Source organism: Neolamprologus multifasciatus, chromosome 17 (assembly GCF_963576455.1).
Source record: "Neolamprologus multifasciatus chromosome 17, fNeoMul1.2, whole genome shotgun sequence".
NCBI classification, from domain to species: domain Eukaryota; kingdom Metazoa; phylum Chordata; class Actinopteri; order Cichliformes; family Cichlidae; genus Neolamprologus; species Neolamprologus multifasciatus.
Window position 1 is genome coordinate 33,219,595 of NC_140455.1, and position 60,948 is coordinate 33,280,542.

General features: G+C 41.6%; 4 protein-coding genes and 1 non-coding gene across 14 annotated transcripts; 3 read left to right on the plus strand and 2 right to left on the minus strand.

Moving 5' to 3' along the window:
* Nucleotides 1–13,323: 13,323 nt before the first annotated feature.
* creld2 (CRELD disulfide isomerase 2) lies at nucleotides 13,324–22,779 on the minus strand. The gene is made up of 10 exons (XM_085137524.1): nucleotides 22,392–22,779; nucleotides 22,151–22,233; nucleotides 21,798–21,908; nucleotides 21,526–21,617; nucleotides 20,507–20,683; nucleotides 19,655–19,753; nucleotides 15,661–15,744; nucleotides 15,399–15,494; nucleotides 13,829–13,969; nucleotides 13,324–13,676 (listed from the first exon to the last, which is right to left on the minus strand). Exons 1-10 carry the CDS (start codon nucleotides 22,533–22,535, stop codon nucleotides 13,618–13,620), a joined length of 1,086 nt encoding a protein of 361 aa, XP_084993650.1. The 5' UTR covers nucleotides 22,536–22,779; the 3' UTR covers nucleotides 13,324–13,617.
* A 278-nt stretch (nucleotides 22,780–23,057) lies between these two features.
* alg12 (ALG12 alpha-1,6-mannosyltransferase) lies at nucleotides 23,058–28,298 on the plus strand. The gene is made up of 9 exons (XM_085137525.1): nucleotides 23,058–23,250; nucleotides 25,358–25,490; nucleotides 25,596–25,769; nucleotides 25,870–26,064; nucleotides 26,160–26,265; nucleotides 26,755–26,976; nucleotides 27,133–27,302; nucleotides 27,426–27,501; nucleotides 27,956–28,298. Exons 1-9 carry the CDS (start codon nucleotides 23,092–23,094, stop codon nucleotides 28,191–28,193), a joined length of 1,473 nt encoding a protein of 490 aa, XP_084993651.1. The 5' UTR covers nucleotides 23,058–23,091; the 3' UTR covers nucleotides 28,194–28,298.
* On the minus strand, nucleotides 24,901–37,009 carry zbed4 (zinc finger, BED-type containing 4). 4 transcript variants are annotated; one of them, XM_085137516.1, is made up of 3 exons: nucleotides 35,919–36,058; nucleotides 33,149–33,383; nucleotides 24,901–32,950 (listed from the first exon to the last, which is right to left on the minus strand). In XM_085137516.1, the coding sequence occupies exons 2-3, from the start codon at nucleotides 33,188–33,190 to the stop codon at nucleotides 29,408–29,410; spliced, it is 3,585 nt and encodes a 1,194-aa protein (XP_084993642.1). In that variant the 5' UTR covers nucleotides 33,191–33,383; nucleotides 35,919–36,058; the 3' UTR covers nucleotides 24,901–29,407. The 4 variants fall into 4 exon arrangements, with proteins under 4 accessions (XP_084993642.1, XP_084993639.1, XP_084993638.1 ...); XM_085137513.1 differs by lacking the exon at nucleotides 35,919–36,058 and adding an exon at nucleotides 36,895–37,009 and having other exon boundaries at nucleotides 24,901–33,383; XM_085137512.1 differs by having other exon boundaries at nucleotides 24,901–33,383.
* brd1a (bromodomain containing 1a) lies at nucleotides 36,037–53,143 on the plus strand. 7 transcript variants are annotated; one of them, XM_085137518.1, is made up of 13 exons: nucleotides 36,037–36,132; nucleotides 38,116–39,517; nucleotides 39,596–39,764; nucleotides 40,093–40,224; nucleotides 40,347–40,475; nucleotides 42,274–42,586; nucleotides 42,692–43,012; nucleotides 45,957–46,538; nucleotides 46,945–47,086; nucleotides 47,292–47,425; nucleotides 49,944–50,053; nucleotides 50,466–50,620; nucleotides 51,302–53,143. In XM_085137518.1, the coding sequence occupies exons 2-13, from the start codon at nucleotides 38,133–38,135 to the stop codon at nucleotides 51,483–51,485; spliced, it is 3,756 nt and encodes a 1,251-aa protein (XP_084993644.1). In that variant the 5' UTR covers nucleotides 36,037–36,132; nucleotides 38,116–38,132; the 3' UTR covers nucleotides 51,486–53,143. The 7 variants fall into 7 exon arrangements, with proteins under 7 accessions (XP_084993644.1, XP_084993645.1, XP_084993643.1 ...); XM_085137519.1 differs by lacking the exon at nucleotides 36,037–36,132 and adding an exon at nucleotides 36,497–36,928; XM_085137517.1 differs by lacking the exon at nucleotides 36,037–36,132 and adding an exon at nucleotides 37,133–37,273.
* On the plus strand, nucleotides 42,003–42,075 carry trnak-cuu (transfer RNA lysine (anticodon CUU)). Its single transcript has one exon. It is a non-coding gene; the product is annotated as a tRNA-Lys (tRNA).
* Nucleotides 53,144–60,948: the final 7,805 nt, after the last annotated feature.

Below are 60,948 nucleotides of genomic sequence, written 5' to 3' on the forward strand. Positions count from 1 at the left end.
CAGAAATCATCAGGGGTTTGGTCCAAATGTACAATATCAACAATCAAGAGATAAAAATGAGGCAGTTAACATACCTACCATGGGAATTGGACACACTTTGTTAGATTTTATAAGTAATTGCATAATTTCAATATTTTTTCTGTAATATTTTTTAAAAGAAATAATGAAAAAGAAACAAATAATTCATTTAAGTGAAGTAGGTGTCTTGTCTTCTTCTCTAGTCAGTACCCAATTAGCATCGTTCTATGTCCAATAAGTAACATTGCCCTCCATAATAAAGAAAAACTGTAGAGATAGCAGAGTTATCATCAGAGCGATGCGGGAAGTAAGAGTCTTTAGCAGAGCAGGCCTAAGTGGGGAATGAGTGGCATGTCGCTGGACCTGCGGCTCTATGTGGCAGATATATGTCTAAAAGTGCTGAGCTGACAGAGAGGTGACAGCCAGCGCTTAGCTGACCCAGCAGTGCTGCCCCGTCTCCGCCTCACTCTGTCTGACTGCAGACTCATCAAGCATAGCCCTCAATACAGAATGCACAAAAGTTCGGTTTCCTGCAAACTGTCTGAGCAACACTTCATAATAAAAAAAAAAGACTGAGTGTGATTAGTATTAATAAACCATCAAACCTTCAGCCTAAAGCAGGCACCGTTTCCTTCACAAGAGCTGCAGTCACAAAGCGAGGATTTTTGCTTTTACCCTGAGGTTGTTGACCTGAACGTGAATCACCCATTGCGCTGACCGAAAGTAGCCCTGCTGGTTGCATAACTGCCATCAGTGGGGTGGTCAGCGTGGCTAAGCTGCCTAGCCCTCCTGTGATCGCTGCTCTCTCTTTTCTAGGGTTCCCATCCAGAAAAAACAAAGCCATATGAACCGATAACAGCCAGGAAATGAGTTTCATACAGAACGACACAGAAGCCGGGCCTGTTTCATATCCAGGCGATTATAATAAGGGGAAAATGGAATTGATGGCTGTTGCAAAAGGCTGCTGCTTGCTTTCATGTGGCCACGTGGCTTTGAAGATTCATAAGAGACTCTTGTCCTCTCTTATTATGTCGCAATGAGACAAATCCACTAAACTGACCAATAAAACATGGATCAACTTGAGTCACGTTTAGGAAGCTGGATGAAGATGTGACAATGATTTGGGGACCAACCAGCAGCAGAAGGCCATATTTTGACTCTGCAGCTTTCTGGGGAATTGAGTCCATTTCTAACATTTAAAAAAAACTCCACTAATTAGACTTATAAGTAAAGTTATATATACATATGATCATTCAGCAACCTATTTATCAGCCAAAAAGCCTGCCTCCAGATCAACATGCAAGTCCATCACAGTTTGCAACAAGGAGCAAAGGGTGTTTTCTCACCCTTATCTGATTTCTTTAAATGACGCAAATGTCAAAGCTGCATGTATCTAAATATTTTTGAGTAAATCGATCAAACAGCTGCATATGCTGTGAGAGGGGTTGCTCATTGGTGGAGGTTCTGGGTCAGTCACACTGGTCCCATCCTCCTTGTTCCCAGCTTCCTGCCAACTGTCTCTTCACTTCCCTTGTTCTTCCTCCTTGAGTCGTGCTGGCCTGGCAGTGCGTGCCTAAGGTCCTACTGCCTGGTCCCTGTAGGTTGAGTGTGTCCTTTCTGCTTTATCGGGAGCTGGGTGGATGCCCTGTGGTGCCACCAGGTTGTGCCAGCTGGTGTCCTTCCTGGGTTCTGGTGCTGTGGGATCCGTTTCCTGGTTGTCTGTGCTGCCAGTATGGGTCCAGGATGAGCTGTCTCGCCTCTGCTAGATCTTGGTAGGTATGTGTTTGGCTCTTGGGGAGGCTTTTCTGCATGATTTCTGGTTCTAGATGATGGTCTCCATTGCAACTAGATCTCGATCTTCACTGTAGGTTAAAGCTGCTTGGGGTCTTTGGGTTCATCTGATGTTTGTTTGTTTTCTTTTTTTTAGATGTCATTGTGGTATATTCTTCCTTTGTAGATAATAGATGGTTGCAGATGTATTTGGTGATGTTGGGATTGGAATAATGGTGAAGCACACTCTTCCACGTCCAAATGACAGACATGTTAATGTCACCTTTTCAGTCACGTGTTTCCAAAACCTCAACAGGGGTCTATCTCCTTAGTATTGTAGTATAATGGGGTGTGCCCACTGGATTTATGACCTTAGTTATGGTCTCAAACTCATTTAGCAAAACATGATGTTCAAGCAAAAAATCGTTGATAAAGCTGTTAGTTGTTATCATATGGTTTATTAGTCAGACTCACAACTTGATTGTGATACACAGTAGCCAATACACACAAGTGAATGGTTCAAAAAGTAAAGCATTTAGCTTAAAATGCAACATAACTCTCTATGGAAATGGTGGAGATAACATATGTTAGTTGTTTTATCGAGCCACGTTTTTACCCAAAAGTACCAAGACATTTTTGTAAAAAGGACTTTTTGCAAGGATCTAAAAGACCCACGAAACTGTCATCATGCAACTATACAACAGATTGCTCCAGTTTAATAAGTCCACATGGCGGAGATTCAAGCCATGCTGTTGCTGATCCTGATTTAATGATCCGCAAATGTGGACATTTAAGTCAATGCTGGAAAAGGAACCAGCAGAAATGGCCCAGTTGAGTAATTTTATGAGCTGAATATTGTGTTTAATGCTTGGTGTACTAAATAAAAGCTGGAACTGGTGACTAAGATGATTCGTCTATACCCTCATCAGCAAAATGTTTATAGAGGTCATAACTCAATTTTGAAACCAGAGGTGTTGCTCTCTGTTGGTCATTAGAAAGAAAATAAGGTATTTCAATGATGGCCATCTTTTGTATTCATGCTCACCGATTATTAAAGTACAGAAGTATTCACTGTGCACGCTGTTAGAGTTTAACCATAAATCAGTTACATAAGAAAAAAATGCTTGAAGATAAACACAGAATCAAACCTGTGACCTTCCAGCCTCGCCCTTCCACCTTAGCGCCCAGACTGTATCGTCTTTTTGACGCTCCCTTACAAACCACCACCTTGTTCCTTCTCCTCCCTGTTTACACCCTCCAGTGTCAACACCGGCTCAGCACCATGGCAACACACACCAGTGTGAGGAGAAAGGAACACCAGCCTCCGCCGGTTAAAAAAAAAAGAAAAAAAGAAACAACTTTGAAGTCGGGTCCAACAGCAAGAGAGAAAAATGCCTTTGATGTGGCTTGCTAGCTCGTGTTTTATGTTACTGCAGGTGTTAAAATAGGTTAACAGTGCAAAATTCTGCCCACTCATAGCAAAAAGTTTTACAACCTCAGTGTGAAGCAGGTCGCGCTATCGCTGGTGAGTGACATGCCTATTGTCAGGCTTAGGTTTTACCTTTAAACTGATCATTTTGATCAACCAACGGGGAAAGAGCATTCAAATGGTATGCAGCTCCCAGCAATAAGCACATGCCTCACTGTGGAGTCCTGCGTTTATCTAACCAACCAGGTGCTGAACATCTGCTTGGAACTGTCAGCTGTGTTTACTTATGTGAGCTTTTTGTTAGGCTCTGGAGATATCCAAGCACGAGTCATCTTTTCAGCATCGAAATCTGTTCGATTAGTTATGAAGTGATATGGTGGACTTCAACAGAGGGGCCACATGCCTCAGCAAATGCACGATGTCGTTACATTTTAATTTGCTATATTTGCATGCTATGTGTTTAATTTTTAAAATAACAGATCTAAACACAGCATTGTAACATTATATTCTTCACCGCGGTCTTCCACCTTATTGATGTGTGCATTGTAGGTCTGTAAACTGGGACTGTAACGTTTTGGTGCCCAATATTTCCACCTCTGATGGGTCAAGGTATCATGTGGCATGTAACAAAATAACAGTATTTAATCAGATAAGAAATGCTGGACAATCCTGATAGGCAATCTAAAATGGATGCAGCAAGACCCGTGGTTATCTGTGATAACCAATGAATGCTTCAAACAGGACATGTTTATCTTTTAGCCATTCATTTTAATTAAGTGAAAGTACATATTTGAACGAAAACTGTGAGTTCCCTCTTAAACCTAGCCATCACATAACCTAATCCCATGCACATCTTTGAAGTGAGGAAGACAACAATGGTCACACCTGGATTTGAACCCAGACTCTTCTGGGCATGAGGTTATCGTGCTAACTACTGCACCACTGTGTTTCTATTGCTATAGCCTACATGCATAATTGAACGTCCCTAGTGCCCATACCTAACCAAAGGGGGGGGAATGAGTGACAAGTGGAAGTGCAAAGAAAACATTGGTACATGATAGGAATTGAGTGTTTTAAGGCTTTGTTTTGCCTGCTCCTCAAAAACATAATATTAAGTGACACTTTAAAACGAAACAAAGCAGCAGTTTCAGACCAAGCATCAGAATGTGGCAAGGTGGGAGCGAGAATGTGTCGCACGTGCACATCTGGCCAGCCACTAATCTGAATGTTTGATTTGAGTCAGTGTGAGAAAACGAGACAACACACTGCAGGGAGGAGATTTATTCAAGTGCTCGTTCTCTCTTGACTTCTCCGTCTCAGCGATCTCTTTAAAACGAGATCAAAGTCGCCCTTCTGTCTCCTCTCATTCCTGACGGGCGCGAGAGATCAGAGGCCAGACGACCAAGTCGCACGGTGGTGCTGCGCACATACGCACACGAGCCAAATCTCATCATACTGCTATATGCAGGCGCAGAATACACACAGATACCTGCATGCGCACAAAGACACAAACAGACATGGGCGCTGGCTTTAAGATCAAACAAAGGTGGGTAGTGTCAGTCTGTTCAACCTGTCTGTGAAATCTCTGCACGGCACAGAGTGTTCCTGCTACTGCAGCTCCACTCCCTGTCTTCTCCCACCCTCCCCTCCTCCTCATCCTCCTCCTGCTCGGCTGATAAACGCAGCTCTGAGATGTAGTGAGAAAATGATGAGTCCTAAACTCGTGCTATCATTGTGCTTTTAATAAAAGAAAACAGCAAAACACCTAGTGTCACTTTCACTGCTCATACTCTATATCAGCAGGTAAAAAAGAAGCCGGGGTTACATTTAAAAAAAGAAAAATACAAAAGTGACCATTTTCTCACTGACTTCCTGTCAGCACAGCCAAATAACATGCTGAATAATTAAAAATGTTTGGATTTCTCTTATTGAACCAAGCAGTCCCAGGTAGAGTATCGTTTTTACACATGAAAGGAAAAGTGCAGTGTTATTGAATGCTTGGCTAATGCATCAGATACCGGCGCATATTGTGGGGGAAAGGAAAAAAACAGTCATCAACCTAAATAATTCAGATTTACATCTTGTTTCCCTGTTTGTTTTCATCCGAAGTGAACTGAATCTGCTAAAGAAAAACATGTTCATCAGTCCAAAAACACAGAAGTCAGCAGACTGTGCAGCTGTGCTTGATTCCAGATGTTTTACATATTAACTTTTAGCATCAGCAGCTGAATATTCTAAGCAAAACTAACCTTTGTTCGCTTATGTTTTCATTTGATTCATATAAAAAACTGAAATACTAACAGTATTTCTAACAGTCCTCATTTTAGTTTTAACAGCATTATAGTCAGGGGTGCACATAAGTGGTCTGCAGGTGCGCATTCGCTGTCAAACTAAAAGACATATAAAAGGCACTGTTTTTGTCAGCTAGAGTGGGCTTTTCACGGCATATTCTGCACCACATCTCTGTGCGTTCATCATTTGTTTGAAGCCAGATCACCTCCTGCAACCACTTTTCCGAGAATACGCGCTTCTTTTCCTTCTGACATTTCTTTGGAGGAGGAGAAACACCAAAGTAATTGCTTAAAGAGCTTGCTTCTTCGACATCTTTAAGAGTTCTAAACAAATGTCTGTCCTCCTCCAGAAAATCCTATGTACGCAAACGCGCATTGCAACTTCTTATCTTGTGCACGTCTTTTATTTTGACAGCAAATGCGCACCTGCGGACCACTTATGTGAACCCCTGATTATAGTAGATAAAGGTGAATGGCTTGGACATAAATTGAGCCGCAGTTTGGGGAAGGCCTTGAAGGGGACTGGCGGAAGTTCTTGGGCCTGGCAGATCCCACCTACTAAACAGACGTAAAGAAGTTAAAGAATTGAAAAGGGGAGGGACGGTGGGGCATGTAAATGAAAGCGAACAGCTTGTAGAACTGGGGGAACATATATAGATGAGAACCGAAAGGAGCTTGTTTGGAGGCGTGGTCCCACTCCTGAAATTCAGATACTTCATCTCCAATTACTTTGTCATTCTTTGTTTGCTTAGGTTTAAGAAGTAAAACTACATGGCTTGGGTTAGAAAACGACAGCGTTTTAGATTAAAAAATGAGAGTTGCTACTTATTGCATGTTTTCTTGGTTGCCAGGACAGCAAGGCCCCAGTAATGCAGAAGTCCCATTGGTTGACCGCTCACCGTCTGTTACTGTCTTCAGACCAACTTTTGTTTGTCTTTTAGGCATTTTATTGCAGAAAACAGAGAAAGAATGGAATCAGTCTAGAAGAGCATGGGGTCAAAATGACAGTTATATGTAATCTGTGATAATAAACCAATTAACTGTGATAAATCAGTGAAAATCGCAAATCTGTTGCCGTCTGCTGCAAATCTGCTGTCAGCTACATTCGAAGAAATTCATTTTAACTACTTACATTTGGAAACCAGACAGAACCTGATAGATTTGAAAGAGAAATTCTGAAATTCCTTCACAAATATTGACTTGGTTGATATTCAACTGCAGAAAGATTCACATGCTCTTCAACCTTGGTTTTATACTATTTTAACTAGAAGAAACTTGGGTGGCAACCAACTGAGTTGCAAGGAGGTACGCACCCATTGGTCCAGACTGACTCATATTGATTGTAACATGTTGGAAATCTGTCTGCGTTTATAAATTAGGTTTCTAAATATGAAAAATTGCAATGCATTCAAAGTCAAACACTAATTTTTCCTCATTACAGGACATTTTCATACCAGTGTGACGGTGCTATAAGGAGTCTGAAGAACATCCATCACCACACGAATGTGAAACATCCTGCCAATTGAAACATTCACTTCAAAGCTGAGCTGTCTGTTAAAATAAAAACAAAAAACAAAAACTGATGATTCGTGATGGTAGGGATGATTCATTCATGGCCGTGCCCTGCAGCAGATTGGCGATCTGTCCAGAGGGTACCATGCCTCTCGCTGTACGACAGCTGGGATAGGCTCCAGCCCCAGAATTGGATAAGTGGGAAAAAAATGGATGTACAGATGGATGCGATGATTCATGTCCATGCACACGTATAAACCCTACAAGAAACAGATAACCTGTCCAGGGTTGACCCCTTTTTCCCTATGGCAGCTGGGACACGCCCTGAATTGGAAAAGCAGGAAATGAAAGGATGGCTTTTTGGTACACGAACAAAAGTAATTTGGGGGTGACATTTCAACATTCATCTTCAGACTGGGCTGCAAACGTACCACTAAAATAAATTTAGTGGTAATTTCCCACTTTTTCTCCCTGATATAAACAGATTTTACATTTTTATCATCAGCGTTTTAGCGTCTTCCAGTTTAGTGTTTTTGTGTAACGACACAACTTTACACTTCCACACAGGCTCCTCTTAACAGGCAGTTGTAGTAGATGCTACGGATGGCATAGGATGTGCAGTTACAAAGCCCACTGAGCATTTGCACTGGTGCATCTAAGATGAATCTCACTGGAACTCATCCATTCTCAAAACGGTGGGTGTTTTAATTGCATTTTGAGGATTAAGACGAGGTTGTTTCTTACCTGATGCACCACATTCATGTTCGGATGCTTTGAATTCTTTACCAAAATTGCTCCCATGAGCAGTGCGATTAGTGTGACACAGAAGCTGAGGCTAGAGTCTAACTGATTTATCGGCACACTCATGCTATGGACAGACGTCAACTATTTACTGATGTACTGATATCAGCATTTCTAACAGTTGATAAATGAAAATTTTAAAGAGTAAAGAAGAAACACGCTTCAGCCATGTTACAAGTGTTGATGTTGTCTAGTTCTTCCCTGATGACAACACAAACACACCAAGCAGCTGATCAGAGCACAGTCACACAGTGTACATGAGTCAATAAAACAAAGGTTAGGTAAATATTTTTACAGTTCATATGTCTAGAAATAAAAATTGGCCAATATATTGGAACATTGGAAAATAACCAATAAAGGGTGTTGGTCTTACAAACCATATATTCATCAGGCTCTAGTTTAGGCACACAGTGAAAATCCAATCATCAAGGTGCACAAAAAAGGCAAATTAACCAAAGTATATGAAACAAACATATTCAAATGGGAGCTGTTTAAACTGACTGCTAAATATCACTGTGTGCTGGATTGGTATTGTTGTGGAATATGATAGTCTGCTCCCTACAAATAAGTACATATGAGTGAAAACTAAGTTAAGTTCAGATTTATATATTTCATATCAGATGAGCTATCCCAGGAGTCTTTCACATTGCAATCTAGATCACCAATATACTTTAAACCATCTGGCTTCTCATCTAAAGCCTTTATTTGGTTACAAAAGTGCACACACTTCCCTGTTTGGAGCCTCAGATACAGACTTTATAATAAAGTGCCAAACTGGATTTTTGGTCATTTGTGTTTCAAGGGTCATACAGACTGCAAGTCAGTACGTTATTTCTCTGTTTCACACAGACCAAATTTCTTCACCTGAAGCAAACAGCTATAGCTAGGCCCCAGCTGCTTCTCTGTAATCTATCCGATGCTTTCACTTCTCTCCAAAGCCTACATTTTATGAAGCATACTAAAGCAGGAGCGCTGGTTTCTTTAACTCAGGCTCATTGCACATCTTTTGAAGGGTCCTCAAAGTGACCAACCAAGCGGCACCTTGAGGAGTCCTGCATCCAGTTTGGGTCAGCCCTGCAGAGTTTCCACTTTGTCAGACTTAATTGTTGGCGGCTGAGCATCCAGCTGGGTAAAAGGAAGGCAAACCCAACCGCATCAGAGAGGGAACCAAGTTTAAGGAGTGCCTCACATCAGAGGCGGCGCAGACCACTAACAGACAACAAAAACACATGGTGCCACATCTGGCTTCTAGTTAAGCATGCAGTTTCCCTCAGTGTACCTCAGGACTGTGATTATCGCTGTCCCACTGCCTTACAATGGAACAATGAAGATTGTTGTCTAAGGATAGCTTTTAGAAACAGCAGCCCTGCGATCTAACCGCTGATGAATGAGCAGGAGGAGGAGAATCAGAGATGCCAGGAAATAGAGGGCACAGTGTCCTGGCAGGCTAAAACAAAAAAAGAAAAAGAAAAGGCATTTCTGAGAAGATCCTGGTGCCATCAGCTTACTGTCAGTGTATTTTCCTGCTCTGCTTGATGCTAGGCTTTCTCGGTAACCCCGTCAGCGTCCTAGCAGTCACCCCGCTACAGCCGGACCATGTGTTTCACAGCTGAGTTTACTGGCAGGAGAAAAAACCACCACAAAGTCGAGAGAAAATTGAGCAGGGTGCCCCTCCAACCGCAGAGGATTGGTCCACATGCATGAGTAGACACATAAACACATCTTGATGCACGTTTTAGTTCTTTTTTTTCTTGCGTGTGTGTGTGGAGACTGACCAGGGATTCACTACACTGCACGAAAATGAAGGCCAGCATCAGGAATAAACAATACCCTGTAAGTGGGCGAGTCCTGTGATCAGAAGGCCTGTATCTGAAAGATCACAAGTGCAAAACACTGAAATTTTGCTCCAATCAAAAAGTGTTTGGAACAGGTGCTCGTGCCACCAGGTACCAGGTAAAAGTTGAGTGTGAGATTATGCACACTTCTTAATGTCTGACTTAGTCAGCTGAGACTGAAGAAGTCACTTGGATGAGTGACGAAACGTTTCTCCCACTGAAAAAGATATAGATTTACTTACCTGGATGATTGAGCATGCATCAAGACCTAAAGTGTTATGTATTATCAGAGGCAGGATCACCTTTATTCTTCAACACAGTCTGAACTCTCTTTTTGCATTTCTTTAAGTAGTCGTGAGCAGGCTTCTTGAAGGACATTCAAAGTTCTTTTTGATGTTGTCTGACTTTTGTTCTGTTCTCCATCACACACTGATTCAATAATGTTGACTTCAGGGCTCTGGGGAGGCCAATCCATGACTGATAGTGGTTCATTTTATGGTTTTCTATGCTTTTACCACATTGGCAGTGTGTTTGACAGCATTGTCACGCTGAAAAATGCAGCCACTGCCAATCAGGTGTTTTCCAGGTATTATTTTTCTGTGTTTAGAATTCCATCAATTTTGACAAACCCCAACACCACAGGCTGAACTGCAGTACCAAACTATCACAAGCCTTCACTGTGCTTTACAGATGGCCATAGACACTGTTCTACATCACTTTGGACCTCCTCATACATACTGGTGACAATTTGGCAGTGACACTGAGGCAGTGTTCCTCAGTGTTTTCTTCCCTTTCACCGAAACTATTTCTGACGAGGCTTCGGTGAACAGTAGATTTATCAACTGAACTAATGTTCTATTACTGTAGTAGTGTACAAACCTTTTCATAGATTCAACTAAAGAAGTGACAAGAAAACAATGATTTTTTGTAACAGGTTGCTAGTAATAAAGTGCCTAGAGACACTTCTTTTAGCTGCTCCCTTTAGGGGTCGCCATAGCGATATATCTGCCTCACCTTATCCCCAATATCCTCCTGTATCATGCCAATCCCCCCTCACTACATCAAACGACCTGATATCGTCGTGTTGTCATCATACTAAATGGTGTTCCAGGATCAACATTGCAAGTGACCAATCAGAATGTTGTGATGTCGGACTTTTGCAACTTCGAGAAAAAACACCGTAAAACAAAAAAACTGTACTTAAGCTGCGAGAAACCGCCTCTGTTCGCCGATCAACGGACCCTAACCCTTTAATAAACGGTAAGCAGAATTGATATTGTCCTTGCAACATTGGAATTTCATAAATGCACGAATAGCTTGGCGCGCAAAAGAATAACGTCACAACAATGTGATTGGTCACTTGCAATGTTGAACCTGGAACAACATTTTCATGATGATCTGGGAACAACACCAACACAATGATATCAGATCATCCCACTACATCCATTAACTTTCTCTGTGGTCTTCCCTTTGCCTGGCATCTCCATCTTCAGCATCCTTTGTCCAACATATCCACTATCTCATCCTTGTATCTGCAACTTTGTCTCCAAATTGCTCGACCTGAGCTGACCCACTCATTTCTCCTCCTGTCTGTCATGCCCACTCCTAACTAAAACCATAACATCTTCAATTCTGCCACCTCAGTCTTTCAATCTGACCAACATCTCAAAACCATGCATCATAGCAGCTCTCGCTACCGTCTTTGTAAATCTGCTATCCTTCAAGCAGTCACCACCCTCCTGGCACTCTCTCACAAAGCCGATCCCTGATACAGTCCCACCCCCAACTCGAATCCATCCATCACTCCTACTGCACACCTTACCACTGTCCTCAAAAATGCCCTGCACTACAGTACTACAGATCCAGAAAGGCACAGTGCAACTCGTCACCTCTCTTCTTAACCTGGAAAACTCTTTCCCATGTCTTCATGGTACAGCTCATCAAAACCTTCTGTAGTCACTACAGCTTTTCAAATCACTCTTGTTCCTGAGACAAGAATGATGCTCACGCACCAGTACACTTCTTCTCCATTCCTCAGGTGTCAGACCCTCAACCTAATGTCACTCACTTCAATTTCCAAAGCCCTAAAAGCGCAAAGTTCCTGAACATGAGTAAAAAACTAACCAATGGACAAAGAAAACTTTGAAAGACCTTCAGACACCTTTGGAGAGCTATTGCTCAAAGCCACTTTAAAGAAGACAAGAAGGTCTGGCTCTTTGGAAACAAAATATTTTAAGAAATGATAGGCGGGTTGAGACTTTTGCACAGTATTTAACATGACGTGTAAAACCTACTGCAGGAAAGTGCACTAAGAATCTGAAATAGTCTACAGATGTAATACAAGATAGCCTCAGACCTGTGAAACTTGCTTCTCTGACTTTCTTGAGACACAGATGATTACCGTCCAGGGGAAGTAAAGTGAGCATAAACCCCAGAACATTCACAAACTGTGACAACGAGAACCACATCGATAATCGCAGAAAATTATCTCCCATTTTGGCATTCAGCTTCAAGAAACACCCCCGACTCCAGAAAGTCAGCGGTCCAAACAGAGTGACTGTGCATCTTAGATAAGTGAAATGAATCCCACTTTGTGCCGCGGCCCGATAAGACGGGCGCTGTGAGTGAATCACAAAATCTCTGCTGCGCCACTGCCTCGGAGTGCAATAAATAAGAAAAGCCCTGTGCGTCAGAGAAAAAAAAACAGGTGAATTTACAGTGATTACTCATGGTGCCTGGTCACTCTGCATCAGCTCGCCGCCACATGATGATCCCCGCTTGAGCTGGTCTGCGGCTGAGGCGGCAGCGGAAGCATCATAACAAATACAGTGTACATCTCATAACAGCTAAACTCACCTAGATGGGTGTTGTAGCATCAATAATAGGTACACTGACTCATGCATTAGTCAGTACGCTGACTCATACTAGTGCTCTCCTAAAGAAAAAACACTGCTAGAGCTAAGTCATAAATTTTAAAGAAGGACAAGTTTGCTCATTTTTTTTCCTTCTACTAATTTTCTACTTTGGCAATTATATATCTATATCTATCTATCTATCTCTATATATATAGTCCATATTCCTATGCCTCCAGAAAACCCCTTTCCATATGGTGGAGTTAACAGTAGGCAGAGAGGTGGGCTCTCTGCTGCCTCACTGCTAGATTAGACAGGCCTTTACTTGCCCTTTCTTATGTCTTCGAGGGCCTTGCAGTCAAAACAGCTGACATCATCACAGAGGAAGCTGGGAAGATTTACCGCAAGGTGAGACTTAGGTTAGAAAAATGTGTTTTGATCCACACAGGGCCAGAGGAAGGGCCTTTCCAAAAAGCATGCCAATCAAGGGTAGGTGATGGTTCGGGTTTGCAAGACCAAGCAGACGTCATGTAGAATCAGGCCGTGTGGTATAAGTGGGGGTTAATGTTGGTGGAAATAAGAATGATGTTGATATTGAATATAATGGACAATACGCAGCTGTAATGTGGCCTAGCTTCAAAATATTTATGAGATATCAGGGCAAGAGAAGCACCGTCTAGTCCTGTCCAGATGGTTTCAAGCTGGAGCGTCTTTATTTCATAAGACTATACTGCCATCCTGTGGTAATGCATGATTGCTGCAACATACACAAAAACTTCCCAAAGCTGAAAGCATCTACATTCCGATGACGTCGGTCAGTTTTTGATAAACTTCACATAATGAATCTTTATTGAAACATTGTTGCTTTTTAAAACCATATAAGACAAAGACAACGAGTCTGAGCACACTGGAGAAAAGCAACACCCAGCATGGCGAGAGCGTAAAAGGTCTGTGTTTTTTTCCTCTGTTCATCATCCTCTGCTGGAAACCGACGTCCTCTCGGCTCTCGTCGCTTCGTTAAGTGCATGTGGTTGACAGTTTTATGAAGGAGGGGCTTCGAATGTGCAGCAATGTCAACAGTTTGTTCTTCCTGGTCCCCGTTTGTGACATCAAAGCTCTCCGTGTGGACTCGCGGTTGCCTCAGATGCTTCCGACTCCTCGGCTGTATCTAACATAGGAAAACTTATAGAATTAATCACGCTGCAGTCAGTGAAGCACACAAAGTAAACATGTTGCTTAAATAACATCCTCACATCCTACATTAATACTGAAAACTTGTTAGAATGGGCATTGTGCTACCTCATCTACACTCATTCTCACCTGGCTGTTGTGTTTGCACACACTCCCCATCTCGCTCCTCGTAGCCTTCAGAGCAGATGCACGTGTAGCTGCCTTGATTGTTGACACACTCCTGGTGCTCTTTTGTGCACACTGGCTCTGACTGCGAACACTCATCCACATCTGGCAAAGATTTAAATAAATACATTTAAAAAGTAATCTAATATATAGCTAAAATGTATAGAGAAGTTTTTCATGGGTGCAACCCAAAAAATAAATATATATTTATATATATACTTTAAATATAAAGTGATCTAAAGTTAAGCCTGCATCCAACTGTGATGAGAGACCCATGCTTACAGTATGCACATTAATGACATGTCATAGGGCGAGAGGCAGGGTCCACCCTGGACAGGTCGCCAGCAGTGTTGGTCAAGTTACTTGAAAAAAGTAATCAGTAACTAATTACTGATTACTTCCCCCAAAAGTAATCCCGTTACTTTACTGATTACTTATTTTCAAAAGTAATTAATTACTTAGTTACTTTTTAAAAACACGATTTACACCCTGAATAGGTGATAAAGCGATAGATCTTTCAGCTCAGTTCTACTTTTTCTGCATCATCCATCATACAAAATGTAATCAAATGGAAAAGTCTCTTTTTAAAACTTGTTTTATTAGTTTTAATTTTGTTACCTTTATGCATCAAGCAAAGATTTAATTATATGCAACATTCTCTGACTGGAAGAAATTTGTTTAACATTTAAACCTATTTTCTGCACATTCCAGCACATAAAATAAAATATTTTTTGTGTGTTTACACTCAGTCTTTCAAATAGATACAAGTAAAACACAGCAGAAAATAAATAAAGTCAAAGACTAGCGGTCCTGTTGCTCTATTTTCACCTGTAAAGCAGGAGTGGGGTAGGCGGAGGGTTACCCTGGTGCAGGTGTGCTGCAGCGGTCAGTGGAAGAATCCGCGAGTTTCTCTGTGAGTTTCTCATTACGTCGTAGCTACTCGGTGCTTGCTTGGAAGTTTAGGGGTTTTTTTCGCTGTAAAAAGAAGTTTTCTTCCCACGCACAACGGACACTAATGTTTTTGTCACTTTTTATGGAATCAAACTCAAAGTAAGGTCAGTACTTCCACGCTTTAAACGCTGCACGCTCATACTCTCTCCGTACTCGATATATGATCCATTGTTGATCTGCACACAGCTGTTGTCAGGAACGTCGCACTCGCTTACGTCACTGTCATGAGACATTCTCGCAAAAAAAAAAAAATCACGGTTTTAGTAACGCAGTAACGCAGCGTTCCTACGGGAAAGTAACGGTAATCTAATTACCGTTTTTGCAATAGTAATCCCTTACTTTACTCGTTACTTGAAAAAAGTAATCGGATTACAGTAATGCGTTACAAGTAATGCGTTACAAGTAATGCGTTACAAGTAATGCGTTACAAGTAATGCGTTACTGCCCATCTCTGGTCGCCAGCTTGGAAGCGATAAGAATTTACTTCCAAGGACTGCGTCTTTTGGCTTCATTTGTATTAAACTCAAAGTGGAGACTGACACTTTAACGTAGTGTCAGAAATCTTTCAAATAGTGAATAATACCTGTGCAGGTTCCCTCTGTGTCTTCGTACCCGCTGGCACAAGCCTGGCAGTTATCGGGACCGGCTCCAGTGCAGCCGGAGCACACTTTATCACAGGCTTTGAGGAACAAACATACCGAATAAAGTTAGATAGGTCTCACAAAACTGTTAGTAAATGGATAACAATCAGACATTGTAATATGAAACATCTAACAGCGATAAGTTCGCTGGAAGCAAATTTCCACACCGCTCCAAAAGCTACTGTTTGGCATATGACCTCTTACCCTTGCAAGAGTAGGAACCTTCCGTGTTGAGGCAGTACTGATCTTCTTTGCATGGAACAGGGTCTTTGGAACACTCATTTACATCTGCAACACATCAGACAGAGCCATCAAACAGGCTGGCAACCACACAGCGCCATCTGCTGATCATTCTTTGTGCTTTACCACAGAGTGAAAACACAAAAATGTGAGTGTCTGCAGAGTTACTGAATAAAGATCTCAGGGGCAAAACTGGATGTTAATGGTGGAGGTCAGAGGAGAATGACCAGAGGGAAAATTAAATTAAAACCTTGGCTGGAGATAAGTATCAACTTTCCCTGTTAAGCCAGGCGTTTTGATTCAGGGTCTGTGTGTACATATGCTATACTGTATTCCCAAGAATATAGGAAATTAATTTTGAGTGAATGCAAAATGAATCATACTATATAACTATTTAAAAATCTATGGCAGTTTATAAAACTGTCACGTATGTTTTCATTTTGACCGACCTGAGTTTCGTTTATAGGAAATGCTTCCTATATAACACTTAGAGGGACGAAACTAGCATTAAATCCACCTATTAATAATGATGAACTGATGCTCATCACAGTCAATAGGTAATGTTAAGTCTTCAGTAGTCACCACATGGGTGTGTTTGGGGCAGCCCATCAGTGCAAATATGAAATTGCAATCATATTCAGTATCAGTATTTTCCAAGGTTTTCTGAACATTGTGGATTCTGAGGACTTATCATGTTACGACACCAAGTTACGACCCCGACATCTGAATGTTGCAGCAGAAATCGAGACTCGTCAGACCAGGAAACATCTTTCCAAACTCCTAGTTTCCAACTTCTGGTGAGCCGGTGAGAACTCCAATTCCTGTTCTTAGGTCAGAGGGGTAGCACACGGTGTGGTCTTCTGCTGCTGTAGCCCATCTGCTTCAAACTTCAATGTGTCGTGCGTTCAGAAATGCTCTTATGCATATCTTGGTTATAACAAGCGGTTATTTGAGTTACTGTTGCCTTTCTACTCGCTCAAAGCACTCTGGCCATTCTCTTCGGAACTTTCGGCATTTTCATCAAGAGAACTGCAGCTCACTGTACATCTTCAGACCGTTCTCTGTAAACCTCAGAGAGTTTGTGGGATTAATCTTATATGCATCATTTATATGATATAGATCATTATATTTTAATTGTGTTCAAAAACATTTTTCTTCTGGCTTTATCTATTGTGGGTGCAGAATGAGGGTGAAAGCAAAAATTTTTGACTATTACACTGCCTCAAGATTCACCTGTGACCATTCAAAGAGCAGTTGGTGCCCGTCTCCAGGGGAACCTGATCAAATGGACATCAGTCATTCCCGTTTTGGTGGAGGCTTTTCTTATAGAAGGCAACTTTGTTTTGTAACCAAATGCCACAACACAACGTGTGACTATCAAATACAGCAAGAACCACCATGAAACTTTGTAAACAGGTAAAATGTGACATTTCCATCCTGGAGAAGTTGAAACGCTTGGATCCAGACACTTCCAATGTTGTAAAGTGGGACGGCTTTTTCCTTTGACATTGAGCAATGTATATTCTTAAATTATGAACTCCTGGAATAAAACCTGTTTGACCTATCCCACTTGAGTTCTATGAGAATCATATGTGCTGCCTGCAAACCTGATAACATAATGGTTGTGGACCACTATCAGTGTCCCATCAAAGTCAAAGTTATGGACTTTGGCCTATCATGTCATGTGTCCGCAGTAGTTCCTCGTGTCTGTGCACAGGCTCTTTGGTACAGGCCACCAGAGGATATGCTTCAGATTCCCTTTAATTATTGAAACGTGGTCTCTGGGCTAAATAGCTTTGGAGCGTGCTACGAGGCTGCTGCTTTACCCGGGTAATCCGGTTCATCTTACACACTCAGGGCCAGCCACCAGGCTATCCTTGAGAAAAAGAAGAAAGCTGCAGTGTTCACTGCTGAATATATTTAAAACAAAAGAATAATTTGAATATCAGACAGGACTCACCCACAAGAAACCTGAGACTTAAAGCTTAAGTGTCTTGTTGACCTGAAAGAATGAATGAAAATGAGAACAGGATGCCACAGTGATCAGCATTTGTTGGTGAGCCTGATTAAACAAATGCTGGACTTGGATGCTAACCGGTGGATCGAACCCTTGGATGTTCTTGGGCATGCCTTCTTTGACCCCAGCCAAAAGGTCAACATTCATTTTCACACCACACGTAGCAGCGGTTCCAAACCTTTTTTGCACCGGTTTATGTCCAACAATATTTTTATATAAGGTGTCGCAGATAAATACACCAAATTAAAACCAGCACCTGTACCAAAAAATAAATAAATAAATAAAATTTTAAAAAAAGAACATTTATTCATAACACACGGGAAAAGATCCAGGGAGACCGAGTTAACAATAAAAAAAATAATGATTAAAAATTCTGAACATCATAAATTTCACACCCTGTCCTCTCGTGACCCGCTACAGGTCCGTGGGATGGGGACTGCTGACGTATAGGATCTGGTTAAGGCAACTTAACACACACACACACACACACATCTCATTTGATTGTAATTACACTAGTGTAGCATTTTAACGAAGTATTGATTATGAAGTTTCTCAAATATAATTTGTGTTTTTTTCCCTTTCATTCCATTTCTGTGGTATTTATTCGCTTCTGTCATCCTGTATTTAATGTATATAAGATTTAGATGATTCTGATCATAATTAAACCAATGAATCAAGGCTTTACTCGCCACGTGCAGGTTGCCCTGCAGTGAAATGGTTGCCCAGAAATGTATATCAGTGTATATGTATGTGTGTGCGTGTCCAGAGTTCAGCTGAGACAGTGTCCTTCGCCCTGCTAGGCTAAATAAACAGTCTTCCAGCCAACCCAGGTGGCCTTGCGTGGAATGGGAAGGAACAGTCTAAACACAGTCGTTATCAGGGTGTTTTTGTTCGGGTATCCGCATGAAGTGATGGTGCTTTTTTCTTTAGTGCGAACAGCTCATATGAATTTCAAAACAGTTCTAACAGTCCAACACTGGTCTCTCAATCTCCCGTTGGAGAGCCGTTAGCTTCTCCATGATGTTATCAAACTTGCGCTCTGTGATGGTGTCATTCTTGTGCTCAACCAAACCTACTTGTTATGGCGTACGCCCCCATAATTTGTGTACACAGCCAAAAGAGTGTGTGTGAGACACTGGAAAATGTACATAAAGGAAGGAATCAAGCAGGGGTTGGCAGAGGTACGGGTGAAGGAGTGTCAGCCTGCTTTAAAGTAGACATGAAACACCACGTTTTAGTTTTAGTCTCATTTTTCCACTGAGTTATGATTTTAAACTCTTAATTCTTAAATCCAGCCTAATAGACAGCGTTAAACCTATGACAGTTCTTTAAAGTAGGACTCCATGGTGTATAAATTGGCCTTTATACATGTAGCCTTTTAGTCCACTTTAAGCTTGACATGGCCATTAATCTCACTTCATAATACACCCCTCAGACTGCTTCAAGCCTTCAAGAATGCAAGATTAACTCAAACAACCAAGGTATGCAGAAGAGCATCTCTAAATAAACAGCAGATCAACCCTCAGAGAAGCAGAAGACCACACCAGGTATCAGCCAAGAACAGAACTGAGGCTAAATTGGACGAACCTGTGCTAGCATTCTGACTTGTGCTACTAGCATCAAGTTTTAAAATGAACATAAATGTACTTAAAAATAACATTTTCAAGAATTTACGCGGTCTGCTACTGTTCCGAGTTTAAAATCTAACTAACTGGTCCATTATTGGTTGATTTTGCAACAATTTGTGTAGTCAATAAATTGTTATAAAACAGCAAAAAGATCTGAGATTTGCAGGTTTATCCAACCAGTGGTATAATAATCAAAGTTGGAACAATGATGGAACCCAAACAGCAAGAACAATAGCTCAGATGACCTCTTTATCCGAGTACTTTTGTTAAGAGAATGTCATGTAGCATGGAGAGCTAGTACAAGTTGTCTTACCTACACAGGTTTCCTGGTCGTCTTCCTCCCAGCCTTCCTTGCACTCGTCACAGTCCTGATTGGTTGCTCCAGTGCAGGTCTTACAAGAGGAGTGACATTCTGCAGAAGTGAAGACCAAATTTCCATCAGTATGTTCATGTTGGTGATGAGTTTCTGGTGCAACAGCAGGTAACTTATTTAGTAGGGGTGGGGGGAAAAAAATCGATACTGTGTAGTATCGTGATATTTTGTTTGCTAATAATGTATCGATACAGGGACAGCAGAAATCGATATTTTGTTACAAAAAAAGTTTTTGTGGACTGGAACATGCTCTGACTTCAGAGCAAGAATCCTGACATTCCTTCACTGTCCAAATGTGTTTAACTTTTTTTATGGCAGCAATAAACATGACAGTTTACTTATTTTAATTTAAGACACGTTTTATTTTAATTAAGTTTAAAACTTTTTTATTTAATGTAAAATTATATTTTGTTTTAATTTACTTTCAAATTCTTCAGTTGCTGAAGGGGCTGCATAGTTTTCATAAATTGCATAGTTCAGAATAGCTATAATTGTACCAGATGGTTGCGTTCAGTTAAGTTGGACTAGACTGTAATACAAACCATTCAGTTTGTCAACAATAAAACTGAAATGAGAGAAAGACTGAGTGTGAGACTTTGTTATTAGATAAAATGAATATTGATAAAGTTTACCTTTATGTACAGAATCTGAATATCGCAAAATATTTTTAAAAAATTGCAATAATATCGTATCGTGCATTAAGTATTGTGATAATATCGTATCGTGGGATGTATGGTGATCCCCACCTCTATTATTTAGGTAAACTGAGTTTTTTATTATTTATTTTTTTACCTGTGCACAGAGAAAAGCTGTCGTTCCTCACTTCGTTGAAGTAGCTGTCGATGCAGTCTAGGCAGAACTCGCCCGTATAACCGTGGTGGCAGCTGCACTTCCCGTTTCCCCCACGGGACCCGTCTCCATTGCACGCACCGTTCCCGTGACAGGGTCGCTCAGAACCCCCCACACAGGCTTAAAAATGAAGACAGACAAATTATTTTTGTGCTTTTAAACCAAAATTTACAACTCGCTCTTAGGATCTCTCTTTTTCTGTGCACGGTAGCTTCTGTAAGCTTTTTTTCTTTTTCTTTTTTTTTTTAAACACTCAATGCCATTGTTTTTCTATACATAGTAATATAGAGACCAGTGATGTTTGAACACTATGGTTCAGTAATGGTAATGTTTATGTCAAAAACTCTTACTAAATATAAAAGCATCTTTCTTTAAAGGTCCTGTGGCACAACCAAGAGAAGATCAGTAATGTGTGAAATCATAAATTTGTATTACATCCTTTTTCCTCATGTGTTGCACTTCTGTAGGTGGTTGCCAAGTAGTCGTTGTCCATGTTAATTTGGTTTGAAAGGAGGCTCAAATACGGCTGATAAGTTGCAAATATGGCCCCCCACTCTATACTGTCCCTGACACCTCATCTCACATCTTAGTGAGCCTCATTTTAAAGCGATGTGAGTATAATAAAATGTGTGCCACAGATGCATCGTAAACAGTTTTGTTAAACTGCCTTTAAGATGTCAGGTGTAACATTGCTGATTACATAGCTCATGTTTAGGGCCACTTACACACACACCGACATTTATTTCTGAGTGACAGTTGGGAGAACAGACGAGGCGCAAATTAGAAATGGGCTGTTTGCAAGTAGATGTTTTATAGATCTGAAGACTTGGGACAGGATTGGAAAAATGCAAAACTTGTATGACACAAGCGACCTGTTTTCATAATAACATTGGAAGCCCTGAAATTAAGATGAAACGGGGTGGGGAACTGGAGCACTGGTGGGTGTATCTGTAAATTCTCACCATTGCAGTCGGGTCCAAATGTTCCCTTTGGACAGCACACTTTGATGGTCTCTATGCAGAACCACTTGTGCAGATCAGGATGTTTCGTTTTCCTGTGTTGCAACAGGAAAACAAGGCAGGAAGAGACGAGGTTTAACACCAGGTTACCAAATCAAACAAGCCTTTAAAAACGCAAACAACCCTGATCAGCATCTGCCAGCCTGCCTGACCATGTGTCCATCACTCAATAGGTCCACCTTTAAAATCCAACCACGTCATTTGCATCGACCCACCTCTTGAACCACCAAGTCTCGAAATGCTCCTCGTGCTCCTCAACCATGTGGTTGCACTCAAAGCTGCTGCTGTCGCACAGCCCCTCCACGATCTCCATCAGCCGAATCTCGCTGGGGTGGAAGGAAAGCAGCAGACGAGACAAGTGCACAAGTTAGTTTGAGATTGTAAACATACATCTCAAAATGTACAAGAAGATTTATATTTGCATGAAAAGAAAAGAAAACAACTTCATTTGATGGAAAGCACAGAAGCTCAAAAGCCTGCAGGTCTGGCGAAAAGTAAACAAGTAAACAGCTCAGATCACAGGACCTGTGGCAGGGTGACCTGTAGGCTGGGCTCTTGGCTGTCTCACCTCGTCTCATATTTAGACAATTTCCTCTCCTCCCAGGCTGTGTTTCCTCCTCCAAAGTTCTGGTTTGCTGTTCTCTCGAAGCCCTGACATACAACGCAGACATTTTAATTTTTGCCCAGAATTAGGAAGGACCCTGCACTGAGTAAAGGGCACCCAGGCATCTTACATTAGACTGACGTATGTTCACATCAGCACAATAAAAATTAACACAAAGGAAGAAGGTCTGCAAACGCTCACTGACCTTGTTGAAGTTCTCGGTGATTTGCCGGCAGGTGTTGCAGGCGCTTTTTAAATCCTTCTTGGCGTCAGTAACTTGACAAAGTAAGACAAGAGTTAAGCAAGACAAAAGGCGCAGCAGCCGCAGCTCTGGACCGGTGGACAGCATCTCCGCAGATCAATTCACACAATTTCATATCAGGAGACGAGCGCTCCAGCCACTAGCATGCACGCTTTCCACTGATGTTAAAGTGCTGCAGTGGTCGGACACATCTATGCGAGGTGTTCCTAACATTAGATGAAAGATAGCGTTATCTATGCAAAGTGTGACAAAATGGTATTTACATGCCGGTTACATGAAAAAAAAACAACCCCTGAATCGGTTCTAGTTTTCCGCATCAGCGTCTTAATCGAATTGTGGCTTGTGGTGATTGGCTGTAACCGCCTGTCAATAAAATGGGAAACCAATCGTGAGTCGCCACGCGCGGGACAATAGAAAAAAACAAAAGAAAAACCATCCCCACGTGGAAAATTCAGGAAGCTTGCAAGTAAATTCAAAAAATTTTTTTTTCATTTTTTTTAAAATTAGGTTTCAATAATATTTCTCAAAAGCCCTACTAATAAAAAAAACCCTCAACGCCTTAGCCAAAGTAAAAGTTGCATCGTTCACTTCCTGTGCCTGCCGGAAGTGAAAACTAGCCTTTTCTCTTTTTTTTTCAGCTGTCATGGCTGAAAAGAGGACTGTTTTGGGGCTACCACTGTTGTTTTTATTAGCTTCCGTGGCTCTCTTGCATCTATTTATTTGCCCGTTCACTAAAGTTGAGGAGAGCTTCAACTTACAGGCGGCACACGACCTTCTGTATCACAGACTTGACTTTGACAAGGTAAGCATGCAGCCATTTGATGTGTTAATAAGCTAAGTGACACAGAAAGCACCCGTGGATGTAAATAAAACATTCGTAATATTAAATTTCCCTTTTTGTCATTTAAAAAAAAATAGAATACCATTCTTACGGCCCTAAAGATGTTAAATATAAGGTACATTATGAAAAAAAAGTGACAGCTGCGGGTACAGTTTAAATCCTACTTTTGATGTAGTGCTACGTCCCAAACATTCTGCTTGCTATTGATGCTTGCTATAAAATCATACACACCAGTAGTTTGACAGCTATACTGTGGCGTGGACTGTTCCATCGTAAACCTATAGCTACAAGAAAAAAATAAATGTGGTCTAATCCTCACCCATTCACGTCACAATATTAGAAAAATACATTAATTCACAATAAAACAAGAGAACATAACAGGAGCTCTGTTGAAAAATGGGAAAAAATGTGACCAAAACTGAGGGACAGGGTGGCTGAACATAGGTATACTGTTCCTATTTAACCTGATTTATTTTAAGGCAAAACACACTACACATAAGCACATCATGGGAGTAACTCGACCCTACTGGGAACTACGAGCTTTGATGCCAGAGTTGGGGATAAAATCAAAGCCTCAATCAAAGAGAGACCTATTGAATTTATGCCATGGGGGCCACCAATAACTGTGGTCCTAATGAGGACTAATATTAGGGTCACTAAATTTTGTAACTGACTAGACTTGACCTACAGTGTTGGCTTTCAGCATTAACATTGCTTTGCAGTTCTTTTCTGCCTTCATTGTAGTGCTCTGATATATCACTATCAAGATTTATAAGAAATTTAAAATTTAAAAAATCCAAAGAAGAGACTGGAGAATCACCTTTCGGAGTATTGATGTTGCATTGCATGTACACCAGAGGGCACTCTGAAGCTACCCTGGTAAAACCTGTTTGAAATGCCACAAACTCAACAACCAGCTGATCTTGTTATGACAATAAAACATTTTTAAACAGAAATGTCTTATTACCTTCGTAAAGACTCATAAATAACTACACATAAACAGATTTCCCTGACATTTATTATGTTTTGTGTGTAAGAAAAACAATAAGTTGATATATCGGAATTTTTAAATTACTCAATATCAGTATCTATTGGGCTTTATTCTGTTCTGTTGTGGCATCATTGCTTTTGTTCTATATTACAATGTTGCTTATCACAATATATTACAACTTGATAACATGCAGGACTGTTGTGTTCCCTGTGATGAGGGTGTCCGGAAAAATAATAAGTCAAGAGCACAGTAAGCAGTCCAGAAACTTAGAGACACCCCCCCAAAAAGGAAAAACAAAAAAGAACCCAATAGACAGCAAAAATATTTGCAGCAGTCTTTACAGCTTGTAACATTTTAAATTAGGTGTTCACTACAAGATGAACTACACTACATGGCACAGAGCTGTCAGTAGTATCCTTCCACAGATGACGGAGTAACTGTGAGAATGACTTAAAAATACATTGCAACACATCTCAAATTTGCATGAGAATGCCTGAATGTTGCTCAATTTTACTAGACAAATCTTCTCTGGGAAGATTAGACAAAGGTTTACCTTTATAAGAAGCATGCACTGTACATTGTAGGGGGTGAAACAATGCTGTGAAGACATTGTAAAGCACGGTGGAGGGAGGATCATGGTTTGGCTTTTTATTTTTGTTTTTTTATGGTCTGGATATCTGGACATGCAGAGAGTAATAAATTCCAAATTCAGTCAAAAACATTTACAGCAAAAAACCGGGGCATCACTCCATGATTCGAAGCTTAGAAGAGTCAAGACAATGAAAAACCAACTACAGGATGATTAGAAAGAAGAAATCCATATTTTAGAACAGCCAAGAGAGTCCTGACTTTAACTTAACAGAGATGCTTTAGACAGTTTACTTGTTTGTTCTGATAAAAAGAGAGAAAAAAATCCATGACATCTGGGTAAATTCCAGGTCTTGCTTAGGGTCATGTGATGTGATTGAAAGCGAGAGATTAGATTGTTTTATCTACTCTTGTTTTTGAGCTCCTTAAAATCCCTGCATGGTAGTGTGGCTATATAAGTCTTACAAAGTACCTTGTTTTTCTTTTCAGTATGACCATCACGAGTTCCCCGGTGTGGTGCCGCGGACTTTCCTTGGCCCCCTCTTCCTCTCCACGCTCTCCTCCCCTGTTGTTTTTCTGTCTTCCCTGCTGGATGCACCAAAGTTCTACACACAGCTTATAGGTAGCAAACCATCTCACGTTTTGTTGTTTAGTATCCAAACCACTGAGATGTAAAGGTAATTAAAAGCTCTTAAGAGATGTTTAATGTGCTGTTCTTTCTGCACAGTCCGAGCTTCCCTGGGTGTGTGCGTCATCGGTGCACTGTGGCACATGCAGAAAGAAGCAAGGAGGCAGTTTGGCTCCACAGTTGCAGACCTTTTCTGCCTTATATGTGCATCTCAGTTTCATTTAATGTTCTACAGCACAAGGACACTGCCCAATGTATTCGCCCTGCCATTAGGTAACCCATCAGCTCTCATTTGAGTTCTAGTTTCTTTCTTTGTCATTTTTGGAACTTAAATAATCGAGCATTATAATGACGAGTAAAACTCTCGGCCCAGTTCTTATAGCATTCACATCGTGGATGGCTCAGAGATATGGCCGGTTCATCTCCCTGTCTGCTTTGGTCATCATTGTGTTCCGGTCAGAGTTGTGCATCTTTATGGGCCTCATGTTACTGATGTCGCTCCTGAGCAGGAAGCTCGGGCTGCTGCGGCTGCTGAAATATACTGTTCCTGCTGGGATATTGTCATTAGGTTAGTGGTTCATCTATAATAAATACAGTGTATGTCTAACAATATTAAAAACATGCTGATCACTGTTTGTGTTTGCTTTCCTTTGTCTCCTGCAGCTCTGACAGTGGCTGTTGATACCTTCTTCTGGAGGAAGCTCCTGTGGCCTGAAGGCCAGGTTTTGTGGTACAACACCATTCTCAACAAAAGTTCCAACTGGGGAATATCCTTTGATTTATTCCAGCACATCCTGTTTGCTTAGCTGTTTTATAGTTGGGAAACTATGGGGGGGAAATGACAACCACAAGAAAAACACAGAAATGTATTAGAAAATGTTACATTTCACTTTATGGAAGTAGTAGGAGAGGATAACTGGGATAACTGGGACTTTGTTGACTGTGAAAAAATGACTTTCCTTGTTGGACTGAATATTTCAGTCATTTTATTTGTATTGCACAATTTCACAGCAACAGATTTCTTAGTTTATAATTGTTAATTTAATAAATGTTTTAGTTTCATGGTATCTTAAAAGCGTGTTGATGAACAGCATGTTGATGCCCTTTGTTAAAATATTCCTGTATGAGTCCAGTCTCCTTTAGCGTTCTAGCTCAGTTAAAACTCAGGTAAGGATGTTGCTGAATTCAATTTTGTGGCATTGTTGTTGGTTTATTGTTGGTTGGTTATAGCAGTCCTTGACTGTTCTCCCCAGTAAACCTCACCATTTCTCTGGTACTTCTACTCTGCTGTACCTCGTGCCCTGGGCTGCACGCTGTTCTTTGTCCCCCTTGGCCTCCTTGACAGGCGAATGAGAGCACTGCTGCTGCCCACAGTGGGCTTCATTCTGCTCTACTCACTGTTGCCCCATAAAGAGCTGCGTTTCATCATATACACTTTTCCCGTGCTCAGTTTGGTGGCTGCGCGTGGTTGCTCTTTCATGTAAGCTGAAACGTACGGCACCTGTCCTTGTATTGAAAGAAGAGTGAATGATCCTAAAAAGTTTCCTTTCTCTTAAAATTGGCATTGACATTTGGAGAGCTGAAGCTGTTTGTCATGCTTTTTACTGTTTTTTTTTCCTCCCTCCATGTGATTTAGTTTGTGCAACTACCAGAAATCCTGGATATACAAACTGGGTTCTGCATTTGTGGTTGGCCAGCTGTTGGCAAACACGGCATACTCTGGTATTTGCCTCTATGTTTCTCACCACAACTACCCTGGAGGCAGAGGAATGCAGGAACTACACCGGCTGTTGCCAGCCTCAGCAGGTTGGAATCACATCAAGCTTTTTTTTTTTCTTTCTTGAAGGGAGCGCTCACACAGTTACATATTTCAGGAGATAAAGATTTGTGGTTTTCTAGTGAATTCTCATTGTTGCGGTCTTTCCTCAGATGTATTTGTTCACATTGACACCTACACTGCTGAGACTGGAGTTTCACGCTTCCTACAACTAAACAAAAACTGGAGGTTGGTGTTTTATTTTGATCTGAAATCTGTCCACCAATCTTCTTTTTTTTTTTTAAATATATATACAGTTTTAAATTTTCTATTTTTTTGTGGGTGTTTTGAGTTAAGCTTAGTATTCAGAAAAAAAAAATTGGCCTCACTTCAGTTTTCAGTATCTGTATTGTAAGTTTTCGTTTTTTTTCAAATATTATAACATGGGTAACATTTGGAAATGGGGAATTTGTTACAATCTCAGAATAGGTACTGCAGCACAAGTACTTTGGAAAGGCAGGTCAGACATGCTGGACCTCAATAAACATGTTTGTGAAAGCCTTATGAAGCAGGTTACATTATCAAATGTGACCAAAGTGACAAAAATAAATACAGCTTTATTTATTTTTTTATTTTAGCTTTTTAAGTAAACTTAAAATATTATTTTAAACATTTTTAACACTTTACTTCCCATTTTCAACAGATATGACAAACGTGAGGACTTGAGCCCCACGAGCCCAGCTATGCAGATGTACTCGCACCTATTGATGGAGGCTAATGCGACCAAGATACAATTACTCCAGGACACCCATCAGCCTCTGACCTTCATAGAAGGTTACCGCAACATTGCCTTCAGTGTGTTTCACTTCCCTCCTGTCAGAGTGCACTTGGAGAGAAAAACTGTGCTGATGGAGAGAAAGGCCACCAAAACAGTGACTTAAACAAGTGTTGGATTTTTTTTTCTTTAAATTTGCTGACCACTACTGTGAAACCAGTGCTTTTACAGAATAATAAAAAGTATCTCTCCAGGTATTTCCACTACAAAACATGATCAGTGTTGCATTAACATAGTCATGAATCTGTAAATCTTATCTGCTCTCATGCAAGGAAACAAGCTACTAACAAGCTAAACAAGCTATTTTGTCTTCTGAATAAATCTTTGTATTATTTTTTTTTTTAAGCTCAGAGGATAACAAAAAAATAAATAAAGTTCACTGAACACTGGAGATGCTTAAAATGAAGGGAAAACATTGAATTCTTGTACTCGTGTGCCTTAAGGCTCCACACTAAACACCAGCTTTTCAGTCTCATTGATAAGAACAAGACTCTACGATATTGTGTAAGGAAAACCTTTATTTACAAATGACCAAAATTTGCATGTTTCCAGTCTCAATGCTAAAACATTTATGAAATTAGGTTCAGAAGTCATTTAATATAAAAATGTACAGTACATTGTTTTACTCAATAATAAACCCATAATTTAAACCCCTGGACATAAACTTAAATTGTGCTTGAGAGACAAATTGTATATTCCAAACAAACCCCATTATTCAGAAAATACAGCAATATTATACATGATCTCATTAAAAACATATCAGCAAGTTAAAAAAAAAAATCTAATTCTAAATGACAGTACCATGAGCCACAAATTCACAATGGAAATTAAATAATATAAACTTAAAATATCTTTCAGTCACAGCATTTATTTATTTTTTGGGGGCCATGTTTTCATTCAGAAAACAACTCTTATCTTTAATCATAATATTCAAAAAAAGCGTCCTGACGTGATCTGCGCAATTTCAACAATATTTACAGCGTTTTTGACCTGAAGTAGTTTTGGATAAGGCACAAGGAGAGAGTAGACAAAGGAAAAACATTGATTTAGAAGCAAACACATTATCACCAACCCCTACAGCTAGAAAAACCCTCCCTCCCTGATACACTTCTGAGACTTTTCATCACAACAGCTCCAAAGTGTTTTAACAGTAGTACAGAGAATACAATAAAGCCTCGATCTGGCCTTTGCATTGAAAATCAGTGTATTCAATGATATTTTACATTTTGCCCGACAGAACCCCACCCCCCATTTCACAGCTATGCAACTTGGTCCTTAAATAAAGGGTTTTCAAGTTAATGCTCAACAAAATAATTATGATCAGTACTGAAAATAAATGAAGGGGAGGTTGACCTTGAGGAACAGCAGACCCTCCATGTTTTCTAGCAAAGGCCTGGGCTGATTCAGGGCACAGTTGACACTAGCTGTGCTGAACAGTGTCTCTGCTGGGACGATGCTCGGAGGGCAACCCACGTAGCGGGCGGCTACTTTGGCAAGATCAGGCCATAGGAACTTTTTCAGGTTCCAGTAGTCAAGGGGGTCACAGCTTTGATCGAGTATGTCTTCCTCAAGATACTCCAGCACTGCCAGCTCTGAGGACTTTGGCTTCTCCTCGTTTTTTATCTTTTGCCTGATGTCAGCCATCAAGGACCAGAGGTTGTCCTTGTTTGAATTTGCGGTGCTGGATGAAACGTTGGCCTCATTGCAGCCGTTGTGCAGCAGAGGCTTGACTGCAACTGAGGTAGAACAGGACATGTCCAGCTCCCGGATCAGGTCTTGTTTACATCTTTCAGCTTCTTCCTCTGTGAACAATGACGTTTTGTATCGTGGGTCCAGCATGGTTGCCCAGATGTATTGAGGGTCGTGAAGAGTTGCAGACATCCTGCTCACCATCGCTTCCTTTAGAGACTTGAGCATGTTGTCTATTCCCACGGTCTCGTCAAACAGCAAGTCTATTTTTCTGTTGAGAATATGAATGAGTGGTATCACTTGTCCCAGAGTGGCAGTGCGGTTGCTCATCTCCCTGCAGGCGACTTCGAAAGGTTTCAGTGCATTGCAGACTGACAACATTACTTCCCACTGATCGCAGCTGATCATTTCCCTGAAATTGCACTCGATCGACATCTCGTCGATGGCTTTCTTTTGCTCAACCAGTCGCTCCAGCATGAAAAAGGAGGTCATCCATTTGGAAGGGACGTCCTGAATGAGCTGGTTCTCTGGCAGCTGATGGACCCTCTGGAGCTCAGCCAGCTTCTCCTTGGCCTTTGCTGAGCGGTGCACACGCTCACAGATCTTTCGTGCAATACTCAGAAGGTTCTGAACCATTCGCTGGCTCTTTATGGCTTCACTAACAATGAGGTCGATGGTGTGTCCAAAACACTGCATGGTGACGTGACCGTGGTCCTCCAAAGTGTTTTTGATGGTGGTGTTGTCTGTTACAGTGAACCCCTTTTTCAGCCCTGATGAGTTGATCCAAGAATCCCACAGATACTCGAGCTGCTTTGGGATGTCATGCATATCGTGATCAGAGTCTATTTGTGAGACACTTAGGAGAGCAGAACAGTGAAAGTCTTGACCTTGGGGTCTGACACTTGACTCGTACGTCGCCCAGTGGGCGGTAAGGGTTAGGTATTCCCTTGTCTGGCTACTGACCCAAATACTAGTTGTGAAGTGGACAACACCACCTTCAGCTTCTTTCAGGTGGGTCAACACAACCTCCTTCACCCTTTCGTACATATCTGGTATGGCAGTGCTGGTAAAGTAAGAAGAGGGTGGTAGAGAATACTGAGGCTGGAGGTACTCTAGCAGTCGATTCAGTCCAGCATTCTCCACCATAGCTGATGGCTGAAGATCCAGTGCGAGCATTTCTGCAATAAGTTTGGTGATTTTTTTGGCAACCGGGTGGTGTTCATCAAATCTCTCACGATTCTGTTCCGTTTCATAAACAGACGTGTCCATGAGCTCTTGTTTAACATGAATTTCAGCAGACGGCACATCACCTGAGATAGTATTGTTACTTTCAAGAACATGTCCGTGAAACCTCTGCATGTGCCTGAAAAGGCAGCTTGTGCCGAGGTTTGTAGTCTTTTTGCCTCTGCTAATTGTGCGGCTACAGTGCAAACAAACCACCTTTGTAGGGTCAGCAGGCGAAATGGAAAAATGATTCCACAGTTTTGACGTCTTTTTACTGAAAACGGGCAGGGTTTGTGTTTTTTTCTCACTAAGGGGACTCTCAGTTTCTTTGGCTGAAACTGGATCTGTTGCAGCAAGATTGGTGTAGGGATGAGGGGAAGATTCCTTATCATCTGTGCTTTTTTGGTTTTTGAGGACATCTGGGTGACGTCTCATTAGATGTCTCATTAAGCAGCTTGTACCAAAATCGCCCCGTTTCCCCCGGCTGATGACACACGGACAGTAACGGCACAGTGCTTTTAACTGGTCAACAGGTGACACTATGAAATGGTGCCACACTTCTGATTTAACCCGTTTCATGATCTTTTTGTTTTGCTGAAAAACTGAATGATCCTGATTGAGGCTGGGGCCTTCAGAGAGGTCACATGGTGATGAAGTCAGGGGTGTGTCCTCCCCATGAGTTTTGAAGGAGAGGTTGAGTGTGGTCTCCTGCCCTGAGAGATGCATCACCTCATCAGATTCTTCCTTTATATCCATGCTTTCCTCCATGCTTTGGGGTAGTTCATCTGATATGGTTTCTGGTGATGATGGAAGAAGGGGTGATTCTTTTTTGAGTTCCAGTGGATCCTGTAGTTGAGTGCGGGACAGCAGCGAGGGCGGGTTAGTATAGGGTGGCGGAATGTGATTTCCCTGTCCATTCTCCTCAATTACAACCTCTTTGTGGGCTCTCCACATATGCCGGATAAGACAGCTTGTCCCCAGATCCTTTCCATTTTTACCCCTACTGAATTCATTCATGCAATGAATGCATACTGCTTTGGAATTATCAGCAGGCGACAGGTAGAAATGTTTCCATACAGCTGACCTGCGACGGGAGCTAGAGCTTTTTGGGGTCCCTGGAAGGCGCTCAGGCCCTCCGTCTGACATGTCTTCGGCATTGTTTTCATTGGAATGTGAGGATGGGAGGGTGCTGCAAACAGCGTCGGCATTGGCATACGGTTCTAGTTTTGGTTCGACTTTGGGTAACACTTCTTTGGATGACAGGTCTGAATTTTCAGCTGAGGAGGTGGACGGTGAAGTGTTTTTTGAGGCAGAGCTAACAATGCTATTTGTCAAGTCTCCGTTTTTTGGTGAGTTTGGGGAGGGAGGTATCAAAGATGAGGCAAGAGGGCTAGTCAGATTATTTGAGGATGCGTCAGCGCCGTCTTGCAAAAGCACAGTGGGGTGAGCCCTTCGTACGTGCCTCATTAAACAACTCGTGCTGAGGTCTTTTTCGTTCTTACCCCGACTGAACTCTTTCATGCAGTATAAACAGATTGCTTTGGTACTGTCTCGTGGTGATATGCAGAAATGATTCCATGCTGGAGATTTTTTCCGTGGGTTGGTCTGACTCCTCATAGATGACAAAAGACTCTGAGTGACAGCGTCCATGGCGACATCATAAAGGGTGCTTGTGTATCCACTTAGTAAATTGCTATAGTCATCGCCATCTTTAGTTACAAAAGGGCCAACTGAGCTGCCAAAGGGTAGTCTGTCATCATCCTGGGTTTCTTCTTCCATTCCATTAGCATCCTGGATCTCCCCTTTGCCATGTTCACTCAATTCGCTGCCATTTTCATACTTTTCACTCTCTCCATTTCCCTCGGTGTCAATGTTTAGGCATTTGTCTGAAAGAGTGGGAGAAGCTGCAGCACTCTTATTTGCCGTGTCTGTCTCAAACAGTCCGTCAGCCTGAGAAGAAAAGTTGAAACAAGGAAGAGAGTCTTTATCCAGTGTTATTGAGGAGCAAGCAGGTGACTTTGCATCAGCAGTTTCACGGGGGCTAATGCTGTAGGATTTGAACACATAGCCATCCTGCCCTTCAATTTTCAGGCAGGTCCCTTTTGCCTCTCTTTTTCTGCGTTCTATGGAGCCATTAGGTTCACTGACCATTTCCTCGCCCATATGTGAGACCTCTTCCTCCCCATCCATGGCAGCAGCCCAAGCGTTTCTGTAGAATAGTCAGGTCTGCGGTGTCAAATGCAATCGCTTTTTTCAACTGTGGTCATCGATACAGCAGCTCTCAAGCAGGTGTTGGGATGTGGGTGTTGCCGTCCAGGACACAGAGCGCGTGCTCGTCCCTCTCCATTTATGACTGGAGTAGCTCCACTCCTCCCTACAAGACCTAGAGAAAGATAGGGAGTGAGAGAAAATAGATCAGATAAGGGTATTCTAAAAATAAACACGACTCCAAAAACCAGTAACACAACATGTTGTGCCATAAACAACAGATTGTACTTTCATTTAGCCACACACAGCCACAAGAAAGTATAGAGATTAAAAAACAAAACCACTTATGTAAAATCAGGTTTCATTAAACGTACAATTTACAAGAAGGACTGCTAATTGATTTGACTCTGCAAGCACAGTTGTAGTAAACATAGAAATTTTGATTTTGTAAGGGGTAAACCATTCTGTCGGAATAGACACAGACGGGTTGAGGCTTAGTCTTGCAGTATTCAGGTGCAGCTTGCACTTTTAAGGATCATTGTGATGCTCAAGTATTGCGTCATAGCTTTTAAATGCACTCGGCTACCAAGGAAATTCATGAGCAGAGCACTGCTCAAAGTGTATTCCGTTGAATTGCTGCTTCATGCGATCATTGTTCCAAGTTGCAAAATCCTGTACTTCCACAGCGCAAGTATCTGGCTTATACGGGGCGGTCGTGGCTCAAGAGTTGGCAGTTCATCTTGTAATCGGAAGGTTGCCGGTTTGAGCCCCGGCTCGGACGGTCTCAGTCGATGTGTCCTTGAGCAAGACACTTCACCCGTTGCCTACTGGTGGTGGTCAGAGGGCCCGGTGGCGCCAGTGTCCGGCAGCCTCACCTCTGTCAGTGGCTACAATGTAGCTTGCCATCACCAGTGTGTAAATGTGTGTGAATGGGTGAATAAATGTAGTGTAAAGCGCTTTGGGGTCCTTAGGGACTAAGTAAAGCGCTATACAAATATAGGCCATTTACCATTTGTCTGATTGTATTAAGTAACATATCACATTTATGTACCACTAAAAATATTCTGCACAACAGCCAAGCTGTTTAAAACTTTACTCAAGTACATTCTTGAGTATGTAGATTGAATTGTATTGAAATCCTTGAGCAGTTTATGAGCAAAAACAAACCTGTACAACTGCAAGCAAAACACTTTTGAGAGTACTAACCTACAATGTAATAACCTTTTTTGGTATAAAAGTATGATAATCTGATATAATACAATTTTATATACCCAGGTGCAACAAGCAAGTTAAATTAAAGGAAAAACATAACAAAAATTCGTATTATTGTCTTGTCCAATATGTGCAGCCATTTGGTGTTTTCATAACGGTAGCTTTCTATCACATCAGCACAAAATCTCCCTCGAGTGTTATATTCAGTTACTAGGAAAGCCATAGCATAGGATTCATTCATACTTTCAATATTAAAATCATTCCTGTGAGCCCCTCGAGCCTTATTGGTGGAGGCGTTTTCATTCTGAAAGGTGTTAAAAAAAATATAATTCAACCTAACTGCAGACACATAATAGGCCATGGGGTCAGGTCTAATGCGGTCCATTAGGAATGACAAATTAATGTTATGCCTCTGTTCCATTACCTCGGTAAAATTTGGCAGTAATATTTACTGCCAAATTTATAATAACATATAATAACATAGTGCCTCTATGTGCCAGCTAACTGAGAGAATGCTGTGTAAATCAAATAAAAGAAACTAGGGTCAGTGCTGAAGCAATTTTTCCTTAACTACAAAACTCACTCAGTGTTAACACCCAAATGTGTGCAACTAAAATAATACATCAGCTCTGAGAACATTAGCTTAAGTACTCGCTCAAATGTAAATCTGGTTATTTTAAATATGAGCTTTCTAATACAAAGTAAAACAAACAAAAAAAAGAGAAAAATATATCTAAAATTCACATTTAGATTAGATATAAATCACACATTAAAATGTGTCCAAAAACAACCAACTTTAAAACGAAATACTAGTACGAGATGGGGCTTTTAAATGTAACAAAATCTAACAAATGTAACCAAGTAATTATCTACGTGAGCAGTGGCAAACCAGTTTTCCGGGTTTGGCTAAAGCGCTAGTCAGGAAGATGCGAGAGGACAGCAGAAATAGCCAACGCTAACTAGCCTGCATCTTCTCTTAGCAGAGAACTTGTGAATAGGTATTTACACACCGGCTTTCGACTCGACCCCTAACGAACAAAAAGTCACACTTACCATTAAACTTGCACCACCAATATATGCCAATACGTTCTATAATAAACATTACTGGCAGTTAAGCTACATCATCAGTAAACACCACGGTGGCTATCCTGGTGCTAACTGTCTTAGCCGCAAGGCTAATAACAGACAAAAAACCACGCAGACACAACACTTGTGTGGCGTGGATTTGTATCACAAAAAATAACAGCATTTACAACTATCTTATTAGCCTTGCATTACCCCGAGGAACACGTTCAGCACATTTCGGACCACACCATGACTGCTAGCTGGTTAGCTGCCAGCTAGGCCACACACAGGACACACTAGCTAACCTGGCGAGGCAGAACCCAGCCGTGGCGACACACGAACCACACGGGATCCGAATCAGACCTAGACTCACCGCGACGTCCTCACCACATTCAGCCCCTTTCACACACGCATGCGAGTTCGGTATACTTACTGTTGAGTACAGCGACTTGTTCACTGGGTTTCGGTTCCTAAACGGTTAAATATGACACATTTGATTGATCCGGAGGGGGGTTCACTTTTGTTGCTTTTGTCTCCTGGTTTGCTAGCAGTTCGCGTTCGGCCGAAGCAGCTCCACACAGCGACGGACGGAAGGAACAGGTTTTAATGATGTCACCGGGCACTGGGTCTCCAGTATGGCGAAGGGGGTAATAAATTTTAGTATTAAGTTACACAACACGGTGTTTTACTTTGACTTTTCACTAATTATAAACAGAAATGTTTAACTAGTCCGTTCTAATGATAGATTCAATTACTTCATTTGCATATTCAGTCAACTTGTCGACCCGTTTACACCACCTAATAACCTATTTTCACAGAAATTAAAATAATTAGATTTTTTTTTTTTAGAAATCTACGCATGCTGCAGGTGTAACAGGACAAAAAACTAACACATCCATTTGTTATTGCGAAATAATAAATCAGTTAATTAATAACTTTTCGCGTGTGTTGCGTTCACGGTCTGGAGTGCCACGTTGGGGTCCAAAAGAAAAAGTAAATGCAAAATATTTTAATCAATGCAAATTATAACTGCGCTAAACCGAGGGCGGGTTCTTGCCCTTAAAAAAGACGTTTGGGTCCAGCGGACCGGTCACTGGGGTGTGGCATGTTGTTCTGCTTGTGTCCTCCAACCTGTCCTCTATTACTACAAGAGCAAATAATAACCCCAGAGCATGACAGACAGGCATGACACTCTGAAAGTCTTCTTATCCGCTGCTCTTATGACTTGATAGCCAAGGCCCCCCAGAGTCAAAACAGACATGTCTCAGCTTTCCTTACACAGCGCTACTGTCCGTATTCGCGTTTTGTTAGGTTTGCAGCTTTGTCTTTGCAATGCTAGTATGGTTATTACAAAAGGCAACGCACTGATTGTGTGACAGATGGGCTTTTGTGTGAAATCTACGACTCACCACAGACATGACCTCCAGCGTCACACGTAGACCGGTGCGTACGGGTGGGAGTTGTCTGCTGAAACGCATTGTTGTGTTGGGGGATGATCCGTTCGTGCGGCTGCTGCTCTTACTGCTATTTGCCTCTGCTCGACTGTGGCTAACGAGTGACTCTAGCCTGTGAATGGCCCACACAGCAAATACTTGTGTGCTTTGTGTAGAGTTTAATATCGAAACTTCAAGGTACAAAGCGGCCTCTTCCTCTTTTATTAGCAACTGAAAAGAGCCCCGTATCGCCCGTTGGATGAGAACATTGTGCCCGGAATTAGCGCCACTTAGTAGGCCGTATTGCCATTGCTTTGTAGGAGTGCTGGCTAGCAAAACTGCTCGTGAATTTGAGGTATGTGCTGGGTTTTATTTGCTATGCTGTGGTCGGTGCGTTGGCGAAAAGGGGGCATGTTGTGCAAATGCAAAAAGAAAAAACATGTATAGGCTTAACTAGCTATAGTGCGGCCTTTTAAGGGCTACTGTTTTTTTTTGCTTTTGTTTTTTACGCGATTCGCTCCGTTCAGCGGACGGTTAGCTCCGTCTGCTAGTTAGCTGGCTAGCTAATGTTATTGTTAGCACATTGGCCACTTTGGCTGCGAGTCCTTGCTGAAAAGGCGTTACACCTCTGCAGCAAATGGGCAAGTGCTAACTCCTGCGCTCTCATATTGCCCAGTGTAACCGCCTCCCTCCCCCATTTAAATGCATGGGCTCATTGACGAAATTGTAACGTAAAAACTGGCTGCTATGTTCTGATTTACAACAGCTAATCTGTGTTTTGGGGGGGCAGGGGCATCGGTGAAAGCTGTAAGTTTCTTTTGCCCTCTTAGTCACCAAAACTCTGTTACTTTCTAATACATTTAACCCACAAAGTGTTGATCTCCCCCTCCCCCCCGTTCTCATTTAAAAGACATAACTTGGAATAAGAAATAAGAAGATGTTGCTTGTCAGTTAAACAGGTACACTTATTTTTACCAGACGTCTTATTTGCGTGTTTACACTTTATAAAAGAAGCTGTATCAGAGAATTAAGTCTGTCTTTAAGTTTGCAGTGAAATTATTGTATTTTACTGTGATTAGGTAAATAACCTAATTTTCTAATGTAACTGTTATTACCTTTATTTGAAAATTAAACTGGGATGCTTCCAGGCATCCCATACACATGTCTAACCGCTATCCCTGTCGTGTATCTCCACAGCAACACGGAGCGTCAAGATGAAGAAGAAGGCTCGGCAGCACCGGGTTGCGGTGCAGAGGCCGCCGTCTCCTATCAAGCCCTCGCCCAACAAGCAGATCTTGACCTATGCCCAGGCGCAGCGCATGGTAGAGTTCGAACTCGATGGCCGCATCCACCGGCTCAGCATATATGACAAGCTGGACGTGATCTCGGATGATGACCCCATGGTGCAAGAGATAATGGAATGCACCAGCAATAAGGAGAATGCGGAAAAATCGAAGCAGCAGGTCCTCCTGAGGTCAGTGAGACTGAAAAACAAGGAGAAGAAGAATGCCGCACTTGCCATCGCAGGCCTTGTAGAGGGAGGTGGACACCACGCTGGTAGCCACGCTAGCCCAAAACTTCCAGAGCCTAAATTCCGAACTGTAGAATATAATCTTCCAGCTGTTCCTAAACGCCCATCTGCCTTTTATAAATATATAGATAAGACGGAGGAAGAACTAGATGAGGAAACAGAGTATGACATGGATGAAGAAGATTACGCCTGGCTGGATTTGGTCAATGAAAAACGACGAAGCGAAGGGGTTAGTCAAGTGTCTCACAATGTTTTTGAGTTCCTTATTGATCGCTTTGAGAAAGAATTGTACCTGGAAAGTCTGGACAAAGGGAGCGAAAGGCAAGCTCCTATCGATGATGATGCTGTCTGCTGCATCTGCATGGACGGAGAGTGTCACAACAGCAACGCGATCCTGTTTTGTGACATGTGCAACGTGGCCGTACACCAAGAGTGTTACGGAGTGCCCTACATTCCCGAGGGTCAGTGGCACTGCAGACACTGCCTTCAGTTGCCGACTCAGCCAGCAGAGTGCATCCTTTGCCCTAATAAGGGCGGAGCAGTAAAAAAGACTGATGATGACCGCTGGGGCCATGTAGTCTGTGCCCTCTGGGTCCCAGAGGTGGGCTTCTCCAATACCACCTTCATTGAGCCCATCGACGGCATCAGCCACATTCCTCCAGCACGCTGGAAGCTCACGTGCTACCTCTGCAAGGAGAAAGGGGTCGGCGCTTGCATCCAGTGCCACAAAGCCAACTGTTACACTGCCTTCCATGTCAGCTGTGCCCAAAAGGCTGGTCTATTCATGAAGATGGAGCCGATCAAAGAGGTGACAGAAACAGGAGAGCCCACCTTCTCTGTGAAAAAGACGGCCTACTGTGGCGCCCACACACCTAACGGGTGTGTGAGGAGACCTCTTGCCATGTATGATGAAGCCAAACTCAGAAATGGACTTTGTAAGATAGGGGACAAGGGCAAAGGGCAGTCCAAAGGAAAACAGAAACGGAAGAGTAAGAGCAAGAAGCCCGAGCCTGATGTGGAAAGTGAAGCTGTACCGCCTGCTACTGTGCCTACTTTTCCTGCTCACAGGTATATTTTTTTTACAACCTTCTACTTAAGTGGGAAATGGCTTTGGTTTTCTAAAATCCCTCATTTTCATCCCTCTAGGTTACAAACCATTCTGAATCAAGTATCAATACAGAAGAAGAAAGTCTTTGTAGAGCTGGTCCTCAGTTACTGGAGACTGAAAAGGCAGTCCAGGAATGGGTTGCCCCTCATCAGACGCCTTCAGACAAGACTGCAGTCACAGAAGAATGTGCAACCGGTTTGTTCCTCTGTCAGTTAAGCGCACAAGACTTGTAGCCTTCATTTATCTTTTTCCCAAGGTTTTCAAATATGTTGTCTCATTATTTGCACAGTCATAAATGATGCTTTTGTTACAATTTAATGTTTCCGTTCAACACTTTATTGCTTGTGTTAATGAGATTTTTGACCATGCTGTGTGAATCAATAGCAGTTTGCTGTGAAATGGGCATCTTATGTGCCAAATGAAAGAAGTTGGTGTTGCATTTGTTTGTTGAGAATTTGTGCAAGTTGATAATTTTCTGGTGTTCAGTTCTTTTATGTGTCTTATATTTTTTTTAAAATTTCCATGCGTTCCCCAGAGGCAGAGTGAAGAGGAAAGCAGGGCTCTTAAGGAACAGCTGAAGGAATGGCACCGCCTCCGACATGACCTAGAGAGAACCAGACTGCTGCTGGAACTAATTCGCAAGAGGGAGAAGCTCAAGCGGGAAGAGGTAAGGACAGGGGAGTGATGCATGGTTGGGCAGAGTTGTGCTTGTCTTAATATCTTAAGAAAAAGTTCAAACAAAACAGAAATGTGATGATGCTCAGTGTTATCTTTTGTGTTTTCTTGTAGATTAAACTGCAGGAGACGCTTCTAGAGATGCAGTTAACACCCTTTAGCATTTTGCTCAGAGCCCTCTTGGACCAGCTCCAGGCAAAAGATCAGGCCAGGATCTTCACCCAGCCTGTCGATGTCACTGAGGTGATCTGCAGCAGATATTCAAACACTTTCCATCTATTCTATCAATGATTGTACTTTGATTCACACTGTAGTACTGTTAATTATTCTGTGCAGAAGTTTAAAACTGTAGGCTTCTTTCTGGCTCTGCCTTGTTTCTGCCAAGTTCCTTGCTATGTTTTCACTAATGACACATACAATTCAAACACTGAATAACACATGGGATGTGCCATGTATCATTATATCAGCTCCTTGAAGAAGAATAGTGGATAAGAAAAAGTGCTGACATGCTTGTAGGAACAACTGTAATATCTGGCAACACCCTGACAGATAGATAGTTAAGGTGTGTGCTGGTTGAGATTTATATAGCACGAAATCACAAAAACTGCTGCCTCAAGGCATTTTGTATTGTAGGATAAAGATCCAACAATGTCAGAGGGAAACCACAACAATCTGACAACTCCCTATGAGCAAGCACTTGGTGACAGTGGGGAGGAAAAACTCCTTTTTAAAAGGAAGAAACCTCTGACTGAACCAGGCTCAGGGAGGGGCAGCCATCTGCTGCAACTTGTTGAAGCTGAAGGGGGAAAAAAGAGAACAGAGGGAGTTAAGATGCCAGAAGACTATTGGTCTAAAGAACTGTAAAAATTGGCTATAAAGAGGGCTTATTGTTACAGTTGTGGCAGCTCATATTAGACTTGTGTGAGAAAGTGAGACAGTTACTCAGGCTTCAGACTGCTTAAAACTGACAATTTTAGACATTTTTCTCCCCCTGGAACGTTAATAATATCATGGATAGGGCATATATTAAATCCCAGGCACATCAATCAGGGTGTGAGCACAGCAGCCCCATCAGCCTGCCATCTAGACATTTTGTCTGTGAGGGGCAGCCAATAACAAGAAAACTGGCTTTAAGGGAGGGAGCAGGGAGCTAGAACCTAGCAGCTGCACCAAGATCTAGTGTAATGATAAATATTGGTTGTTCTTAACTGTTAATCTAGTTGAGCTGAAGAATAATGCCATGGATTTAAAAGCGATCATAATGGGTCCATTAAAGAAAAATAAAAAATTTAAATGTGCAAACTTTTCTTATTGGTTCAGAGTTCTACACTTTCCCTTGTATTTTGCCTTTAGTTCCTTTTCCTGACTGTCAGATGAGTGTACCAGAAATGGTACATTGACATAAATTATTTGTGGAAGTCAATTAGATCACTTTTGTACTCTGGTAAAGTACATTTTATGTCTGTGAACATCTTGACTATAAATCATCGGCACACAAAATAAGACTTTTTAAAATTACTAAAGAATTTTCTGTTCTGCATTTTCTCAAACATTTGTTAGAAGCTTCACGCAAGCAACCAGCGCTCAACTGCTTGCTCCAGTCACATGTTCTGATCTCTGTGACTCATGTTAGACATTACTCCACCCCACCCCCCATTCTGTAAAAGTGTTAAGCAATGTGACTTCCTGTTAGGGTGAATGTGTAACAAGAGCTTGTGGTCTGCTGCATGGTCGGGAGGCCTTGGAGGTGAAGGGTGCTCTTCCTCATAAGCCCGGCTAGCTCAGTCGGTAGAGCATGAGACTCTTAATCTCAGGGTCGTGGGTTCGAGCCCCACGTTGGGCGCAGCTTTTGATCTTGATTCTGTTTGAGTAGGTTCCTGATTCTTGGAATAGACTGTTATTGGGTGGGTGGAATTTCTACATGGTTGAATTGCTGTCAAGAATCTTTAATTTAAAAAGCCGTTCAAACATTGCTTAATTTTTTTTAAACATTATTAAAAGTAATTTACAAAATATTCATATTTCTGATGCTTTCTCATAGGTGCCTGATTATCTCGACCACATCAAACACCCGATGGACTTTTCCACCATGCGGAAACGCATCGATGCCCAAGGCTACAACAACTTTGATACATTTGAGGATGACTTTAACCTCATTATTGAAAATTGTATGAAATATAACTCAAAGGACACCTACTTCTATCGGGCTGCTGTGCGACTCCGAGACCAGGGTGGGGCCTTGCTCAGAAAGGCCCGTCGAGATGCAGAGAAAATCGGCTTTGACACGGAGAGCGGCATGCATTTTGCAGATGCTCCGGAAGTCAAAGCACCACAATCGTTTTCTTGGGAGGATGGTAAGGGAAGAGCACGCCTCTCTGAATAACTAGTTAGATTAACCATAACTACTTTATATCTTCTAATGATTCCTTGTTTGTTTTTTGTTTTAATTCTCTTCATAGTGGACCGTTTACTAGTGCCAGCTAATCGGGAGCAGCTGCCTCTGGACAAGCAGCTGCAGCAGCTACTTGAGAAGTTTGATCTCACCTGTGCCATGAAGTCCAGCCCCTCCCGCAGCAAGCGGCTCAAGTTGCTGAAAAAGACCATCAATGATGTGCGCAACGAAATGAGCCTGAAGAGAGTTCTACCCTCTCACCACCACTGTTCTTCCTCGTCATCTCCAACAACTTCAGCATCGTCTTCAACAGCTCTCTCCCTCCCAGAGCTGGTTACAGCTAAGGACGAGAGACTGAAGCCCAATGGGCATTTCTCCGAGGATGACGGTATGTGTGACTGCTTTATTTTGAAGTTGGTTTTCTGCTTGACTCACTGGTCGTCACAGTCTCTGCGATTGCAAAGAGAATCACGAGTACAGGTCAAAGGTCAGAGTCTTAACCTAGCCTAACCACAACCAGAAAGTCCCATGATGATCTGTCTATAAAGCATGTCGGGAGGACGGGAAAATCACAATATCACAGTTTAGTTTTAAGTATGATTATGAAACCTGCTCTGTTTATATGGAAGTGAGCATTTCTTTCAGATATGGTGATGTTTGTAAATTGTATACTATGTTGATGAGGTGAAAACTCTTAGAGCATTTTGATTATTATATTATTTTCTAACAATTAGCTACTTTATATTAATGTTTAACACAAGTATAGAGTAAAATTTGGTAATTTTTCCACCCAGGAAGCTTTTTCAAATTCATAAATGGACAGATAAATATATATATTTCTAGTAGAGAGGTTACAACACAGGAGTGTAGTAATCAGTGTCAAAATGAGTAGTAATTACTCGTGTTAAATCACTGACATGTTGGTGACAGACTGTTTAATTAATATTGGATGTGATGCAACCACAAAGGTAAAACGTGCATTCCCTGACTGATTGGTGGGTTCCTGGAGGATGCTGACTGCTGCTGGGTAGAATGTTTACACATCCCCAAACATACAGTCATCCTCCATGTGGTTGCTTTGTTCCAGTCACCTGTAGGAAGATGTGCCTTTGTCTGCAAACATTCTCTAACTACTAGCTGAGAGATACTAAAAAATGTCACACAAACCAGAAAGGAAGAACACTCAGTTACAAAGTAAAAGTTGCACGTGTTGGCTGCAGCCCTGAGACATAGCTTTTACTTTGAAGTCAAACTTTCTCAAGCGTTCTCAGACAAGTCTGCATATTTCCTGCTAGTGGCAGGTAAATGCAGATATCTGTAAGTGAGCAAAACAATCCCAAGGAGGCTTTCTCCCATTTGGTCAGAGAGTACATGTTTTTCCTAGCGACCAGTGGCTGCCAGATGGTCATGCACCAGACTACTCTGTGTAACAGACACTTTATTCTCTGTCACTACACTGTCACACTCATCGAAATGGCAGACAATTGAACATCACATGGCTCACGGTCACGTGGCTGCAAAGAACCCAACAAAAACTATTGTTAGGCATTGTAAACATTCTAGCCTATGGAACAAAGCAGATTTCACAATAACAAACAAAATGGACAACAAGAAAAATATTTTCATACCCGACTCTTACTGTCTTTCTTATCAGCAAATTGGAGTGGAGCTATTGTGGTATCTACACTATTTGTGGGTGCCCCCCTCCCTCTTAATTTTGTGAGGCTAGGTTAGACTTCTTAAATTTTTCAAACTTGGATTGGTTCCTTCCTTATTTGCTCACTAATTGTAAAATAATAGTTTGACTAACATATCTGAAACATGTGATTAGGATTTTGTTACTATGCTAAACGTCATTGAACATAAGCAGCAATCTCGAAGAAACCCATACAAGCTATTAAAGTCCAGGGTTCTGGAACATGTGACCAAAAAGACTGCAGCAGAAAAGCCACAAATTTGTGCATAAAAATTGACCTGAATGTAAGGAGAGAAAAAAGATGCTCAGACATTTGCACCCTCTCCCCTCTAATTTCAGTCACAGAAATGTTCCTTGCTTTAAGCACACCACGAGTGTATGTTTTGATAAATAAATAATATGAAATAAAACACTAAATAGTTACTGCAGACTCCCACGAGTCTGACTGTAGAAACAAAATGTATCAAAATACAGTATTGTTTCATTTTTATTCAGCAAGAGTTTCACAGGTGGTTAAAAAAACTGTAGATGTGTGGAAAACAAAACTCACTAGCTTTGATCTATACTCTGTAAAGGATGGCTAAACTTTAAAACTAGAATTGTTCAAAGAGCTTTCTGATACACAAAGCGATTTGCGAAGTCTTTATTCCGACTCGCTGAACCAAATCGGAACAACTCGAGGTTTACTTGTCAGTGGTGGTTGTGCTTTAGCATCAGATAAAAGGTGTTATTGCTAAATCCCGAAAACACTCGTGTGTTCCCTCTTGGAACACATCTCTGAATGGGTCTGAGGAAGCGGCATTGTCCACATCTATGGAAAAATAACCTTCCAGCATCTTTTGACACGATTACAGACACACACACACACACACACAGTGGCTTCCTCAAGCTTAAAGCCACTTATTGAAATTAAGAGTTTGCAATTCAAAGACATCCTTTGCTAGTGCAAAGGAAAAATTCATTGTTCATTTTTCTTATAAAGATCACCCTGTTTATGCTAAACACTGCTTGTTTTACTTGTATGATAAACAAAAGGTCATATAATAATGTACAACATCAGCATTTGTGCAAACACAAGGAGAAAGTGTGGGCACTGCAGCAAATTATTGTTAGTGAAAGGTCTCTGTCAGGGACGCTTTAGGATTACATTTTGTTTTTTATAAGATGGTATGGACTTCAAACAGTATTTATACACGTGGGACTGTAAGTTGAACTCATTGTGTCGGTGGTTAGTAATTTAACATTCCTTTACATTAAATACAATGTATAAAACTTAGATGTTTAAAATCATTTTTCCACAAGGAATACCGTTAGACCCGTCTGCTGCTGCAGCACTGGGAAGCGCTAGTGGTTCATATATAGTTTAATTTTGTATTTGACTCATGTGCAGCTCTCCATCACTGTAATGCTAATTGGTAATTGTGCAGTGCCTCAGCCAGAACAGTCCTGCACCCAGGAGGAGAGACCTATACAGTAGCTAACTAAATAGTAGTTGCTTTGGTCTTTAAAAAATATCCACTGTGCTTAGTGGTTCACTTAAGCCTGGCAGGCGACTGAGCTACCACTACCTTGTTAGAACCCTGTGTGATGATAAAGCTCACCACTGTTTATTGTTTCATTGTTCGCTGCCCCACAGGAGATAAGTCTCTTCCTCCAAAACTGGAGCCATCGGATACCATTCCTCCCCTCATCCACTCAGACACAGATCCCGAACCCCCCACCCTAAAACCAATAGATGCCGCCCCTGACTGTGAAGACAAGGTTCATGGCAAGCGAGCCAAGCTGGATGGGGAAATACCAGACCTGCTCTCCTCTCCCGCATGCCTCAATGGCCACGCACACAACAGCCTCCAGGACCCTTTGTTAGAAGGTGACGTGAGCGTGGTGGCAACGTCGACCCTCGCAGAGCCCACAGGCGCGGTTAACCGCAGAACCGCCGTTCTCTTCCGCAAGTCGAAGGCAGCCAGCCCGCAGAAGCTACCCAGGAGCGGAGACGAAGAGTCCGACAGGACTGACGGAAAAGAGGGCGAGGAGGAGCAAGATGAAGATGACGCACAGCTAGGTTCCAAGTCCTTCCTGTCAGTGGTCATACCCAGGCTGGAGACTCTGCTTCATGGCAAGAAGAGGAAGCACAGCGGCAGCAGGGATGCAGAGGAGGAGGGAGGAGAGGAAGAGCGTGAAGAGTCGGGCGAGTCTCCAGTTAAACGACTCGACACTGGTGAGAAGTTTACTGAGGAAGTCCTCTGAAAACACAAGATTTTAAATAAACATTGATTGATTCTGCATGTGGTCTCTTGTTTTAACGTTCTTACATGGGGTAAATTCTGCTTTTGTGTTCTGGTATTTAAGAAATAGAAAGGTTCTGATTAAATTACTACATTAATATTGAGCTATACCTCCAACCTCTTAATCTATCATCACAAACAATGCAGAGAGTTGTCATAAAAGTCGTCTCAGTCAGTCCTAATTAACTTCCCTTGTTTACTCCTTTTGGCTTTAATCAGAAAATGGCTTAACAATATGTAGCTTGATCATCGTCATTTGACAGGAGTTGCTGGTTTTAAGATTGTGGCCTTTAGATCTCAGTCTAATATTTTTGGAATTTGCTGCTCTGCTTCTTTTAGGCCTGCCAAGTGGTGCTCTTCAGGTCGAGGAGCAGAAAAAAGTAGAAGAAACCAGCAGAACTAGTAGACCTGTGGAGCCTCGAAGACGCTGCGCCTCTGAGTCATCCATATCCTCATGTAGCAGTCTGCAGGGAAACACCAGGTAAAAATTTTTGTTCCCCTCCCCATCGATAATCTGCAGCTGAATACAAATGAAGAAGCAGCAGATAATGTAACACAGGCCTGCTGCAGGCAGTTTGCCTGTTTAGGCAGCTGTGTATCTGATCTATATTATCAAAGCATGCGTGCCACCAGATATTTTTGAAAGTTGACTTCGTGTTGTGTTTTTGCTTGTGTTTTGCTTTTAGCACCATTCTCAGTCTTCCAAAATGTGGGAAGGGAAAACCCGCCTTAGTCCGGAGAAACACTGTGGATGACAAGAGCGAATTAATCGCCTGCATCGAAACTGGGAATTTTGCAAAAGCTGCACGAATCGCTGCTGGTAACGTGACCAGATTGTCAAAAGAATTTAAATGCATGTCTGGGGAGTGGGTAGACATCTTTCAAAAAAATACAAATATTAACTATTTAAAATTGTAATATACTTTATTAACTTACTCAGTCCTGCAAACTAAATCGATTAAAACCATAGTGAAACTGGGTTTTTGAAGTAAATGCAAGGTTAACAACAGAGAGGAAACTTTTTTTTTAAAACAACTTTAGGGTGTAAACAGATTTTACGAGTAGTCTTTAAACTTGGTTATTATCAGTCTTTTCAGTTCTGTTCAGTTTTATTTATATATCCAAAATCACAGCAATAGTCACCTCAAGGTGCTTTATTGTAAGATAAATATCCTCTAAGTCAGGGGTGGGGAACTCCAGTCCTCAGGGGCCGGTGTCCTGCAGGTTTTAGATATCACCCGGGGTCAACACACCTGAATCACATGATTAGTTCATTAGCAGGCCTCTGGAGAACTTCAAGACATGTTGGTCGTGTCCAAATTCATGGGCTGCATCCTCCTGAGGACCCGGCCTTCGCGGTCTACGTGGGCCGGGTCCTCAGGAGGTCGGGTAGGCCGGAAGTAAACGGCTATGGAATTGGACGGTCTAGCCTTCTCGATCTACTCCCGCCCTTAATTCAGAGTATTTCCGGTTGTCAGCGCCACGGCACGAAAATCGAAAATGGACCCCGAAATCTTTCTCCGTTTTTTGTGTTCATTTTTAATTATCAACGAGCTAACCCACATTCTCGCCTGAAAATATGTTTAAAGTTTATTTTGTGGCCCAGAAAGATTAATAAGAGTAATTTTAAAACTTAGTAGCGGCCGCCATTGCCGGAAACTGGAGCTTGGCTGGACCGCGCTATGAATTCTGGGATATGGTGGGCCAAGAAGGACACACCCTACCCATCCTTCAAATTCAGGGAAAAGGAGGACGCATTTGTCGGCTGCATTCGGAGGAGTCTACGAATTTGGACAGCCTTCGGCGCGTCGCTGTGACGTAATCGGTCTACAAATGCGGCCTCAGGAGGATGCAGCCCATGAATTTGGACACGACCGTTGAGGAGGTAATGTAGGCATTTAAATCAGCTGTGTTGGATCAAGGACACATCTTAAACCTGCAGGACAATGGTCCTTGAGGCCTGGATTTCCCCAACTTCTGCTCTAAGTTATACAAAGAAGCTCCAAGAATCAGACTGCCCCCTGTGAGCAAAGCACTTGGTGACAGTGGGAAGGAAAAAAACTTGTTTTTAACAGGAAGAAACCTCTGGCAGGTCCAGGCTGCTGTGAACGGTTGGTGGTGAGGGGAGGGAGACGGGGAAAAAGAGCCAAAGATTAATAATGTTGTAAACAATGCCGAGCAGGTCATTTACCTTGAAAGCAGAACTAAGATCCCTTTAGAGAAGTTTATTTTTGACGAAGCTGGTGTTTGGGGATCCTAGTATTCATTTCAAATATTAAAGACAGCTTTTATTGTTAAACTGCAACCAGATGGGATTAAAGCAAAAAAAACTAATTGGATGAGAATCAGCATGGTTTTGAAAAAGTGGCGATAAAATTCCTGTTTTTATTAGATTAAAACATTACCCTTAACTAAACATATGACAGACAATGGCAGGTTAACTGACAGCCTACATTTAGGGAGTTTCTTTTATTTGCTCTTGTCAGCCATGCCTCCTGGCTATTAACTGTTTCTTAATAAGGCAAGTGCAAAAAAAAAAAAATACTGAATAACAATAGTTTTTTTTCTTTTTCAAAAGGCATTCAAAATGAGTCGTTGACATGGTTGATTATATGTGAACGTGTGAATTTGCAGCCTTCTCAGGAAAAAAAATTAAAACTCCTGCATAAAATATGATTAACTTAGTATTAAAGGGTTAAAAGGCTCCAATTTCTTCTTGACCAAAATATACAGAGTGTATCGTGAAAATCCAGTGTAAATATGTGAAAATGGGATTATATTAACAACATTAACAACATATGTATTGTAGTCTGTTTGAATTGGTACGACTAGTAAGTAACATCGTTATGTATACTCCCAGTTGTCTGCTGGTCCCGTACGTTTCAAAACGTCTCTGAAATGAAATAATGTGGCTGAACTGTGTTTTTGTGCTACTGTGTGTCAAAGCGCTCTCAGAGGTTTAACTTGATTTAACCAGCAGACACCTGGTATTCATACATACATATAAAATCAGGGTTGGAAATTAACTGCAGCTACCAGCCAAGTTCTTGTGAATTTTGGCACTGACTGGCTAGTCTTTATACGCTGCTGCCACCGTGGCATCTAACCAGTCAGCATCTGGAGACTCGGCCCTCATCTGCAATTCCCTTTTGGTTAATTAACAGCTGAGGGTGGCTGGTAAATTTTAATATCTGTCTCTCTCTGGCTCCCAAAGTTAATTTCCCACCCTGATTTGGTGCCCCTGCACTTGCAGCATGGCTTTATTTTTTTGAAATGTGTTTCTGTGTGCGTTTAAACTCTCACACATAACTTGTCTGGTGTTGTTCCCACTTCCATAGAGGTTGGCAACAGCAATATTTGGATGCCTGCTAGTGCTGCAACTGTTGCATTGGAACCCCTAAAGCTAGTTTGGGCCAAATGTAGTGGATACCCTTCCTACCCTGCCTTGGTGAGTGCTTGTGGGAGAGAAAGCATGACAGTCGCTGACTGTAATCTTTTTATTCTGACGTTTTCTTGCCTCCTTCCCAGTCTGAGGACACACTGATAGCAAATTTATGACACTTTTATCCACAGGACGAAGCAATCCTTTCAGTACAGCTGTTGTTTTCAGCAGCAACGTGGCTAGATTGCTGCTTGTAAAAATATTCAGTTTTTGCTCTAGGTGGCAGCATTTCTCTGTAAACCAGCAATTTGAGCTTTGCATGAAGAGACAAATGAGGAAGCAAAATTGTAGTGGCACAAGCTGGTAGTGGAGGTGCATGTGTGTGTAAATTGCAAACGTCTCTCTGCTATATCTTTGCATTTGTTTTATAAGTGTGTGTGTTTGTAACGTCCGCTTTTACCTCCCCTACTGCAAATAGATCATCGACCCCCACATGCCACGTGTGGGCTGCCAGCACAATGGGGTCTCCATCCCCATGCCTCCCCTGGACGTGCTGCGCATTGGAGAACAGATGCAGTACAAAGCAGAAGAGAAACTCTACCTCGTCCTCTTCTTCGACAACAAGCGCAGTTGGTGAGTGCCGGTGTCTGTATTTATCAGTCGGTAAAGTGGGTAGTTGGATCATTTAAATAGTGCACAAAAAAACCTGCAAAACCTCACACCTTCCTAAACACACATTTATTTTGGCATGACTCCCGTTACCGTGCAGAAAACCTTTTAGCTTTCCTGTATGTACACTTGGGATGCACTGATTGCAACATTTATTTTTTTGTGCTTTCTTACAAGAACATTTCTATATTAGACAGAACTGACCTGTGTTAGTCTTTCAGCTCTTCATCACATCTTTTTCTTTCTTTTTTTTTTTTTTAAACCAAGCACAAAGTTGATATGATGCTGGTAAATACCAAGATATTTGCTGATATGTCGCAGGGCCAGTGTAGACATTAACATTTCTAATAATGATAAAACGGTCATAATTAAAGCTGTTTGTGAAGGGGAAAATGATTATAGATGCTTATTGTATTCCATAAATATTAACCTTTTTTTAAAGAGTTTTTTTGTGGTCAGTTACTTTAAAATAAATAAACAAAACCAAGAATATATATGGTTGTTGTCATGTTAAGGTTGTGTTTTTAGCTTTTCTCCTGCTTTTTCCTGTGAGCAGGGTGCTATTTTCCTGTCAAGAATCATAGAAAACAATGACCTCTAGCTGCTTTTCCAATGATGTGACATTAGTGTTGCTTTCCCCTTCAGGCAATGGCTTCCTAGATCCAAGATGGTTCCTCTGGGGATAGACAAGACCATAGACAAGATTAAAATGATGGAAGGACGCACATCCAGCATCCGTAAGGCTGTCCAGATCGCCTTCAGCCGCGCCATGAACCACCTGAGCATAGTGCAGGACGAGCCAGTCAGCGACCTCAGCGACGTAGACTGACTCTGACTCTCTGCCACACACACAGATTTGTACCTCTCCTGTACCAAATAGCTTGTGACTACCCTCACCCTCGCACCCATCCCGGACCTGTCTCTGCAGGAGACTGAAATGTTTACTGGGCACCTGCTGTAACAGGTGGTGTCTCTTCCTTATCCATTCCTGTCTGTACACACTCCTACCACGTCCCGACGGGATACGGCTGCTGCTGAAATGAATGTGTCGATCTCTCCTCACCACCTCCATGCTTAGAGACTGCTATTTTTGTCATCCCACCTTGCCACCCTCACTCTAGTCACCCATGACTGTCGATTTATCATTTCAAGGCAAAAAAAAAAGTGTCAGTGATTAATTTCATACGTTTTTAGTAGCCTTTTACCAAATCAGTCTGTGGTGTCAAGACTCGGAGTAAAATGAAAACTGTCACACTGACTTAAACTTTAAACCGTTAATTTGGCAGCCACAGTCGTCCTCACGCTAAAAGTGGGCCGCAAAACTTCTCAAGTGGTCGAGATCGTACATTTCATGCTTTCACAGAGGCTTTTCACTGGCATCAAATTTGTGGCCAAAGCCTGTGTTGATGTTATGGTTATCTTTACATTCTCAAGTCAGCTCCATTTGTATTGTAAATGTAAATACTGTGTACAGTTGGCTGACATTAACTTATTTTGTAGGTTTGACAGGAATCAGTACTGTACAGGTGTTTTCTTAGTATTTATACTTGACGCATTCTTGGCACTAGGGGGAGTGCTGTTTTGCCAGTGCTGTGTGAACAAGAATTTAAAAAGTAAAACAAACGCAAAAGCCTTTGTATTAACGAGATTAGGGCTAAATTGTCATGTTTCTGAAAAGTATCAACCTATTCATTTTTTTAAGTTATTGAAGTTTCTATCGTAAGCTTCCATTTGGCATTAAATCATTTTGTATTACAAATAGTTTTAGTATATTTTTGTTCATATATATACACACACATATATATATATATATATATATATAAATACATATTATATATTTATATGATTTGAATACATAGTATACAGTTTGTAAGCCTCTGAAACTCATGCAGGCAGTGTGTGATGTTGTGGACACAACATATGTTCTCAAGAAACCAAAAGAAGAGAAGAAAAACAAGAAAATAACATAAAACAAAAACATTGCTACCCAGAAGTCTTAGATTGATTTCTCTGTGTGATGTGTTGAAACTGTTGCCAAAAACAAAAAAGGAGAAAAAAAAGTGTATTTCCATGTGATACATTAGACTGTTACTTGGTTTTGCTGTAGTCATAGGGAGATGCGCCTGCGTTAACTTATTGTAAAGTATTTGCATTACTTTATATTCGAGGAGAGATGTGCGAGCTGATTGTGGTAAAGTGGCACATTTTGTGGTGGATACTTGCCTTCTTTTTAAGTAACGTTTTTCTAACTTTTTTTTTGTAGTTGTAGACTTCCAGATATTTTATTTTATACTCGTGCCTGTTTCTTTTTCTTTCTTTCTGGGTAGCATTGGGTAGTTTTGGTATATTTCATTTTGTATTTAACTGTAGTAGTTTTTGTGTTTGTTTTTGTTTTTTTTAATCAGATGATGCAAAAATATTGCTGGGACTGTTCTTTTTGTTTTTGTTTTTTGTAGTAAAGCAAAAAATAAAACATACAAATAATAACTCATTTAGCCTTTTTTTCTTTTTTTAGGTATACTGTCAAGCTAGTGCACATTTATTTATTTTTTTAAAGCCTCATTCAGTTTTTTCTAATTAATCTGCAACTGAAAAAAATTCTGTTGCTGTACAAAATTGCATTCAAGAAGTTTTATCAATTTAATTTTTATGCAGCTTCTGGATGTATATTAGTACATACTGTACAGTCATATAGGTAATAAACCTGTTTAATAATCTAACGCTACTTGAACAAGCCTTTTATTATGCTCTCTCTAGTAAAATTAATTATTTGTTACACTTAAAGTGCTTGTGAAAAATGTTGCCCATCGTGCATATGGTTATTAGATTATTGCTAATACATCAGTGTGTAAGTGGTGTTTTACTGCTGGTCCACATGACACTCTCAGCTCTCTTGGAGTGCATTTATACTGTTAGATCCATAATTTGCTGAATAAAGACACAATCTTTGTAGTTTTGCCTCTGTGAATCACCGTAGTAGATTTTAAATCAAAGATTGATGTGCAGACTTTGAAGACTTGAATTCAAGTGATTAACAATAATTTGTATTGACTGTCAACTAATTACAACCTTTTAATACATCGGAGGCTTAGACTAGCATAATTTCATAATGGCTGTTTTTAATTGTTGAATGAAATCCTTTTGCATTTTCCGATCTTGAACATCACCAAATGTTGCGTTTCTTCCTTTGAATTCTTCTTTAAGGCCTTTACTGTGTCAGGTGGATTGAAATTGTGGCTTAACTTGGACATTGAAAAATATCCCATTTCTTTGCCATGAGAAACTGGGACTACTTCTGCAGTATGAGGCAGTACAATTCATCCTGCTGCTTCCACCAGCAGTCAAATCATTAATAAACACTAGTGACCCGATTTCACTGGCAGACATACATGCCCATGCCATAATAATGCCCCACACAGTGTTAGCTGTTGTGTTTTTATGATGTGGAAATTAGAAATAATTTCCACATCAATAATTGCCATGTGTGGCTCACTTTAATGTTAAGTGGGGTGGACTGGAAGCTGCCTCATCTGCCAGTGTAAAGAACTTTAACTAATGTATTATCCCTGAGATGTCTTAATATAAGAAACAGAAGATTGTGCAGACTGTCCTGTATTTATAAAGCAAAAGATTTTCATTAATCCACAACAAAGGTCCTTTTTTGGAAGCTTTCTGTCATTTAATTGTTTACTTTGGTGTACTACAAACGGCCACAAATGAAACCTACAAAAAATACAGGTGAAATTTCAAAATCCATTTTCCACATGCCCTCAGATTTGGCAAACCTGTCCAGTAGGCCAGCTTGGAATCGATTCGGGGGCCAGGGGCCAATTGGGCCTTATGTTTGATATACCTGTCCTAAGCAGTTAATTTAAATATACAAATTAAAGCTTAAAGTCTGCACTTCACTCACGCTTTAACTGATTTAAAAAAACATTGTGGTGATATACAAAGGAAAAAAACTACAAAAACTGCGCCTTCTAACAAATTATGGCCCCAACAGTTAAAAAACACGTGTCACAATTCTCTATCCTAAGCTACCTGTTTTAGCTTCTGTCTCTTCTAAAGTACCACACTGTATCTCCTCTCCTTGGTGGAGTTACACATGGGACTTAAAAATAACATAAAAGTAACGCTCAAGATAAATAAATGTAATAAAAGTTATGTAATTACCTATGAAACGTACTAAAGTACTATTTTAAAAAAAGTTAAATTACAGTCGGAGTCCCTAGCAGTTAAGCTAACTAGTGGATACAAGTTTTGCATCAGTTCTGATTAAGGCAGCCACTTTCCACAGGGAGGCGCTGTTGCTCCACACACACACATCCGAACACCCCCTCCGCCGTGACAACACCCGGCGTAGCCGAGTGTCCACCTGCTTTGCTCAGCCCCGGTCGTTTCTCCTCTCGGGTAGGCATCTGTATTCAGCATACAAACAGTTTTTTATTACTGTGTTCAAATGGTGAATGCGGCCGATTAGAAGACTGTCAATTAACGCTAAATCACTTCGAAGACATGGGTTTGGCTCTTCTCTCCAACAGCTCAGATAAAAAGTCTGCTAATGCCAATCCTTGTCCATCTCTACCCTTAACTCCATTCTTTTTTTTCCACAGCGAGTGGGCAGACAATTTCTATCTTAAATGTTTTATTTGTTCATATGCTAATAGTGCGATGAAGCTAGCTCACAGAGAGAGAGGGGGGGCATGTAAACTGCTTCGTGTGGGCTGGAGTTGAACCTGCACCGTCACGCTTGTGGAGTTTTGCTCTGTGGGTTCTTTTTTCCTAAGTGCATCTTAAAAGGCCAAAGCGAGGCACGTCTTCGATGCAAATTTAGCAGAAAAACTGTTGAAATATGCATTTTACTTAAGCCAATACAGTTTCTGATATTTCAGGCTCCTGACATTCAGTGAGGTAAAGCAGTTTTATGGGGATTAAATGAGCTAGTAATGGCCCTGTGATATAGAAGGCCACCTTCAAGCCGCTGTTGAAAGACATCTCCCATCTTCATAAACAATTGGAGCTAATGCAGTCGCACAGCAGAGTCTGACTCCATCCCTCGCTCCTCTCTTTTGTCTGTCTGTCTTCACCAGATACTAATTGCGCGGGGAGGTAAACATGGCAGTCAAGTGGAGAGGACGGCGAGTCAAGCGTGAATATCAATCTCCCCACATCAGTGTCATCAGATGACTTTGACTGAGTTGAAGGCAGGCCTCATTAGAGATGTGGTTCAGGCAGCGGTGCTGCGGGTGGCAATAACATCCAGGCGTAGGGCTCTGATTTTTCTGGAAGTCTGCAGAGCTCACCAGGTAACAGGCCTGCGGATGTATAATCCAAGCTCCCCTCCCCAAACCCGGCCCTCACAGAAGTGTCAACAGAGTTCAGGGAGGAAATGTCACATTCCCCACATAGGCGTGCTCCTCTGCATGAAGGCGTGAGGAACAGCACAAGTTCGTAGGTGTAAATGTGCATCCCGTAGTCATGCAGCCGATTGTTATGAGTCTGTGCCACCAGCTTTATTTTTTTTTTCTTTTGCCCTTTTTTCCTGGCTCCATGTCAGCAAGTGACAGCAAGAATTGCCTGCGTTGCACACAGGTGTCAGACCCGGCAACTAACTTTTCCCACCTTGCCGCCAAGATTTTTTTGGGGGAGGGGGGATAGAATATGGCGCCTGGCATTTTTGACTTCTTTCACCAGATCAAGAAGGAAGAATGTCAAGCAGATGCATCTTGTATCTGAGCTGGTGTCGCACGCTCTCTGTCAGCAAACCCACAGCAGAGATGTTGTTATTTGGCATTTGCCTTTTTATGGCTTTGAAGATATTTTTATTGTTTTTTGTTCATGAAGTTAAGGTAATGCAAGCAGAGGAAAAAGAAAAAAACAATAGCTAATTGATAATTGGCGAATCATATCAGATTTTACCCCTTGGCTGTAAAGCTTTAAGTCTGCACTTCACTCACACTTTAATTGTTTTAAAAAAAGCCGATGAGGCATTGTGATCGCCCAGGTGTGCGGCGCGGATACAAAGAGTAGTGAACATGGTAACTGGAGAAAGAGGCAACGTAGGATTTTCAAATTCATTCATTCATTCATTAGGGCGACCATGGCTCAGGGGGTTGGGAAGCGTATCTGTAACCGGAAGGTCGCCGGTTCGACCCCCGGGCTCTCTGTCCTGGTCGTTGTCCTTGTCCTTGGGCAAGACACTTCACCTACTGCCTACTGGTGTTGGCCAGAGGGGCCGATGGCGCGATATGGCAGCCTCGCTTCTGTCAGTCTGCCAACCGTACAACCGTAGCTTGCCTCCACCAGTGTGTGAATGCGAGAGTGAATGAATAGTGGCATTGTAAAGCGCTTTGGGTGCCTTGAAAAGCGCTATATAAATCCAATCCATTATACCATAGGCCCATCTGCAAAAAACTTTGGATGACTTAAAATCCCGGTGACCGTGACCTCAAGGTTAAGGTCAAAGGTCAAGCTTTCTGAAAATCTTGTGAACATGATAACTTGGGAAAGATGTTACCTGGGATTTTCAGATTGGTATCTACTAAAAACCTCTGACGAGTTCAAACCTCAGTGACCTTGACCTCAAAGTCCTAGGTGATTTTCAGAAAACTTGACCTGTGACCTCAAGAACAAGGTGACAAGAAGGAAGTCACCAAGGACTTACAAATTAGCTGCATCTGCTAGAATGCTGAGGGGTATCACTGGCGGCCATGAGTATTTTTATAACAGTAAAGAACATAACACAGAGGCCCCTGATCAACTTGATCTGTTAGAAGTTGTTGTTTGTTTGTTGTTTATATTTTATATTCTAAATGATGGGAGAAATGGTGAATGTTTGCCTATAAAGTAAAAGCTGCTGAAACCAACATAGTTCATTTGGCACCACTGGCACAAGCACAATGGAATGATCTAGTTTAGCAAAGGTGAGGCACTGCAGACACATAGAAGCTACAGCTGCTAATGTTAGGACACCGGCCAATCAGTGCAGCCATGCCTTCCATGCCAGAATCCAGGTGTTGAGGTATTAAAAAAGAATTCAACTTACTCAGAGTTGTTATGGAAAAGTAAACAATAGATGCCCATACTGTTTTTGCCCCAGGATATAAACATACTTTTCAGTTATGTGAATTCAAGACATAACATGGGAGTCTATGGAGATTGAGTCTGTACTTTATCATTAATTCTTCTTCAAAGAAAGTTCACTATAATGAAAACCAAAACAATCCTGCATTATCATGAGCTCTGTGGGAAATTTGAACCACTGGGACAGGGCGGCAGTACTCACTGCTAACTACCAGATGTGGCGTGTTAAAGCATGTGTGATGAGGTTAGATGCTACTTAGTAAAAGGAGAAGCAAAGCCATGACTACTGTGGCTCCTCTAAAAACTGAGCAAAGATGAGGTCCAGTGTAAATTCTACTAGTTAAGCTTTTTTGAAATGGATATTTGGTGACTTAAAAATCCCTTTTCCTTTCATACAAATGAAACATTAAAAAAACCTCTAACATTTGTTATGTGTATGTACAGTCAGCTGGTTGTTGTTTGGGACGTTTCAAACGTGTTGCAGTCGCAGATGTTCCCCCTAGTGCAATGTCAACACTCATAACATTGTGTAGGGTGTTTTGCCCATTTCTTATTTGCTTTTCAGGTTTTCATTTAACAGCAGTTATGAATGCTGATACAAATGGCTAATATTAGGCAATACCATCAGTCTGCCAATAAATTGGTTAGGTTCCAGCTAGCATGCTCCATGTCACACAGTTCTTTGAGTGCAGTTTTTGAAGAGTAGTTGATTAATTTCCAGCAAAAGTAGTAATAATTGTATTTCGAGTTTAATAGCTTTTGTTCATTTTCATCACATTTGTGTAGTTGTGAAACTAAGCAGGAGTGACTTTCTTTTGAGATGTTCTCATGTCACTCTGACCGCTTCCTAAAATGTTATAGCGTTTATGCGCTGCCCAACATAGTGCTCCCATCACAAGCTGATTTCCAATCCTCTGCTGGGATTTTAGTTTCCAGATCTTCATCCCATGCGTATTTACCCTTTAAAGGAATCTTTGATAAGATTCCTTTTCTTAAACGGCGCTTTGTGATTGTTCTTTCAAACAGAAGATGTTTAATAAGTGCTCTGGTCTGCTCTTAAATACCTGCCAAAATGGATATGTCAGCACGGGCATGCTTCAAAATGACATTAGATTCAAAAGTCACGTTTTAAAGTTCTTTTGAATCACATTACCAGACATGCCGGAGAGGTTAAAAATCTTGGGTTTTACTGTGAATTTGTGGCAAAAATATTTCTCCAACTAGCACAAAAGCCTCAAAAATGCAGATGAGAATCATCTTGTTTGCGACTGAAAGTTCAGAGGTGTGTGAGGTGACTCGTAAAGGAAACACTATGAACTGTGCCCCGATCCTCCTGCATTAAACATTGCACAAACTATCCACTTTCCATTTTGGAACACACACACACACACACACACAAATATTATCCTCCACCGCTCCCTCCCTGCTTCTTTCCTTCTCTCTCTCTCGGTCTCTCTCAGCAGGTCCCTGATAGGCCCAGTCTCCAGTGGCTATGTTCAAAACACTGGGCCAGAATAGCATGGGCCCTAGGTAGATAAATATTTATGGGGTGCGTTTACTTCTTACCACAGAGGAGAAGTAGAAATAGTGTTTCCAAGGTGAGCAAAACAAACAACTTCAAAGGAATTTAAATGCAGTTCATGTAAATTTTCTCCCACAGTCACATGTTTCTGCAAAGATTATCGTTATATTGTTAATGAAGGATTTTGCGCCTGATGCCAGATGACCTGATTATTGTCTGTTTGCTGGAGCTGGAGCCCAGAGGCACTGGCGAAGATGAAGCTAATGAAAGCATGCGCACACAAACATGCGCCGTACATTCCTAGCCATAAGGTTATGCCATTAAGTCGTGGCTTCTGGGCAGCAGTCAAACCAGCAGCTGCATTATTCATCGATCAGAGTGGACCGTGATCAGAAACAGCAGTGCTAATGGATGAGATGAAAGAGATGCTCAGCACGGAATAAACCAAAGAGAATAAAAAAAAGAAAAGAAGAAAAAAATCAACGATCCTCTGGGATGTCATTTATTTACTGCTAATCTGTAAAATGCTATGCAGGCTTTTCACTGAGGCTGCAGCTTAACACCTAAGATCTAATAGCTACGGTTAAATCTGGGGGATAATATCTCTCTGGAATCCCGTTCAATAATTCAGCTCGCAGACGGCTGCTCGTCACATGTGCCCCCATCAAACGCAGTCAGGCGATCGTCTAATTATCTGCTAATGTCATGATTCAGCTGGCTCCGGAAACGTGCCGATGATGGCGCGCGTCTGGGGCGGGCTGGCTGGTTGGTGAGTTGCGGGGGAGGGAAGGTGGGAGGTGGGGGATCAGCAGGCCTCGGAGCACAGCCCTTTGATGTGAAAGATAATTACTTGTGTAGTTAAGATAATTAGCACAAGTCCAGAATAAAAGTAAATAGGCTAACTGTCGCTTCCACTCTAGCCTGAATGAACTCAAGCTGCGAGCCAAACAGCGTGTGATTTTCCTCACAGCTGAAAGTGAAATAAGATTCGGAACGAGCACTCGGACTTTGTGCGGTGTGTATTGTGTGCGTTTGCATTTTGGATGCGTGCTTTGAATCTGCATAAAAGTTTTAGAAGGTGATGTTATTTAGAGTCACCTCAGCTGGGGCAGAATCTGTAAATTCAACAAAATGATTGTTGGCCATTATTGGCACATCTGGTGGTTATATGGGGAGTAGGGTTGCAGGGTGGGTCATGTATTATCCGTGTTTTAACATTTGAGGGATAAACAACAAAAAAAGAAGACGCCATGTCAGGATTAGGATCGAGAACAGTTTTCAGATCATCCAATCCTTTGAAATTCTACGCCCTCCAGGCTCCTGAGCTACTTTATCGATGCTGTTACTCCATTATGACACTTGCTCATCGCAAAGCAGCTTTTCCCTAATCTATCAGTGGAGCTTTTGCACCCAGGATTCATGTGCATATGTTTTTTCAACCGTATTCCTACCCTGTGTGCGAACTTTGAGATGATTAAAAAAAAAAGGTGCCTTTTTTTCTCTTCTGCTCCCAAACAGAAAAATTGATTGGGAATCAACAAGGGAATCGACTATGAATCTGACCTTTAAGCCGACTCGATAATCTCACTGGTATCAATACACGAGCTGCATCACAGGCTCTGCTCTTTTTGGGTGTTGTTTCTTAGCTTTCCATCCTATGCAAAGTATGGACAGCAACGCTGAGTTT

Bases quoted from the DNA above. Each gene is read 5' to 3' on its own strand.
- creld2 (XM_085137524.1), bottom strand. From the start codon at position 22,535: ATGCTGTCCACCGGTCCAGAGCTGCGGCTGCTGCGCCTTTTGTCTTGC. The intron at 21,618-21,797 runs GTGGGTCGATGC...GTTGCAACACAG, and splicing joins GAGACTTGGTGGTTCAAGAG to GAAAACGAAACATCCTGATC. The intron at 19,754-20,506 runs GTAAAAAAATAA...TCACTTCTGCAG, and splicing joins CAGCTTTTCTCTGTGCACAG to AATGTCACTCCTCTTGTAAG.
- alg12 (XM_085137525.1), top strand. From the start codon at position 23,092: ATGGCTGAAAAGAGGACTGTTTTGGGGCTACCACTGTTGTTTTTATTA. The intron at 26,266-26,754 runs ATCCTTTGATTT...TCCCCAGTAAAC, and splicing joins AAAAGTTCCAACTGGGGAAT to CTCACCATTTCTCTGGTACT. The intron at 27,502-27,955 runs GTTGGTGTTTTA...CATTTTCAACAG, and splicing joins CAACTAAACAAAAACTGGAG to ATATGACAAACGTGAGGACT.
- zbed4 (XM_085137513.1), bottom strand. From the start codon at position 33,190: ATGGATGGGGAGGAAGAGGTCTCACATATGGGCGAGGAAATGGTCAGT.
- brd1a (XM_085137518.1), top strand. From the start codon at position 38,133: ATGAAGAAGAAGGCTCGGCAGCACCGGGTTGCGGTGCAGAGGCCGCCG. The intron at 43,013-45,956 runs GTATGTGTGACT...GCTGCCCCACAG, and splicing joins GCATTTCTCCGAGGATGACG to GAGATAAGTCTCTTCCTCCA. The intron at 47,087-47,291 runs GTAAAAATTTTT...TTTTGCTTTTAG, and splicing joins AGTCTGCAGGGAAACACCAG to CACCATTCTCAGTCTTCCAA.